Raw genomic sequence first — 66,086 nt, forward strand, 5'->3', positions numbered from 1 at the left:
AACATGATCTAATTATAAAACTAACTACACGTACGAATCTATTAAGCCCAATCAATCTATTATAATAACATATATTACTGTAGCAATTTAGTGTCTAATCACGCCCTAATTAGGATAATTAGATTAGCAAATTCGTCTCGCAATTACAAGCAAATTGTGCAATTAATTTTTTTTATTTTTCCGATACTTAATTCTCCATACAAGTGCTGCAATATTCACTGTGATATTTTTGAAATTTTAAATTTTGGATCTAAACAAGGCCCTAGATCTATGTGGCCACACATCAGCAGTTAAACCACTAATGCCAGAACGCCAATTAATGACGCAACACTGTCGATATTCTCGAGAAATTCTAGAGCTAAGTTGATGGCATAACCGGTTAAAATTTTAGAGATATTAGGAATATAAACTAAATTCATCCGCACAATACATTCAGTTTTAGCTACACTGAAATAGAACCGCGAAGGCACCACTGCCAGCAAGCCTAGAGCAAACCGCGTTAGGAGCGTGGACTCGCACTTCCCACTAGAAACTCACCTCGTTACGTCATCTGTATCGTCCTTGTGATTTTACACCAAATTAATGTGCAATTATACACTTTAAATTGATGATCCATTTGGAATGTTACGTAACAATGAAGACTATTGTGGGGTTCTATTCCTGTGTTTTCTTCGGGAGCGAGCGAACGGATCGACCCATGTTCTGTCTTCCCTTGCGGCCCGGTCCCAGCGCTTTTGGAAATCGCGAAGCTCCGATCGTGATTTTCTCCGGATCTACAGGGTTGAAACAAAATTATGGCGATCTGAGAGAACTATGATTAATTAATGGCATGGAAATCACAAGAAACGAATCGTTGCATAATCTGGATAGCTACAGGTAATTCTTGAGTGTCATTTTTAACATAATGGGCATACATAATTTACAAGTGATGTGACAGGTTTTTTGAACTACAATTCATTCAGTTTCCAACAGCATTTTCGCCAAGACGAGGGATGGGTTAATGGCATTTGACACAACGTGTGCCAGCTAAGTGGTTTGTTAGCTCACCTTTGTTCGCATGTCAAGACCTGCTGGCCTCCCCTGGTTAGAAATTATAACATAAGTTATGGAGACGTCACATAAGAAAACACAGCAATACGACATACAAAACGAACATACTCTTGTTTTTTGTGCTTGAGCAGCTTTTTGACGGAGTAGCTGGGCATTTTTCCCTTGAGTACCATCCTTCCAGAATTTATAAAAACAGAGCAAACATTCAACATTACTTTGAACTTTGACAATGAACAAACAAAATTCATATTTTCCAGAATTCATTCAGCATAAGATGCAGATATAACGCTTGGCATTATTAGAAGGCAGTCTCATTGCAATGTTTAATGCAGTTTCCGCCACCTACCAAAAGATGGGGTATTGTTTCTCCTCAGGAGACATAATTATGAAAGGATTATACGAATTATGCACACAAGTGCTCTCAAACTGTTATTCTCAAGGGCACACAAAAGCCTTATGCGTCATTGCATTAGGAGGCGCAGCTCAAAATTATGGAGCATGCTGAAAATTATTGCCATGATGTGTTGTTCTTATACGTGTAACGAGTACTATGAATTCATGATTTGCAAGAGACAACAAGGTTTTGATCTGCAACAACAAAAACAGAGGTTTCCACAAACCTTTGTTATTGTAGAACCTCCTAATGTCTGCACTCCTCGATGAACTATAAATTCACTATCAACTACTCCGATATTCTTTGTCCTGTCACCCTGAAAGCAGTATAAGAAGAAACAAGTTTATTTGGAGTCTTCACCAAAAAGAAGCAGAAGTTGCTTGGACAGTGAGGTCATGAACTTAGAATTACTGCCGTATGGATTAAAAGATGTTAGATGCTTAAGAACATAAATAACTAAATAAGTATTTATTCCTTAAATCAGTTAACCTCAGGCAAAAAGGGAAAAAAAAAAGACCACTTCCAATAGATTGTGATAGAAAAGTTATATTGATTGACCACATGAAACATAGTGTTATATGATTTTTCTTGGGAATACTAATCATAATTTACAATTTCCTCATTGCGATAAAAATATTTATTGAATGAAGAGAAGCTGCATGAAAAACCTAATCAATAGTTTAGACACATTAAATCATAAAGTATGCACAGTTATTCAAACAACGGTTTTTATCAAACCTGAGCACAATACCCAAACTTGTAATCAATGCCCCATCCATGGATAAGATCATTCTGTAAAAATACAATGTAGATATATGAATACCTGGTATAATCCACATAAATCAATCAGGTGCAAGAGAAGAGAATATCACACAAACTATTTTCTTTTTCCTAAAACAGGTTGATTATTTGTCAATGTCTCAGGCCCTGTTTGGAATCGCGTTTCTCGCGTTCGTGATGGAGTTTGAGCGGGATAAGCGGAATAACCCTGCCAAACGTTCCGCAACAGACGCACAATTGGGAGTCGCCCGTGTTGTGCAGTTGGAAGAAATGAACTGGGGATCCGCGATTCTGAAAAGCGGCCGCGGAGCTGCGTTCGCGAAAACGCATCGCGCGTTTGTCGTTCGCGGAAACAAATAGGCCCTCATACTCTTTTAGCAATCCAGACAAATGGAGCAGTGAAAATGCGTGGAGTATTGAAGGCACTGTAGTGAGTTCATAAACAACTATGAAGCTAGGACCAAAGACACACCCATAACATGAATCTGATTCAAGTATTCTCCACAAGTAATAATGACACAAAATGCCAACATATGTAGCATCCAAACTAATCTTAGTTGTGAATACTAAAATGCAAAAATATATTGGGCCAATGAGACAAGTAGTTAGCTCATATCTCATATATGTTTTACTGCTTCAGTACTCCATATTATTTCAGAAAGAAGAAAATACAAAGGTGTAATACATTTCACAAAGAAAGAAACCGTAAAGACTTAAACCATTTCAGAAAGAAACAAAATGTGAAGAATTAACACCAAGAGAGGTTAATGTAGAGCCAGGATCCAAAATGCACTAGCTTTGCCTGTTTGGGTTTGTGTCCCAACTCTTTTCAACATAGTTAATACAGTTATGCATGTTTCCAATAACTCCGACTCCAAATACAAAAATGGGCAGCTAAGCCTACACCATTCTGTACAACTCAAGCCCACAGCTTATGGACCGTTGAAAAGAAAACAGTCATATTGTCTGATACAATGGTAAATTAAAAAAATGTTAATGCAAACATTGTTAAGAAATCATACAAAGATAAAATGTACCTGGATAAGATGCCATACACATTGCCAAGCAGATTTTGAGAAAACCGGTGCCATGCCCTCAACCCATCTATGAATCAAATAATTATTATGTCATGGACAGCTCTCATTGTCGCAAGCATAATGTGGTTACTAAATAGTAAGACGATACAGATGTAACGAGATCAAATAGAAAAAATATAAAGAATTAATCAGTAAAAATTTCTGTTATAGCACAAGAAAGGGTTTGAGAAAGAAAATATACCCAGAACAAGGCGGACCTTCTCTTGAACATTCTTTGTTAGCCCGACTAACTCTCCTATACAAATACATATGTTGTTTCATTTAGTTATGCTGTGACCACAAGTTTCCAAAATAAATGTGAAGTACCTGAACTTACCTATGAAAACTTCCTGATTTTTTACGAACAGTTATTCGGTGATGAATTTCGGAAAGTTTAGAGTCAAGACCTGGTTGTGATATCTCCAGTCCTTCTGATTTAACTATATTTAAGTATCTGAAAGGAATTAATGCATTAGCTAAATTGGTGCAGAGATTTCGATCAATTGAACTCTTTTGGGGGAGAACATTAGTATAAGGTACAATTTCTTCACAGATTTCTCCTATCTGGAACAAGTACTTAAGTTGCTTACTTTTAAGAAAACACATAATATATGCCACCAAGGACATACCTGACATACTAGTAACAGCTGTACCATGATTAAAAAAATCCAATGCACTGAACTCAGATAAAATTCTACGTTTCTGTACATCTTTCCTTTGTTTCATAATTTTTTACTGCTAGGCAATGATAAGTCTGACAGATTGCTTTCATGTAACACAATACCTTCTTGGGTTGAAGTTATCCACCTCCAGATCTTCATCCCAAAGAAAGATGTACTTATACATGGAGACAACAGCAGGATGGAGGAACCTCTTTGCAAACCACCTATAAAAATAAATGCCTTGTCATCTTATCTTGAAGCTAAATGATACCAGAAATAAAATGAAAGATAGAAAGATGCCCTTTTTCGTTGCAAAAGAGAGAAAAGCATGCCCAATCTCAGTGCAAAGGAAGAAACATCGTACCATTTTGTCTGGTTAGAAGCAGCTATATGTATCACACTTTTGCTCCATGGCAGATCATTCCACCCATTGACATTCCCATCATAATGGAACAATATAGCTGTAAAATTTTCTGGAAGAAACTGAACATTCAAGAGTTACATCACAATTTTATGCGCAATTAGTCCTTACGAAGGTAGTAATGAAGTACCTTCTTCATAATAGCGTCCACACTCTTTTTCTGATTTATACCAGCAGCAATGGCAATCAAAGACTGATCGTTCTGTTTAGACTTCTGGAACAAAAAAACCCACAGAGCATTAGATAACTAAATAATATTTTGTACTTAGGAGGTGGGAACAGCTGATGGTTGTTCAGTTTGACAAGTGAAACCAACAGAAATATTATTGTAATGGAATCAAAGCACTTAAGATGAGTCACCCAATTGACCTGTGATTGCGCATTTGTTGTCAGCCACAATGGCTTCAACTCCACGTCGGAGTTAGACTCCACTATACCATGGGGCAAATAACCAATTCTTGCAACAGGTTTTTTGGACACCTTAACAGCAGCTCTGTCAGACACCTGATGTTTAAATTGGAGGTGCAATCCATGTCTTATTAACAGAAAAATCTGCTTCTGGATTAATATGGAAAAACATTTTTCTGAGTTTTGATCAAAATAATGTTTTCACATACCGTCACAGTATCAAATGGTCGAGATTTTGCTTCCAACTGTAAAATTGCATAATCACATCATATTCATCCATCAGGTATATTTTTGTTCAGAGAACTCAGTTCCCAATAGATCAGGGATATTGATTATTACCGATGTCTGCTTATGTTGAAAGTTAGCCATGTTGTACACCAGGAATATGATGATCACGCACAGGACCAATAGATGGAACCGCAGTTTCATCTTAGGACAGCTATCGCCCCCCTTACCATTCTGTGGAATCAAAAGGTGGTAGCAATATGGAATAGAGATCTCACACTGAACCAGCCTTTTAAATGCTCAGAAAGTGTAGATGACACTGATAAGCAATGAATCATCAAATGAACACACGCAAACTCACCTTATCTTGCAAGGCACTAGTTTTTTCTGTACATCTGGAAACCGATGGATCAGTCTTGTTAAGGTGTCAGGAAGCAACTCAAGCATCTCAGGATCGCTTCATGACGCCCTGCATGCAGGTAATAAAATACAGTCAATATATCATCATAATTTTATGATGTACAATATTGTCTCAGTTCATCCGGGGTGGTCCCCAAAAAATGTTCTTAAGTACAGATAGGAGAAAATCCAGACGTATATACCACATAAAACAAAGGAGAAAATTCTTAACAATCAGAAAACTGAAAGGAGAGCGCGGGGGCGAAATCTCAAACGAATAGGTGGGCATCCGGTGCACGCATCGCGCGCGATTCGCTTTTGTTATTCACAGGGCAGCAGTGAATCAAATTGACAGCAACGGGGTGTGACGCACGCATCGATGCGAGCGGGAATGGGAAAGCTCACACACCGTCGGCGACCGAATTACGCTACTCTTAGCCCCAACCCTCCAGTTGAAGCTCAGGTGTCACCTCGCGGCAACGAGGGCGCCCCAGGAGATCGTTTTCCCAATTGCAGGCAAGAGCACCCAAAAGCACGATCAGAACCAATCCATGATAACACACGGACGTCGGTACTCTCTACGGGTGGAGAAGAAGAAAGCGGAATTACCGCGGCGGCGGGAGGAGCCGACGACGACGCCGCGGCGGGCGGGAGGGAGGCCTCGGTGCCGAGCGCGCAATGGGCGGTGGAGGAGGCCCCTCTCGCCACTCGGCGTGACGAGCTCCGGGCGGGCGCCTTGGCAGCGAGGGCACCGGCGGCGCCGCTGCTGCTGCGGGTTAACGAGACGTTTCGCTGGGCCGGAGCGCGGAGGGATTGGGAAAGGTTGGGTGCGGGCACGGGCACGGGCGGAGGCGGCCGCGGGAGGGCGAGAGAGCCGACGCGCACGCGCGACAGCGACGGTCGGGGTCAGCGCATCAGAGGAAGGGCGACGGGTGGCGCATCGCCCAGGTCCCACCCGCGCCGCGCTGCGCGCCCGTCTCAGTCGTTGCAGCGCGCCCCCACACACGCGGCGGCCTCCGCTCGCGCGACGAGCGCGCAGCTGCCGTTTCGACCACGCGCACGACCGGGTTTCCCGCTCGGTTTGTTGGCTCCCCTCCTCTGCAACACACGTGAACCCATCCCGAGCCCCGTGCGCGAGGCGGTTTTTTCTTTTTATATTTAAAAAAAAATAAAATTTCAAAAATATATGTCCGTTTTAGAAAATTTTAAAAATATACCCCGGTCGCCCTATGGGGGCGACAGGGCTCAAATGTAATTTTTTTTCTTCAAATTTGCAACGAAGTCCCTGGAGAAAAAAAAAGTCTGTCGCCCCCCCAACGGGCGACAGGGCCCTGTCGCCCACCCCAGGGGCGACAGGATCCCCCACTCCCTATTTAAGCCCTGGCCGTCATTCCCTTTGTCATTTGAGCCTAAAAATTTAGGAAAAAAGGGAGGGGTAATGAAGCATCGAAGTATAAACATACCATCTATTGTATGTAATGGAAAATACGGAGAGTGATCAGTGACGAACGTTGAAGTGTATAAATAAACGGTCCACAGCTATCTCATTACAAATAAACATCAGAGATACAAACATCAGATATATCTAACCACTCCTATGGCGTCGGACCCTCTTAGGCCTCTGCTGGGCACGGACATGGCCCTCGAAGCTTTTCATGTCACTAGAATACTAAAAAGCACACATGTAATTAATATAACGATAAGAAATAAGAACTAAGAAATGCATTACGTAATGTGAACCACCAAATTTTACGTCATAATACAACGATAATGAAACACACATCACGCATGCAGTGGCATGTCAGAACCCGTTGCAAACTACGGTAAACAGATTCCGGACTAACCTAACATGCCTTAGGTAATTTAAAAAAAACAGAACAAACACAACGATGCAGCATGTCACTAGCACTAAGGTAGTCCTAGTAGCCGTACCCCCACGTAGCAAACTGCGTTGAGCCTTCTCCGCAGTATCCACCCATTGCAGGTGGTGCAGGCGGTGGTGCCGGAGGCGCAGGGCCCTTCTTCTTGTGACAAGGGCAGTTGCAGTAAGGAATAGTGCATGGTTCATCCTGTGAACCGGCTGCATTGCTGGTATCATCAACTTCGTCGTCTTTGTTACCCTCGCTCACTTCCTCATAATGATTCACCTTACATTCCAGATCAAAGATCTTTATCTGGATGTACTCGATGAACTCATGAACAGAATCAATTGATGCAGGATCTACCCACCTAGTAAAACCACAGTTTTTTGGAGCATCGGAAGACTGCAAAACAAATTTCATGTAAGGTGTCTCATTGAAGATAAAGAAATGAAACAACCGAGTATTACCCATGCGTGTGGACATTTAAAGAAATGCCGACCGCCATCCATCCCGTCGGTGCACATCTGCACTAAGCAGTCCTCACCATGTCTGCATTTTGGCAACGGTTCTCTACGGTTATCGTATTGTCGAAGAGGAGTTTCATTGGTAAATTCACTCTTGTGCTGTGGCGGAAACTCAAACACTGGTTCCGGAAAGGAATCAGGTCCAAGAGACCCCTCCCATATTATGGGGTCTCCCTTTCTTCCCCCTTTTTCTTTCCCAAAACCATAGTAATTCTTCCCGCTAGACCCACCTCCAAACATTGGGTATACAATGAGGTTTGGTGTTTGAGTTGTGCTGGGAGTTCACAAACTTGGGAGTATTTATAGGCGCACAAAGGTCTGATACCCGGAGTGTGAAGTGTAAATGCACCTAAAAACCTACATGACAATACAGTGAAGAGGCTAGCTGACCTAACACTGAAAAGGCTAGATTCGATTCTCGAAATGACTATTCGATTCATCTCTGTGCATGCAGACTCACATCACTGCATTGCTGCCACTCGGTCGATCGCGCCTAGATGCCCCTTCCCCACTACACGCCACAGACCTTCGCTGTATAATGACAGGTCCGTCATCCTCGCCAGAGAGACTGCTTTGAAGGTGAGCTGGTGTGGTTGCCGTGTTGTCACATCTTCTTGAAATGGTGGAAGAGCACTGCTATTGGGTTGTCGTCTTTTGTCACGTATGTCTGGGCAAAGAATGCGACATTTGGAAAACCCGTGATCGCCGTGCTGAGCAGTGCAACCTGTGATCTCGTACTCGCAGCTAGATACACTATGGTTCCTATTTTGAGCTATTCGAGCGTGTAGTCGTCATCATCGTCGGCGGGATCTCGGCCGCTAAATTGGGAATCATGCCGCGCACGGTAACCCCGATGTCTTGGGGTATTCACAGCTAGGAGGAGCACCTCTTGGGATCTCTCAGCAGCAGACACCGCAGCCCCTTTCGCGTCCTGAGCGACAGGTGAGGTCTCCGGATGCTTTTTAGTATTCTAGTGTCATGAAAATGTGTGCTTTTTAGCAGCAGACCCCGATGTATTTCTCAGTTCTTAATTCTTATCATTATATTAATAAAATGTGTTCTTTTTAGTATTCTAGTGACATGAAAAGCTCCGAAAATATTAAGGACAAGTTCAAAGATTTCGTAGACTCCTGGCTACAACCGCAAATTAATGGTAAAGGCTACAACACACAGAGTTAAACTCTCAACTTAAAACATAAACAACTAATTGCAGTGGCATGTGCACGCGACAAGATAATTTCTTGTTGCATCTAAACCTACCATGCCTTATGGAATGTAAAATGCCGAGATTTCATGGTACTACTCTACTGAGTGCACTTAGGATATTTGCCCTTCCTAATTGCTTCGGGCCCGGCTTCCTTCGCACGGCGTGCCCTCTCTCGCTTTCTCTCCCTGTCAGCTTCACGTTCGGCCGCCGCCTTACGATCCACCTCCTTCATCCTCTTGCGGATCTCTTCTTGCTCTTTCTTGCGCTTCTCCTCTTGCTGTTCCTCGTGCTTCATTCGGCGTCAATGTTCTGCAGCCCACCTTGCTTTTTGTTCCACAATGTCCTTTGCCTGCTGGGACTGCACGGTGTCGAACCACTGCATAAAATCACAAAGAGGCGGAGGAGACTTTGTCCAACACAAGTTAGAATCATAACTCAATGTTAGGTCACAGAGAAAAATAGCGTATGTTGTCCTGCTACCTTGGCCCGATCTTTGCCGTATCGCTTAGGTGGATCATATTCGTAGTTCTCACACATAAAGAATCTCATGCCGTAGTCATCTCCTAAAACCTCAGATTGCATGAACTTGCATAACGAACCGCAGAAGCACATTGGCACATCAATTCCTTCGGGTACGGTGGCTTTACACTTGCTCCACGGAATGTAGGTTGATCTTAACGAAGACATTGGCGCTATAGTATGGTGCGCCAAATAAAAAACAATAATTTAAGCAATGCACATATCGTATACCAAATCGATGCGTGAAAATATAGGTACTGTCATAATTCTATTGTCTTATACTGCAATATCAATAAGGTATTGTCATAATTACTGCAATATCAATAAGGTATTGTCATAATTATATTCTAATGTATAATTATTTTATTTGAAAAAGTCTGTAATAGTACTCAAATTGTAATACTAAACTAGTGTTTTAAAGCATCAAATCTAATTCAGCTAATCTGCTAATTAAATTAAATTGTTATACAATATCAACGCATTTATACGGAAGTTACCGGTAGATCACAAGTGTGGAATTCGGCAGAGCTTCGCCGCTTCCCTTCTCCTCACCCCTCTCTTTTTTTCTGGATTTTTTGTGGATTTTTTTAGGTCAAATGAGGAGGGAAGCCTTATATAAGGGTGGCCTGACCCGGTCGCCCGTGGGGGGGGGGGGGCGACAGGCCCCCCTGTCGCCCGCAGGATGGGCGACCGGTCCCCCTGGCGCCTGCAGGCTGGGCCGCCTGGTTGGTCGGCGGAGGGGTGGGCGACAGGGGGCGACAGGCCCTTTTTTTTTCTCCAGGGACTTCGTTGCAAATTTGAAGAAAAAAAATTACATTTGAGCCCTATCGCCCCCCATAGGGCGACCGGGGTATATTTTTGAAATTTTCCAAAACGAACATATATTTTTGAAATTTTAACTTTTTTTAAATATAAAAAAGAAAAAACCGCGTGCGCGAGTGACGAAAGGCAAGCGGCCCACGAGCGGATGCGTGCAAAGAGAAGAGCGACGCACAGCGGCACAGGCGCCACCGGCCCAACACTGCTCGAACAGTTTTGGCGTGGAGTTTTGATCCGGTTCAGCCAGTCCAGTACTCTCCAACAGGTAAATGTTGTTTTCTTGGTGTTTTAAGCATCAGCTGACACTGACAACAAGCAGCAACAATTGCTCAGACAGACATGTTGGTGCAGTTCTGCTCGTCCAGATACCTTGATCTGGATACAAACATTACACAGTCAGACAAGTATAGCTAAGCCTAACTGGACAATCTCTACAGGAAAAATATGGGTTCCCTTCTAACTGTCCTTACTCCTCAGCCCTTACAAAACAACACCAAAAACAGCTAACCCTTCCTATTACATCAGCTTGATTACTGGGCCATAGCTTTTTTCTGCAACCTAAACACCACTGGAAGGGACTAGCCTATGATATGGTTAAGCTGTACAGAGTTTCACCGGCGTTGAGCTGATGGTAGCTTCATCGCCGGGTCTTCTTGCCACCTTTGCTGAGGCTATCCTCCTGTGCTGCAGCACTCCTCTTCCTGCCTTTGCTGGGGCTATCCACCTGTGTCCCAGCGCCCCTCTTCCTGCCTTTACTGGGGTTATCTTCCTGTGCACTCTTTGGAGGCCGACCAACGCCTCCCTTCTTGGCCGACTCATTTCTCTGGGTATTCTTTTGATTAGCTGCTAATGATGCATCACTTCTAGAGCTCTTGCCCTCACCTCCTTCCTTGGCAGTAGCTTCCCTTGAATAAACCTTGCCTCCCCTTGCATCACCAGGGCCAGGGCATCCCAGCTGCTGGGCTCGAGCATTCTTCTTCACTGCAGAGGCACCAGCTGTTCCCATCTCTCCACGGATCTTCAAGAGCAAGCTTGCACCCTGCTTCACAATTTTGCAAGAAAGGTCCCGAAGCTCAACCGCAGCCATGTGCTCTAATGTAGCCTTTGGGTAGAAGGCTATTACATTATTCACAAAAATGAGAATATCTCTCAGAAGCTCCTTGGTGGAAGAGATGGCACCGTTCTTGATCTTAGAGTGAAGGGTCCGGAAGTCCATATGCCGGCGAATCATCTTCTTGTATCTAACCCTTTTCCTCTGTAGACGAAAAGGTAAGAAATGAGATAAAATTCAGATCCAAAAGTGTACATGCTATTTGGCTGACATTGAGAATGATTTGATAGCACAATTAATTTTGAGAAGTAAAATAATCCTTGTAGCACAACTATATGAGCACAAGCACTGCATAGTTTACCCAATTCAACAAAAGACCAACTGCAGCCACGTCATAAGAAAATAACCTAAGCTAAAGACCCACAAAAACCTGAGTTGACTAACCTCTTAGCAGGAAAAACAGTTTAGCAGTTCTAACAGAAGTTTCAAAACTATTTAAGACACACTGAAGTATTCCTCTCATCATTCCAAAACAATTATTGCAAGGTATCTAGGTCATTTCCTTGCATAGCTCTCTCAATCATGACCTCCTTAGTCTTTATCAAAGTCAAAATAAGCCCTATATTAATCAGTGAAGGAAGTGTATACTGATAATTTATACCATCTACAGAGATACAAAGGGAATTAAATTCGGTGAATTCATCATACCTGGGTATCAAGTTGCCGTTGCAACATCAAACAGTCGCCTTGAGTGGATATAGTTTTCAAAATCTCTGCCAACTTTTGCTTAACTCTTTCACTCACAAGCTGACCACATTCTGCTTTTGGAGCTTTCAAGCCCTTCTTCACAACATCAGGTTCTGCTTTGCGAGTTTTCAAGCCCTTCATCATAACATCAGATTCTGCTTTGTGAGTTTTCGAGACCTTCAAAACATCAGATTCTGCTTTGGGAGTTTTCGAGACCTTCAAAACGTCAGATTCTGCCTTGGGAGTTTTCAGGCCCTTCTTCATCACATCAGATTCTCCCTTTGTAGTTTTCAGACCCTTCTTCATTAGGCCAGATCCTACCTTTAGACTTTTGAAATCCTTATTCAGCACACCAGATTCTGCCTTTGGAGTTTTCAAACCCTTCTTCATCACAACTGATTCTGCCTTTGGAGTTTTCAAGTCCTTCAAGAAGCCTTCAGAGGACCCCTCCCTCTCTATGCATGTTGTAGATGTAGGCTCACCATCTCTACTACTATCATCACCTTTGATAATAGTCCGTCTAGCTCTCCTTCCTCTTTGCTTTCTAGAGCCCCAAAGCAGGCTGTCTTTGGGAAAGCCCTTCTCAACTTGATCCTGAGGATATGACTCATCCGGTGACTGATTATTAGCCTGAACTGAATCGGTATCACACTGCTGCACCTGCTGAGCTTTCTGACTGTTGCTTGCTTCCTCTGTGAAACTAGCTGCTGATGATCTGTCTCTGGATGCTTCTTTACCTGAGGAAGTATCCACTGTATTTTCAGAGTGCGAACATGATTCGGTATGACTGGTACGACATTCAGAACTCCCATCACCATGCTTGCTATTGCTGAGGCTTTGAATCACAGATTGGAGGGATCTGGAAGGGTAAAAATAAGATCGCACGTTACCATAACGTAGAGAAAATCAGAAAGTTGGCAAAGTATCAAACAATCACTTGCTTGGATGAAAAAAACAGATTGCATCAAGGATAGTCGAATATAGGAACAAAATACCAACAACTCAAATGAAATGCAAAAGTGCTCGGATAAGGGTGAAAAAAAATGGCACTAACCCAATAGAATTTTCCGACTTCTCCAATTCCCTTTTCAGTTCAGCAACTCTCTGCTTGCGTAGCTCTTCAAACCAAGCGCTGTATTGAAGCAAATAGAATGATCAGAACCCAGATAAATGTAAGATACTTCATATCGTAAAATTATCTATATTCAACTGCTGCTGCCATCTGAAAGACACCGCAATGTCCTACATTTTCGCATACATAACTTATTATTTATGGGATTGAGAATCCAATCTTCAAACTGAGGTTGGTGATCAAGTGGTCCACATTTTAATGTTTTTTCTCCTCTTTGTTCTCTGGCAAGTTATCCCCTATCCAGCCTAAATCAGCTCAGTGCTGGAGTAGTAAAATGCCAACTTAAAACCCTGAAATCACCAACCCACATATAGAAAGAAGTGTAACCATTTCTACTGGTCGGGTGCAGCCTGCAGACATGCTAATATCCTCTATTATTTAATATGTTAAAAATGGGGCCGACAGTGCACATCTTATCTTTTGGTAAAACAGCAAAATTCTTTTCCACTATGATGCACTATATGATGAATAAACACATGCTATATGTTCAGAGATTCATGAAGATCTTATTCAGCTCCCACAGCATCCTAGGCAACATGAGTCCCTAAAAAGGGACTAAATCCATCTAAGTTCAACTTCTTAATATACATAACGATATGCAGTAGGTGTTCTACAACGTGCAAATTAAATTTGCAAGGTCATGTAATGGACAGGCAGGTATGAAGTATGCACATCACAGATCTACACTTACTTGCATGCAGAGTAGCGCAACTGTATCTCTGCAAATTTTGCTTCACATTCCTGCAAATATAAACAACTGTAAGCAACAAACTCATATGCAACACTAGTAGCAACAACTCAATCAGTCTGCCATAGCTTCTAGATGATAATAGAACCGCTAAATTGCAATGTAATAAGACAGAGCTTGATGCGTAAAACTAGTTACACAAAGAGGGCACATCATTAGGCTCAAGGTTCCACTACATGGCTACATCTGCATTGCTGGAAAAAGTCAATATAGTAATATCAAGTTAAACATGCCTGGGAGATTATAAAGCAGCAGCAGAGCCTTTTAGTCCCAAGCAAGTTAGGGTACGCTGCCCAGGAAAATTTTCTTGTTTCAAAGAAAATATTTCATTTCACCTAATAGAATGATTTGATTGCCCCTTGTGTGCAAGTTTAAAAAATAGTGTGAAGCATTTCAGTGGCTATCAGAACATCTGAGCAGCAATTTGAGCACAAACTGTGCAATGTGTGTCATCATTGCGTTGCTAGTTACTGTGGCACACACACTTCATTAATGCCTACTACATCGTTGTCCTTGTGACTGGGCTCCCCTTTGTTAAACTCAAAATAATGGCATGGTAAATCCTATTTAATCGTACAAGTCCCTACAACCAAGCATCTAAGATCAGCGACTCAGCATTTCTAGAATCGCACAGCCCTACGGGCATTGCAAAATCAAGCATTCGCACAGGTAGGGCCACGAAACCCTAGCCCCAATTTTCGCTCGAGACAGTTATCCCGGGCCGGTGGGGCCCAAAGGCCATGCCCTAATCCGTGTCCTAGTCGGACGCGAGCTGCACACACGAGCTAGGGTTTGATAGGGTGCGGGGTGCGGACCTCGGGCGAGAAGGCGCACGGGGAGCGGGTCCGGAGCTCGTCGGCGACGGCGGCCCACGCGGCGCCCCCGTGGCGGAGCACGGCGCCGCCCAGCACCAGCTCCTCCCACGTCCCCCACCCTCCTCCGCCGCCGCCGCCCCCTCCCACCGCCACGACCACCATCGGGGTGCCGGCTCTGGTCGGCTTGATCGCGCGGGGTGGGCGGTGGATAGCCAGTAGGAGCCGGAAAGGGTGGTCAGGAGGAGAGGAGAGGAGGGGGACGAGGTGTCGGGTCGTCGCGGTTTCGGGGAGGGTTGGTCTGGGCTTTCCCCTGTTCCGCCCGCCTGCTGTTTCTCGGGTCCGGCTCGCGTGGGCGATTGGGATTTTGTGAGCTGCTATTTCTGGGTCCGTGGTGCTATTTCTCGGAGCCGCGGACCCGGGCGGGACCGCGCTTGGGATTTTGTGAGCTGCTATTTCTGGGTCCGTGGTGCTATTTCTCGGAGCCGCGGACCCGGGCGGGACCGCGCGGGAGAGCGTGTGCGAGGAGTGGTGGGGCCCCACCCCGCGCCGCGCCGCGAAACACTTTTCACTCGCCGCTTCGCTTTTCACTCGCCGCACCCGCAGCATGTTGCACCGGCGGAGTTTGGAATCGGATGAGGCGACGGTGACTGAATTGGGTCCGTGTCGGAAACGGAAAAAGCACTGGACTGTCATTGGATTGGATACTAAATCTGAGTATTAAATTCGGGTTACAGATTCCGAATCCTACTTTCTTTTCCCGTTAAATCTGACAGTGAATTGGATTCGAACTTTTTCAAAAGCATTTTAATGAAACGGAGTAGGAGTTCAGGAGATAAGGCACCTTGTGCGGTGAACTTAAATCATAAACATTGAGTGATCCACTGGCCGAACATAATCAAATTCTAATATATCGATTTCAGTTCTTGTATTTACATATTGTCTAGGGAACCATTCATGATCACATCAAGTGATCTGGAACCGGAACCAGGAGCCGAGAAGTATATTGTGCAGACTACAAAGTTACAAGAATAACTTCGAACTAAAAAAATTGACCAGAGATTTAGAGGAGCATTATGGCAATGGATAAAACACGGTGCATTCTTGCATCCTGCTACTGTATTCCATCCTTCTTGCGTCGGCCAGAGTATCCTACTACTGCATCAATGATCATAAATGCGTCTTCACAGCATGGGAGAGAACTGATGGGAGAGAACTGCATTCCAATTTTGAAGCACAGGCCCCACATTTTCACCCCACCTTCGGGACCGCCTACATGGAAGCCTTTGATGCATTACTTACCATGCGAGTTAAGTCTTGGACAACTTCAGACATCGGTGGCCTAAATTCTGGTTCGTGCTGCACAAGAAGTTTCAAGTTAGTCGTGTGTCTATCTTCACGTAAAGGGGATGACAGATCTAAGATCAGTTTGTTTTACCTGAATGCAGCGGCTAATAATGTCAGCAAAACGAGACAGTGCCTTTTCAGAACACTGTCCTTGAATGGAAGGATCTACCATCTTTGCTATGGCATCAATATCATAGAGCTGAGAAGTGGCCCATCGCACCAGATGTTGTTCAGCCCTTGGACGTGAGCTGCAATTCCATTCCATGTCAAACATTGTTGAATTGGCTGGATCAGAAATTATCTTCAAGAAAAATGAATGTGCCACGTGAGCATGCAAAATGGATTTTTTGTTGTTTATGTAAAATGTTACCTATCATAAGGTTTACGCCCTGTTAGAAGCTCCAACATAACAACACCAAAGCTGTAAACATCACTTCGATCACTTACGGATCCAGATTCATGCACCTCAGGGGCTTCATAATGGAATAAGGTACGGCCAGACAACTGACATACAAAGAAGTACAGGCCTTATTAAAGATGAAATAATAACATTCACTTCTTTCTCAGGAAAACAATGATTAACCAGTACTTCTTTGAAATGAACTGGTGAACTTTCATGAAATCAATATATCATAATCAAAACTCAAAGGATACATTGTAGATGCAACTTTAAATTATAAGTATCAGAATATCAAGAAAACAAATAGCTTTGTGCCTCTGTACTATTTGAGATGGTTATAAAATGAAAGGAGAAACATAGCACAGCAGCCCAAGAGCAACACGGCATCATGCATGTTTTAGCTGTATCTGGCTTCACATTTGCTTTTACGTATAATTTTGCAGCTAGATATTTATATGTGGCCAATACAAGCCTCTTTCTTTTCTGAAATAATTAATGAAATACAATACAAGCCTGTTTCAAAAGACTTAACTAGCATACAATAGATAGGCCAGATCGTCAGGACTCGAATAGTAGAAACAGTGCCACCACAAGTTTCAAGTATCCTTTAAGTAAGAAAATTTAATACAAAATATAGTCATTATCATTTTTTACCTGAGATGCTGATTTTGATGCTAATGATGCAAGGCCAGATTCAGAAATATGCACAACTAAGGTGCTGTTTAGAAGAACAACAGATGGTTCAAAATTCTGATGTACAATTGGTGGTTGGCAACCATCATGAAGATGCCTGCAAAAAATTATATGAATAGAATTTTCAGAAATCTTTCTGAATCATGGCACACAACTCAAACAAAATAAGATGGAGCAAATTGTTATGCTTACTGTAATGCTTTTGCTGCCCCCACAGCAACTTGGAGGCGAGCATTCCATGATAATGGCTTGCTTGAGTCATCTACATAGTGGAGTTCATCATGTAGAGTCATCTTGCTACAGTGTTCATAGACAAGTAGTCGCTGCTCAAACTCCGCACAGTATCCAACAAGCCCAAGTATGTTAGGATGCCTCAGTTCAGAAATGCTCACAACTAGCTCAATAAAGGCATCCACTGGTACTTTTGAGTTAAAAGCATCTATCTTCAAAACTTCCAGTAACTGCTTACAAAATGAGTGTAACAATTTCAGAACAGATGATTGTATCATCAACAAATACATAAAAAATAATTAATTCCAATATTCCTGGACCATTTACCTCTCCATCAGGAAGTTCAGCCAGAAATACCTTACCAAACCTGCTATCTCTTATGAAATTTTCCTCACTGAAACTATTGGTATATTGTTGAAGGGATGCAATGGAAAAGGACTTGACAGTAGTTGTCAGGTCTATCTTTCCAACTGAAGGTACTCTTCCATTTCTAGTACGAACACTGGGATTGACGATCACCTTTTCAGGTCTACCTTTCCAAGGTTGTGCAAAAGGTTGCGTAGAATGCAGCTGTTCCTCAACGAAAGTATCAGTCTTTTCCATATCAATTACATGCTCTTTTTGCTTCATTGCAACCACCCGAGGAGCAACTGGAATGCATGTGTTATGTTAACTTTAATATACTCAAACTTGCAATATATACTTTGGATTTCTGATACTATTGAATTTCAACTCATTTACCTGCCACCGGTGAGTCTGATTTCTGCCCATCTCTTGCATCATAAACCACATTTGAAGCTGCTGCAAAAACATTATTTAAATGTAAATGATTGAGGAAAATACAGACCCTGCTCTGCCAGTATTTCTTTCAAGTTTCCTGTACTCAAACTTGCAAGGCAATGAAATGGTGATACTTGTATGAATTTCCCCAGGTTTGAAGCCATTCACCTGATGTTGGCATTTTTAACTTATGGTCCTCCTTTGAATCAGAAACAATATGGGAAGCTGTGCATTAAATTTTCAGATGTCAAAACTAAGGGGCAAAGATCAGAAAGAAATTAAAGGCAGATGACAGAATGGGTGTCAAGTGATATTACTGGAACCTTTCCCAACATTATTCTCGAGTTTTACTGGTGGCTCCTTGATTTCTGCCACTTCCTTGATTTTAGGCTCTCCAAGCTTCTGAGGCACCCTTCCCATCTTGTTTTTGGTATAAATGTCATCCCTTGACTTTCTTTCTTTGCACTTGGACAGACAGTACATTGCTATTAGAACAATAACTACTGCTGATACCACCCCGATAAGGATATATCCAACTAATTTGATTGTGGAAATGGTACGTTTTCCTGATCCTGGAGTACTTCCTCCTTGAACACTAGAAGAGGTTGAAGGTTCTTTTGAGGGGACATGCCTAGCTGGAGGTGAGACTGATGGTAATGGTGTTTGCGCTGCAGGAGGCTGAGCGGATGGGGCTATGCTGGTATTGAATGGGTTCCCATCCTTCCTGTGCAGTAAATTAAATCAAATAAAATTACATGGGGTATTGTAAACCCATAAAGAAACCAACTATACGAGCCTGATCAAGCAGAAGCTTATAAGTTCTTACTTAAAGTTTGGCAAGTTGAGTAACTTCACAGGCACAGGACCAGAGAAAAGATTGTTTTCTATGTTCCTGTTGAATTAAACCAGTTGTGGTAAAATAAGCCAGATATTCAATTTCATTGAAAGGCCAATTCAGTTGCCCTTCGAGAAAAGAAAAGAAATAAAAACCATAATTGAGTAGGCATACAAATCTTGGAAAGGAAGATCTTGCAGCACATCAAGGGTTCCTGATAGTTGATTGTTCTGAATATGCCTGCAATGGTTGTGGGAAATTAGGCCATTCACATTATTAAAAGTTCATCGTGAAAGAAAGTGCAGAAGACTTCAATACTCACAGGCTAGTCAATGCTGTCAAATTTCCCATTGAAGGTGGCAGCGGACCGGTTAAGTTATTAAAAGAAAAATCTCTAATCAAGAAAGTTGATTGTCATTACTAACTTGCTTCAAATTATCAGTTAGTGATAGTATGGAATAACACTGTAAACCAAGTTAGAGTGTTCTTACAAATTCGCTAGTCCAGTGAGTGCTAAAAATGCATCCGGTATATCTCCAGATAATTGATTGTTATTGAGCGACCTGCAAATGGAAGAACGCAGGAGGGGAAGTTTGAGAAACCATCATGGAAGTCTTAATTTTCTCTGATGAAGGCCTGTGAATTTGTATTGGAAATAATATACTTACATGCTTGTCAAAAGTGTAAGGGATGACAATGTACTTGGGAGGTTACCACTTAGCTGGTTAGCTGAAAGGAAGCTGTGATTGATAGAAAGGGCTTAGTACCAAAATAGACATGAAGGTGAATGGAAAGCAATAGAATGCTCACAATTTCTGCATTGTGACTGGTAAACCATCGGGTATGGTTCCGCCAATATTATTGTTGCTAAGATCCCTAAATGAGGTAGTAAATCATGAAGTGTTAGGTGCTAACTTGATAGAATATCACGAATTCAGAACCAGGCAGACTGGCATCTGAAACTTTACACATATTCAGCTTACAAGGTGATTAATGATGTGAAATTCCCCAAAGTGTTACCCAGCTGTCCACCCAGGTTTGCACCGCTGAGAATTCTACAAGAGAAACATGCTGCATTGTTCAGATCACCAATTAAAGGGGGTCATCGAGTAGAAAGATTGAAGGAAAAATACATGAGCACTGATCATACATGGAGGTAATATTTGAGACCACGCATGAAACACCCTGCCAGCCCTCATTGCAGGGGTCACCGCCATTTGCAGTCCAATTTGGCAGCTGCGGTGCTCCAAGCGCCGTGTACAAGCCATTTATCGCAAACACTGATAAACAGAACAGATACACATGACATAAGGTACCAAAACATAAATCAGTGCATTATCCGTTTGCGGTAAGTAAATTATACGGTACAAAAGGACGCCTAAACAATCTGGTGTCCCGCATGAAGCTATGGAACCAATAATGATGTTTATTCTACGCTCATGAATACTGAATTTAAGAAAATAGTAGCAAATATCAAGGAGGACTATACAGACCATCTTGCTCGTAAGTGTATGGCTGACAGTGCGGTAAAGCGGAGAATAGCAGCAAGATGACGGCCGAAGCAACCAGGGGCGGCGAGGACGCGCGCTGCACGCGCGCCGGCTTGCTCATTGCCACGACCTTATCCCTTCAACAATCCCCCAACGCGGGCATCAGCTGCCGAGCGACCCCAGAGGATGAAGGTGACAAAGTCGAGCACGTTACTCTGATCTTTGGAAATAACGATCAATTTATGAGTCCGTGAGGATTACAGCCTGGAAGTCAAAAAAAAAAGGGAGGGAACAGTAAGAACACAGGGGGGATATAAGGAAACGAGAGGCGCACGAGGAAGTAAACAATGCTGATCCCGCAAGATTCTTGCAACCACAAAAACCGGCCAAAATTCCGCAAGGAACTCACAGCATCTGGCGAGAGGGGAAAAATCCAACTTCTCGCTTCCGGTGACCGTACACTTGTTAAACAAATTCGCTTAACATCCTCTTCCCATGGTAGTGGGCGCATCGGCGCAAATGGGAAACCAAAGCGGGGAAGAGAGGAGGAGAACCAGAACAGCCAGAGAAGGAAAGCGAAGAAGAAACCCTGATACCTGCGGCAGATTCCTGTCTCCACGGCAGCACTGCACTGCGCAACCAGCAAGTCCAATCTCTGCCGCAGCCGCCGCTTTACCGAGACGCTCGCCACCGAAAGCAAGCGACCAGCAGCAGCCCGGCAGCGAGTGCGATCCTCCTTTCCTCGGGCCGCGTTTAAAACTCCCCGAGCTGAGCTCGGAAAGCCTTGGCCGCTAAGGATTCGCGCTGCTCGGTGGAGAGTGCCAGTGGGGGAGAGGAGAAAGGAGACGGCGAGACAGGGACGGGCTCGACACGCACAGCGCAGATCTATCTATCCGTTCGTCGCAACTCGCAATTAGGGGTGGTAAAGGGCCCAACATTTTGAACTAGAAAATCTAAGGATCGGGCCCTAAAAGGACTGGGCTCTAAACATATGTATTTTTGAACTAAAAATTTTAAGGGTTTTATTGGGCTGTGAAGAGGCCATTAGGGCCATGGCCCATTACCACCCCTACTCGCAATCCGTCGCGGGCGCTGGAAAAGGAGACAAAGCGGCCAAGCGGGGGTCGTGTGTTGACTGTTGAGGCGGGACTGCGGCGGTGGGGGGCGAGGGGACTGCGTCTTGTGTTGACTGTTGATGAGTGCGCGGAGCGGCGAGGCGAGTGGCGAGCGGAACAGCTGGGGCAGGCAGGAAAAGGACAAAGCCCCACCAAAGCGCTCTGCCGCTTTCGAATCCAGGCCTGTTTGTACCACCCGTAAACGAAAAAAAACCGTAATCACAAAAAAATGAAAAGAAATCTTGCTAATTTGAAATACTAAATGAAGTCTATTTACAAAACTTTTTGCATGGTTGGGCTGTAAATCGCGAGACGAATCTAATGAGACTACTTAATCCATGATTTGCAACAGTGATGCTACAGTAACCATCCGCTAATTATTGGTTAACCATGGATTAATTAGCATCATTAGATTCGTCTCGCGATTTACAACCCATTTGTGCAAAAAAAATTGTAAATAGACTTGATTTAGTACTTCAAATTGAAAAGATTCCCACGCAAAAAATTTTTGCCCTTACATATAAGTAAAAGGACTAAACAGGGCCCCACCGCTCTGCCGCTGCCAGCGCCGGGAATGAGCAGTGATGGCGACAGCGCCACAGCGGTTGTACGGAGCAGCTCATGGGTTTTTTTTGTTACGAAAAAAGAAATAGGCGTCTGAAATACGGTGCGAGCATTTCGGCCCTGAGGGCTCCGGCGAGCTCTGGCTTCTGTACTGTTCATCTACTATTGGTTACTGTTCACTAGAGCGGGAGGAGCTAGACATTCCTAGCTCCGGGGCTCCAACCTCCTCCATGTTGGCTGCAGCATGGAGCAGGCAAAACGGCTCCGTTCTACAGTGTCACAAACAGTGAAAAACAGTGCTACGAAGCCGGAGTCGAAGTCGGAGCCCTCAAAAAAGGCCTTCAAGTTTTCAACAGGTCCGGGTCTGGGGCGAGGTAAAGAATGATGGTCCTTGCCTTTCGATTTCTAGCAACGCTGATGGCGTTGGCCACTGGCCAGGGGCCAAATTGATGGGTCACGGAATGATCGCACCGTCCCCCTCCTACCTCGTGAGCCCTTTTGTCCCGTCTTTCCAGCCGATTCCAGCGAAAATTCCTGGGGGCGCAATTCCAAGCTCGCCGTCACACGCTCCCACATCACCTCCGAGCCCGCCGCCGCTCCCGGCTAGTCGGCATGGCATCGGATCCGAGCGCCGCCGGCTCGTGCCGTCTCCGAGCACGCGAGAGGACGGACTGTCGGTGTATATGTGACTCATGTATAGAGTGTTATGTACAGGATCTATATATCACACCTTTCTAGAGTTTAGAGAAATACAAACGATTACTTTCTCCTACATGGTATCATTCGCTTAGGTCTCTCTCCCCTCTCTCTTCTCTCTTCAGCCGCTGGCCTCCTCCTCCTCCCTTCCGCTCTCCTCTTTCCCTCCTCTCCCATTCTCTGCTCCGCGCGCCGCGTGGGCCGCCGCCCCTTCCTCTGCTCAACGCGGCGCCTGGGCCCCTTCCTCTGCTCCTGCTGCTGCCGCCGCCGCCTAGAGCCGCGCGGGGGCCATGGTTGCTGGCGCTGGGGCCGCGCTGGCCGGTGGAGGTGCTGTCGCCGCCGGGGCTGGTGCCCCTGCCCCTGGATCCGCCGCGCTGGCCGCCGTCCCTGGCGCCCCTGCCCCTGGATCCGCTTCCTGGGCAGGGGCGCCGCCGCCGCCGCACTGGCCGCCGTCCCTGGCGGCGCAGGCGCTGGGTCCACGAGCACAGCCGCCGCCGCTGCCACGGGAGACCTGGCCACCGCCCGATCCGGCCCCAGAGCGAGGGACGCGCGAGCGCTCACGCTCGGGGTGGGTGGCCAGCGTTGCTACACGGGCCAGCGGCCCAGTACAGGCCCAAGCTGGAGCGCGCCCACCCAGGGCTGCCCCTGGCCACCGCCGCTGGTGCTGCACCTGGCCCCCTGGGCCGCCGTCGCCGCCCCTGCTCATGGCATGGCATGGCCGTGGCCCCAGGCCGCCGCCTCCGCGCGCTCCCACGCCGAGTCGCAAGCCGCACAGGCCGTCGCGCCCGCCGCGCAGGCCGCGCGGGCTGCCGCCTCCCTCGCCGCCGCGGAGAAGCCCTACTTCCTTGTCCCGCCCGTCGTCCCCTTCATTAGTGACGAAGCATGTGGAGATCGTCCTACACACGTGCGCGACAGAGTCGCCATCGGCGATGTTCTGGTACTCCATGTCCCGACTACCTCCTAATTTGCTAACATATTCACCAAGGGACTGCCCTCCTTGACCTTCTCGGAGTTTCGCTCAAACCTCAACGTAGCCGGTGGCTAGTTGTGGCTTGTGGGTATTTGCCCTTTGTACTCTATTTCTACTCTCTTCTTGTCCAGTCTTGAACACCGCTGCGCCGATAGTTCAGACTGCGGGAGGGTGTTAGCTTTCTTGTTGTCCAGTCTTGAACACCGCTGTGCCACTAGTTCAGACTGTGGGGAGTGTTGGTGTATATGTGAGCCCATGTATTGAGGCACATCTAGAGGCTCATATATATGATCTATATATCCCACACTTTTAGGATTTGGAGGAATACAATCGATTATTCTCTCCTACACGGACCGTATGCGCAGGGTACAAATTCCTACCGGCATTTCCCAAAAACAAAAAGACGCATACAAATTCCTACCGGTATTCCAATTTCCGACCAGCAATGCATGCCAGAGAAAAAGGTGCCCAAACTTTTTTGAGCTTTTGGCGTGCATACTCTGTGAGCCGCACGCTGCGGTTCCGTGTGATTTGCTATCATCGTCTAGCGGCGTGTTTGTTAAGTTCAAATTATAATGTATAATCACGTTCAATATTCTAGTCGTGTACAGTGATGGTGGATAGATACCCGTCGGTTTCCGGCTGTAACGGCTACTAAACGGCCATGCCTGTCCTTTTTGAAAAGTTAGGCCTTGTTTAGATCCGATGGGTGTAAACGCAAAAAATTTTTGCAAAGGAATCTAGATAATTTGAAGTACTAAATGAAGTCTATTTGAAAAAAAAATTGCACAAATGAGTTGTAAATCGCGAGACGAATCTAATGATGCCAATTAATCCATGGTTAATCAATAATTAGCAGATGGTTACTGTAGTATCACTGTTGCAAATCATGGATTAATTAGCCTCATTAGATTCGTCTCGCGATTTATAGCCCAACCATATAAAAAGTTTTGTAAATAGACTTCATTTAATACTTCAAATTAGTAAGATTCCTTTACACTTTTTTGCGTTTATGGTTTTTTATATTTACGGGATGGGAACTAAACCGGGCCTTAAACTATAGCTAGTGCTGTAGAGGGGTCGCCCAGACGTTGTCGCCGTCGCCGTGTCAGTCCCGGCGGGCGATCCGCCTCGGGCCGTGTTGGATACTACAGTATATTTTTCGCGCACGTTTTTTAGGGACGAATGTAATTTTCTGAGATGAATCTAATGACGGTAATTAATTAATGATTTACTACAGTGATGCTACAGTAACCATCCTCTAGTCACGCGTCAAAAGCCTCATTATATTCGTCTCGTGATTTACACAGGGTTGTGGAGATGGTTTTGTAATTAGACTTCATATATTCTTAATTTGTGGTCAAAGAACCTAAAAGAATTCGCGAAATTTTTTACACGGGGAACCAAACACGGCCTCCGGTCGAGCCCGCGCGCACTGACACGACAGGACGACGGCAGCACGGCATGTCCCCCGGTCCTAATCGGAATCCAATCAATGGTAATTTTAACATTTTACCGTCAACGACGAGTGACGGCTGCCCAGCCCTCACGTGCGTCGCCAACACAATCGGTAATTCTACGGGCGCGCGACAAGGCGGCGCAACGGCGCGAGCGAGCGGGCGGCGAGGGCTTTGGGCCGTTGTTGGGTTGTTGGAACAGTGGCCGGATTCCGTCTGTCGCTTCTCCGGCGTGCAGTCGCGATTCCGCCGTAGATCTGGCTGGCGGCTGACCAGTGACCACCTGGGCCATTAACGGTGGTTACGGCATCGTTGCCTCGCGGCTGTAGGCTTCCATCAAGTCGGTAGTCGGAGCAGCGTTCTGAACCGTAGGATCGCCGATCGCGCCGGTCTGCCTTCGACAGCGTCGTCCCGTTCCCGTCCTCGGCCTGTCACCGCTCACCACCGAACCTACCTGGCAACGGAAGGCTAGCCGCTTCACACGGTCACGGTCATTGATTTTGACCGGTTACAGATGTTACGCGAGCGAAAGCGACCACAGTTACCGAAAGGAACACAAAGGCTCCGTTTAGTTTTCAAAAAAAAAAAATCTACAGTACTCATCCCATTAAATTTTTAGACACATACATGATACACTAAATATAGTTGTCGTGGTGTACAAATCCACAGTCGGGTGGCGTAGTGCACCCGACTAAACTCAGAGGGTGAGTACTCGGGGTAGCTAGGATTAGCCCAATCTAGATGCAAGAACACGATGAACACAACAGATTTAGAGTGGTTCGGGCCGCCGGAGCGTAATACCCTACGTCCACTATGTGTTGTATTGCTTGTGCTCTCAAGAGGTTGAGAACGGGATTGTTCGGAGTGAATCCGAGCTTGTGTTGTGTCTGCCAAGAGTCTGCCCTTCCCCTGCCTGGCCTCGGCCTTGGCCTGCGTGTATATGTGTTCTACCGGGTGTGCTCTCATTTTTATATGTCCAAGGGGAGCACGTACACTGAGCGGGGCCCCGACATGTGGACCTGGCGATATATTATAAACTACACTTTGGCCTTCAATGACTCAGATTCGGAGACCTTGTCGTCGGCTTCCTTGCATAGCTTCTAACGAGGGATAGTCTTGAGCTGTCCTGTCAGAGTAGAGTCTAGCCTCTGCAGCCGCGCGTCGAGGTCATGATGAAGCGCCGAACTACTGACTTAGTCCACTGTAGCAGCGTGCACTGTTGCTCCAGTCAGTAGCTGGTCATCATGACTCGTCGCCTATGCGCGCGGCGCTGAGTCTTTAATGCTTGCCTTGGTAACTGACGAGCCGCCTCGGTAACTGGCGATCCACAGTGTGGACTGACAAAAGCTGCCCAGTGCCCAGCGACAGCAAAGCCCGCCTAAACCACTATCACTTAATGCGGATGGGTGAGGGAGCTTCCAGCGGAAGGCTTGCGCCCGCGCCCGCGTCTGCGTGACACGTGGCGGCTCCGAATAGGCACGTGGAGGTCCCGGACCCGTCTGCGGGAGTCCGGATGGCACGTGGAGGTCCCAGACCCACCTGCGGGGGTCCGGGCCCGCGGCCACCAGTGCTGAGTATTTCCACCTCTGGGACACGTGGTGACACCGGACCCGTCCCCGAGCGGGTCCGGGACTGTTGGTCCGGTGAGATGGAGTCGGATCCCAGAGGTCCGGCTGCTCAGCTCTTTAGGGCATAGTTACGGATAACTACGTGAGTCTTGGCACAGTAGGAGTGGGTACCCAGTTGCAGAGTACCGACCGTAGTTAAAAAATGTTAATTAATTACATAGTCTGACTGATTCCTATGAGATAAATCTAATGACATTAATTAATTTATGATTGGACATTAGTTGTCAAGTAACAACAAAACATGCTACAGTACCTAAACCCAAACTTTTTCACCAACTAAACACACCCAAAGCATGTGGATGGTACTGTACGTACATCTTTGACCGGCAAAGAAACCAGCCTTGCCAGTGCATTCACAATTGGAGTATGCAATGCAATTGATGCATCATTCAGTTTTTGGACAGAGACGTCCTCCCGTTTTTGGTATATATTGTTTTCTGCTTTCTCAGTCTTCAATTACAATTCATTTTAGTATTTTTAGCTATATAATTATATTTACATGTATAGCAAAAAATATATATATATCTAAAAATTGTAATTTAGGACGGAGGTAGTATCAGCTTAAACTGTTCATTTTGCCTATATGTGTTTCAAATTCAGGCCGTGTTTAGCCGGGCTTTGGAGGGCTCCATCTCCTGACAGCGGCACAATCTGCGGCTCCTCTGCCGGATGTGAGAGGGAGCCAGGGAGGGGGAGGGAGAAAAAAGAGGCTTCTTGCTACAGTAACGGTGGATGTTTTCAGACTAACACATGTTGACCCTCGATTCCCTGTTTCATAAAGAAAAAGGCATCGTCAAAGTCTGTTTCCTACAGTGGATGTTTTCTGACTAACACATGCAAGGCAATCACCAAAGTCTGTAGAGGGGCAGACTTCCACTTGCATCCGTCAAACATAGCAGCCACTCGAGAACCAATCATCAGACAGAATCAGACGAAAGGATTTCCTGAAATTAAACACCTGGCGGCAAACATTTGCCAACTGAGTTCACATTACACGCTCCATCAGGCACCTCCTAACACAGGCACACAGCAAGCGGGATCAGCAACAACTACTCCAGAGATCCACCAGCCGCGGCTCGCCCGCCACAAGACAGAGAAAAGCTTGCCTCAGAAAAAAGACCTAAAACCTGTACAGATAGAGAGAACCGAGTGAGAGCCAGAGATTGCCTTGACTGTCATGATCCACCAGAGACGGAATGGATTGGCGTCCCACAGTGCACACAGCTGCCCCTCTACAGACTTTGGTGATTCTAATAACACACTCCGTCTCCGCAACGCTAGCTAGGGTTTGATGAGGAACTGGTGAAAGGAGGAGGCTGGTGCGATGGCCATTGAATCCTCTCCGGAGGGCATGGTGCTGGGGCAGGATGGGCAATGAACGTTGGCACGTCTTGCCCTGGCATCAGAACCGAGACACCTTTGGGGTAGACAGGTATCTGCAAGCGACATGAACAAAGTGGTCAGTAAAAATGCATCAAGTGAACTCACTAAGGCCAACGTGAAAACAGAAACATTAAACTGCTTTGGTGCAAGAAAAAATGATGTCAAAACAAACATGTGATATTTTCCAGTTTCACAAGAAGAGCTGGAGATGTCATCTGACACATCACAGAATGAGGTACATAGCAATTATCACAGTTGAGTTCCACATTGGCACAACAGAAAATGGGTTTACTTCAGTTGGTAATTTTACAATGTCCAGAGAAAAAACAGGTCTAGGAACAACCAAAACAGTTGTCCACAGTGTTCATCCACATAGCAGGATGTTTGCAATTTAATTTGCCAAAGTGCAAAGCTTCAGTATATTAAGAAACATGAATTTCTAAATTCCTTCTGCCTAAATCATACCCCGGCGCATGCATGTAATCCAGAATCATTGGGTGTCAACAATTATGATGAAAGTCAGACCTACTATGCAAAACTCACAAAATTAAAATATTGGCAGGAGGTTGGAATTGGAAGTGAAAATCTAAGAACTATCGCGATTTAAGAATGATTTCTCACCAACTTATACATAATAACTGGATAAGAAACTTTCATACTGACATCTAGCAAGCAAATAACAAAAGTTAATCAAGAAATCTAGCAAGCATATAACTATGCTGTTCTCTGCAAATGCATTATCAAAGTTCAAACCTACCATCAAAGGAACTTTCCAGTAGGTCTGCGACACTTAGATTGTCAAATGGACCAATAGAACAAAAAGGAAAGAACACAGATATGCTTGACCCCATGTGTATGTGGTACCTTTCTACTGGCAATTTAGCTAAACTGAACTGTACTGATACATAAAAATTTCCGCAACTAAAGTTGGCACGACAATCTTCTTGCAGGTCATAAAAAGATGATACTGTTCTAATCCAGTGTACGCTCAATGACTTAACAAATTATTGTTCTTTCCCACCAGTGGAACACTAGAACGCAAGACAGTGGCAAGCAGTTAACCAATCATAAAGTTTTCATGAGTTCTCAAGTGTACTACACAGTGTGTACTTGTAAAGATTACATTGCATGAACTCTGCAAAGTAAAACAATAAACTTGAAACTAAAGGCTAATTGATCTATCTGATAACATGTTTCTCACAGTAAATTAAAAGCAGTGTACCAGTAATCGGACTGAAAAAAATATTCTAACTTCCAATTTGTTACAGAAGAACGAAAATTATATTGTAGTTTGGCACACCTCACACGTGAGAGTAAATGCTTTTCATCTCCATGGTCTGACCCACTGCTCTCAATAGTAACAAAGTTCAACTGCTGTCTGATGATCCATCTTAACAACAAGATGCTCCACATGACCACATTACTAACAATTATTAAACAGCAAAAATGATGACACCACCTGGGACCTGTATGTAGTTGTGGTTCCATGGCAATCAAGATTGCAATTGGCAAACTACACCGGGTCCAGACTTCGGTGTGGCTGCAGAAAGGGATGGGCCTTGTCTGTTTGCTGCTGTCAGCCAAATCTCCCTCTCAATTCCATAACCCATGCTCTCCTTTCTGAAGGAATATAGGTCCCAATCTTTTATGGCTCATTCCCTATATAAATTCCTTTAGAAAATATGTACAAGATTCTTGTGACAAGCTATACAATTGTGTTACCTGAAATCAGACAAAATATACAATTTGTGGAAGATGGACCGAATGGAATTCGGGGACTGATGCTTCTAACTACAATCTTGGTGCCATTATGTACTTTAGACTCTCTCGGCAGTGGGCACTAAATAAGCACTGCAAGAACGAAACTTTAAACAAGGATTGGTGCAAAAGCAGAATATGCACAAACAAGGCAGCGATAGCTTTATCTCACTGGAGATCTGGATATGGCTGGCTGAGTTAGCAACATATACTTGCGGAGTTGTGGAGCTGAACTAGTAGAGCCCATGTGCATATATGAAGTTATTAGAAGTTTAGAACAATAGCATGCCCGCAAAATAAACTAAATGCCACATTTCAGATCAAAATAGCGTCCTTTACGTTTTCTTATGCGCAATGCATGGTCTCTTCCTGTGCAACCAGACAACTATTATGCATCGAATCATTATAGGGGTGTCCTAATTTCATCAGAACCTAAGGATTCCAGTTGCACGAGCGCTTTAACGGCCAGAGGTAAACAATCATTTGCATTTGAGCATTTCCATCTTCTGCGCCAGATGCCTTCGTGCCACCGCTGCATTATGATCGAGTAGAGCAGAAGACCAGAGGATGGCAAGAACCGGGGGTCCGACAAGATTCGCAATCAGGTCCATCAGATGGCCAGACACACAGTAGCGAAAAGCAAGGCCACGCGACAAGGGAAAGCTGAGGAAAAGGCAAGGCGACCGAATCATGAAAAGCGTCGCGCCATGGATGGGCGCGAGCGCGGGGGCGAGGCGTGCGGGAACAGTGTGGCGTACCTCGAGGGGCGCGTGGACTTCGAGCTTCCTCGCCGCCTCGAGATCCGCGCCGGGGACGACGCCGCGCCCGCCGCCGCGACCGAGGAGGCGGCGGAGGATCCCCCGGGCCGGCGGGGCGGCCGCGTGGGCCGGGGGCCGGAGGAAGTGCTCGAGGATGGCCATGGCGAGGAACATGGAGACGAGGATGGCGGTGGCCACGAACCCGAACGACACCGCGCTCACGCCGCTGTCCAGCTGCCGCCACCGCATCTCCTCCGCTGCCTCGGCCGCGGCAGCAGCAGCCGCTGCCACCGCCCCAGACCCAGCCGCCGGGGCCATCGCCGGCCCGCGCACCATCGCACACCTCCCGCCCTCCTCCTTCCCGTCCCCGCCGCGCTCCGAGGCCTCTGGTCACGGCCGGCGCGGCGCCATTGGCGGCTCCTTGGCTTCCCCCGCGCGCGAGTGGGTGTGGCTAGGCTAGTAGTCTTCCGCAAACTTTCTCTGCCGCGGCGCCGCTTCCGCGCGCGACGAGTGGGAGTTCAGAGGGAGACGAGGGGACAGACCAGGGACTGAGGAGAGGAAGGCCCTTTTGGAGACGGGGCAAGGGGCAGGACGGGCATTTCGTCGTGACGGTGACTGCGCCTGGGAGCTGCGTTGGCGCTGGCGCGCGGGGCGCTAGACGTGTTTCTTTTTTTGGTACCAGAATTGCCCCTAAACTCGTCTCGAGTTCGAGCAAACAGTGGCTAGCTGTATACTCAGAGCTACAGAGCTTTTTATTGTCAAGTTCTCAATGACAATGTTAAACTTAAATACCATACGGCTTCGTGGATCAAAAGCAGCCTGCACCAAAATTGCAGTATTATCACAATAGCCATCGCATACTCTTCTCTGAATATTTTGGAAACGTTATATAGGGGATGTTTGGTTCAAGGCCATCGGTCGCCACGCCGAGCCGTCGCGCCGCCAATTCGTGGCGGAGAAAATCAACCGCCTCAGTTTGGCGTGTATTTTGTTTAGCAAAGCGTGTGGCAGCCAAAACTTTTTTTTATCAGAGGAAGAATTATATTATATCAAAGTTTTTTAAGACTATATTATATCAAAGTTGAGTACATCATCAAGATGCACGCAACACTCTCAAAGTACTCACACACTAAGCAACTCCAAATCTCAATCCCAAACCTGCTTAAAAAATTAAATAGAAGATCACACAGGCATACGCTCAGCAAGCAGGCTGAGAATAAGCGCCCAAAGAATGGCGACCAACATCCCTGTAAGTTGGAACGAGCACAATCTTCTTCTTCCTTCTTGCGTCTTTCTTCTTCCTCTTTCTGTCACCGATGAAGAAGAGAGACTGATCACAATCTATCCGATTCAAAATTGATTGACATCAGTTTGGAGGACAGATTTATTCTCACAAACCCTTCACCGTGCAGAGAAGTGGCCAGAGAAAATTATTCTACGATGACGGCACCATCCCTGCCTCGATGACACCATCCGGAAACCTAATTCTCCATGCCGTCGCTCCAAGCAAGTTGCCGACACTGTAGATGCCTTCACCTCCATTATCGGAGCCGTCATGGAGAGACCGAAGCCACTCTATCTTTTCACCGTTGCCGGAGAGGAGGAGGAAATAAATCTCCTATACCACAAAACGCGGCATGAAGAAATCCTAATTCTAATTTAAACTTAATCTATAAAAAAACTATTAGAAAAAATGGATCCCACTCCCTCAAACCTCCGGCGTGATGCCAGAAGTGGGAAGAGAGAGGACCAAACAGTGAAAGAGACGAGATCCGGTGGTGGGCAGGAGCGGAAGCCGCCCGTGTCGCCGGGCGACGCGGGGGCAGAGACTCGAGGACACGTGCTGTGTGGCAGCCAAAACTTAAACATGAACCAAGCACCTGCCGCAGATTTGGTGGCTGCCACAGATCGTGGCGTGGGTATGTTTGGTTGCCGGCCGTGCGTATATCCATAATCTCTAGAGAAAATACTCCAGATAGCATAGTATTGAGTGTAAGCATTAGCTATATTCACTGTGTTTGTTTTGCTTTGGTTGGTGGCTAGTGCTGATTTGTTATGAAAAAATAGTACTGCTGATTGGCTGGTAATTTGTGGCTAATGCTGATTTAGCATGAGAGAACAATACTATTCGATTATTGGCTGACTAGCCAAACGAAATGAACTAATACAATGAAACATGCAACTGGTCTTTGAGAAATGCTAGATCTTGGACAGTCGACAAGTCAAGCGCGAGCTGCGAGGAGCTCGGACCTGCAGCCCGCTATCGACTTGGCACTTGGCAGATAACTACCGAGCCCCTCTGCCCTACTGCGAGGATTTGGACTAACGCTTAGAGCAAATATTATAAAACAAATAAATTGAATAGTAAAGTGGAGAAGAGAAGATAGAGGGGAAGCGGATGGTAAACTTATACTCACTCCGTCCACAAAAGAATGTAATTCTCGCTTTTCGAGAAATCAAATAATTTAAACTTTAACTAATTTTGTAGAAAAAATAATAACATTCATACTACAAAATAAGTACTATTAGATCAGTTATAGATTATATCTTCATAGTAAATTTACTTGGAGATATAAATACTAATACTATTTAATAGATTTGATCAAATTTAAATTAGTTTGACCGGCACAAATTCCATAATTGCATTCTTTTGTGAACGGAGGAAATAGCTATCTCCGGTATAAGAATCAAAAACTTTATAAAAGAGACAACTAAAATTTGTATTAACGATGAAAAATTAACTTTACAAATTACAAGTGGGTTGAAACTTGTAATTACCGCAACACCAACGTCGACGTACAAGCTCCGCCACCGGACACTTGCCACTCCTACGAGGCAGGAGTCAGTGGTGGCGGCCCTGCGCGGCAGCTGCGCGCCTGCGCCCACCTCGCCGATCCCGCACTTCACCGCGGCTGCTGGCTCGATGCGCGGCCGTTTTTCTCGTCTGGAAGCTTTGTGTCTTTGAGAGCCGTGTGACGAGGAGAAAGGCTCCCGCATACCGAGAGAGGAAGAGGATCGATGCTCGCGAAAGGTCGAAAGATCGATGCTGTGGAGTGCTCGTCGGCCGTAGTAGTACCCTCGTGATCTGCCGCTGCCTACGAACGTTCATCAACGTGCACAAGTTCCCACCATTTCCGATTTTGCCCCTGGCCGAACGATGCCGATAAAGCGGCGAACATTGACTCGAGCCACCACCCGCCGCCTAAGGACAAGTGCGCGCCCTGTCTCGGTTCACCGGACGCGAATCGATCCGCACGGCCCGAGCATATATACTGTACCAGACTACCAGAGGCTACGATGTGCATACTACTCGATCCCCGGAGAAAAATGTTCGTGCCGCGAGCACTTGTTTAAGCGCGCGCGGCACGCGGGGCGGGGAGCACCCCTCGTGCCCATCCGCGGCGGCTCCGTAAATCCCGCGCGCCCGGTACACGCGTCCCGACTGGCGTCGCTGCCCTATCCATACTTCGCAGATGTCTCAGGCGCAGCTAGTAGCGGCTGTGCCTGTATCCATGCCGGGATGAAAAGGCACGGACTCTACGTGCTGTAATGTGTGGTGTACCGCTGCTCACTGCACACGCTCCGCACTGTCAGCCAACCAGCCGGCAGTACTGTTTTCTCATACTAAATTAGTACCGGTCACTAACTACCAATCAGTTAACAGTATTATTCTTTCATAATAAATCAGTACCAGCAACCATCAGCCACTGCCAAGCAAACACAGCAAATATGATTAGCCTTTGTGCTTTGGAAATAGAAGGGTAGAGAACGTGCGGCAGTGTCAGTGACATGGGGTGCAGGGCGTAGACGGGGATGACCGGATGAGGACAGCACGGTCGTGTGGGACGTGACTGCCGGAATGGCCGCTCAATTAGCCAAGTCCAGCGGCGAGCCTAGAGGAGCGATTGGACATGGGTATTAGCTAGCTGATTATTGGTAGCAGTTGAGTTGATGAGGGGTGCAGGGGAGCGCGGCGATCCAGGGTGGCCGCGCGCGCGCGTGTGATGGTGATGGCGACGCGGGAGCCTGCGCGAGCCTGACCTTGCCGGTGCCAGGCGGCGGCGGCGTGGTCGATCGGGGAACCGGGGGGCACGCGGTGTGCCGCGGCATGGCGGCACGCGGCCTGCCGCGGCCCGCCGCCTCCGAGTGGGGTGTCGGGCGAAACGCCGTGCCGGTGGTTTCGTGGGCAGCGGCTGGCGTTGGCAGTCTGGCTTTGGCGCGCCGCCCTCCTGCACGACGTACCCCATCGGGCCCCTCGGTCACAGTCCGCGTCCATTCATTTCCCTCCGGCCTCCGTGGGGTCGTCGTCCCCCAGAGCGGCGGAGGGACTGAGGGAGGCAGCTGGGCTGAGTTAGCCGGAGGGAGGCAGATAAATGGTTTGGGCCGAATTGCCGAACGGATTAGGCTCAGAAAGAATTGCCGAACGGATAGGAAGTGGGGGCCCACGTCACGCACCAGACCATGTCCTAAACCGTGTCAACTTTCAGCCCAATAAGAGCCCAGGAGGAGCCGAGCCAGTTCGAAACCGGATTGCTGGCTGTGGCTGGGAATAGACGGCGACCACCGCCGCGACGGCAGCGACGGCAGCAACGGCCACCATTCCCTTCCAATCCCCCACACACCATGGCGTCGCGCGTGGCCGCGATGGCGCTCGCTGGCGCCCGCCCCATGGCCCACGCTCCTGGGTCCGCGGCCAACACCAAGAGCCCTGAGTGGAGGACGCAGCCTATCCTCAACCGCCGCGGCCTGATCGCCCGCGCTTCCCACCGCCCATCCTGCGCTGCTGAGGTGGGTGCGCCGGCTCTGGACTTTTCAGATAGCTTCCAAGCTTCCAGCGCTTTATCTGTGCTCTTGGTTTGGCGTCATGGGTGTAGGAGGGGGTTATCCAGTGGCTGAGGAGCGCGGCCGCGGCGCTGGCCATCGCCGCGCAGATTTCCGTGTCGCTGCCAGCGGACGCGGTGCTCTACTCGCCGGACACGAAGATTCCGAGGACCGGGGAGCTGGCTCTGAGGAAGGCCATCCCCGCGAACCCAAACATGAAGATCATACAGGTTTTACCTGATCCTCGGAACTGGCATTGAGGTTTGCTTATTATTTAGTTCTTCAGCCTGGGCCTTGGCTTATAAGTGCTGCATTTGGCAGGAATCTCTGGAGGATATCTCGTATTTGCTGAGGATACCACAGAGGAAGCCGTACGGTACCATGGAGGGCGATGTGAAGAAAGCCATGAAAGTAAATTGTCTGCATAGCATGTTTTTTGCTTTTCCTAGTTGCTCTTCAGAGTTCAGAATAACTAATCCCTGGAGCTATTCAGACGGATGGCACTTGCTTGACCTGGTCACAGTGGCCTTCGCATTGCACTTGCCACTTGATAGCATTGCGCTTCCTACATATAAAACTCTGTGCTCTTGGTGCAGATTGCAATGGACAGCAAGGAGTCAATCCTGGGAAGCATACCTGCAGAGCACAAGGAGGAGGGTGCCAAGCTATATACTTCTCTTCTCGAAGAGAAGGTAAGCATGCTATGTTAGGAGTGCAAAATGTAGTTCACAGAACAAACATGAACCCAGTTTTCAGCCTGTATTTATCCATGAACCCTTATTTGGTATTCCTGTTGCTTGATAGCTGAGATGCTTTAACATCACCTGCAGGGTGGTTTGCAGACTCTATTGAAATATATTAAGGAGAATGACCCTGACAAACTTTCCATAGCACTTGCTTCATCACTTGATACTATTGGCAAATTGGAGCTATTGCAGGTACCTCAGCAAACCCACAAACCGTGGTATAGAATTTAGACTGTGCTGAGAACAAACTTTTCAGTTCCACGACCATTAAGATTTCTTGAAATGTTATTTTCTCCCCCCTTTCAACAGGCTCCTGGTTTGTCATTTCTCCTGCCCCAACAGTATTTGGAATATCCAAGGTGACACTTTCCTCTTATTTCTGTGATTGATTGTATTTTTTTTCATCATTGTTTTTCTTGTTTCAACCAGCCACTAGTCTGGATCATAAATTAGTTGAATGTTGATGTTATGGAACTTCATCACGCATAACTTCATTATATACACATTTTCAGTGGACTATGAGAAATACCAACTACCTTAGCTGCTTGATGCAGTAATCAGGGATTCATGGCTGCCCTTTAGTAGGTTAATTCGAAATCCTTTTGTGACTTGTGAAACTTCATTTGATTCTATATTTTAGTGCTCAACAATAACACGAAAACATCAATTCTCCACTATCTGCACACTGATTTGCTATTGGGTCTGGCAGTGCAAACACTTGCAAGTTAATTTGTACCTGTTCCCATTAAACTTAAAAACTGTTATTAGTTTCAAAACAAGTTACGAAATATATTTTGAGGAAAAAAACAGAGAATAGATTCAGGATGTAATGTCAATCTTAATATTCAGTTTCTAGGGGCATTTACATAATTGAGCATGCAGTTTTCCAATCTCTGACAAAAGATTTTTTATGAAATTTAGTTTAAACAGCTTGCTATTAATAGGCTAACAGGAAGAGGAGTTGTTGAATTCACAGTTGAAAAAGGTGATGGTTCAACATTCTTTCCAACTGGCGGTGGCGAACCAAAAAGTGTTGCCACAATTCAGGTAGATAACAGGCACTGTGTAGTAGTCCATGGAAAACTTAATGTAAATCAACAGTTTAAACTAAAAACTCTTGCAGCATCTTTTCCTTCACGCCTTCTGTTCTGAGAAGAATCCTTTCTGTTATAATTTGTAAGTGTTTTAGTAGCTCTAATAGTTGAGCAGACACTTAACTTTTTTGTGATGGTAGTTATTAATAAGATTATAAGAGCCATAGTATTCATTGCTACCCTTTGTCATGTCATCTGGAGGATCATGTCAGGCACTGATTGTGTCCTAATGTAGGTTGTCATTGATGGCTACTCCGCCCCACTGACTGCTGGAAACTTTGCAAAATTGGTAAGGTCACTTAACTCTGACCCAATCTCTTTATTTCCTCAAAGTTGTTATGGGAAAATTCATAAATTATAAACTTTCATGCTCCCTGCTTTCTGGAACAATAAGGTGCAAATCTTGACCACTGAAACAGAATTTTTGTGACGCAGAAATGGTAATAGCAGTTTTTTCATATAATAGCTTCAAATGAAGGTTTTTCAGTAACTTTTATCAGCAAATGCTTAGAACTAACAATAGTCAAATATGTGTATTGAAGACTATCAGTATCCAAACGACAAGTAAACCAATGGAGGGGTATGAACAAAATTCTCTTTATAAAGTTCTTGAAATTTACAAGTTATTTGTTCTTATTACCAGCTCTAATTCAATGCAATAACTGTAGGAGAATAGGATTGGTGTATAATGGATGGATTGTATTAGCCTGAGCCTTGGGGCTGAATATATAGGGGTACATGACTTGGAGAGCAAGAAGCCTCTCCTACAAATCTGGTAGGATACGGATACAATCCTAATCTACCTAATATAGAGATATTCCTAATATACTCTAACATCCCCCCGCAGTCACAGCGGGAGCGTCGCAGACAGTGAGACTAGAGAGAAGTCGATAAACTGACATCCCCCTGCAGTCACAACGGTCAGTGCGCCGCAGATGCTGTGGCTGGAGTGGAAAACCACAAGGTTGCTCAAGCAGATGATAGTCCTTTGTGCCGATGTCGAGGTAGCCGGTGTGAGAACGAGTAGCCATGGTCGATGATACCGTACGTAGAGTAGTCGTGGTCGACGTAGCTATGTCGAGGTTGCCGAAGACAAGGTAGTCGCACATGAAGCCGCGGGCGCACGAGGAGGCACCATGGTGGTGGCATAATGGAGAAGACGCCGGAGACGAAGATGGCGACGCGTCGAGGCAGTCGTAGAGGGAGCGATGCCGAAGTCGAAGCAGTCGGGCCATTGGGCGACACATGCCCGAGCTTGCCAGGCTCGGGAACGCATCGGGGACGATGGGCATGCACCGGTGTTGCCAATACCGAATGTGCAAGGGAGGATACACAACCAGACGCCGTCGCCGAGGGGGACCAGCAGAGAAGGCCTCCAAGGCGGTCGCAGGCGCAGAAGAAGGCGAGGTAGAAGACGCCAACGCCTGCTGTTGCTGGAGTAGACGAAGTAGTCGGGGACGAGATGGCGACGCTGGCGACGTGGTTGTGCTAGACGAAGCGATGAGGGGAATCCAGACTTTCTAGCACAAGGCCGAGTGATCCGGATGACGCGGCGGCGGTGCTCGAAGGAGACAGCGAAGAACTCGTACAGCTTGACGAAGACCATGCGCGAAACACGCAGCGACGAGTCGACGATGAAGTCGTGGACGTGGTCGGCGGCGGTGAGAAAGCAACGGCGGAGAAGACCACGGGTGACGCCGCGGCTGCCTGAAGAGGCGAAGCAGCGGTAGCCCTCCATACTCGGGGAAGAGGCGCGCAGTACGAGGACGGACGTCACGGGAGCCGGGTGGATCACGCACATCGGCTGATCAGACCGAGTAGCGTGAGGCGAGACGACGGTGGGCGAAGTCGGTGAAGGCGTCCCGATCGGTGAAGGCGACGACGAGCCGGCGAAGGTCGACGTGCGAACGAAGCGGCGAGGAGGGCAGAGCAGTTGGGCGTCCCCTAGGGCACCGTCCATGTCACTATATCGCATGTCGAAGACGAAGAAGGGGCCGGTGAAGTCGACGCCAACGTCGAAGTAGAGGCGCGAGGTCGACGGGCGATGGGCGACGCAATCTCGATCAGTGATCGAGCAAAAGAAAATACACACAGCAGCATGTCGTGTAGTAACCCTGGGTGCGCGTAGCACAGACCCCCCTCCCTACTCTTATCCTCTTCCCTATCTGCCCACCACGGTGAAAGACACCAATGCGAGAAGGGGAAAAAGAAGGGAACCGAGGAGCGGGGCGGTCCGGTGGACGGTGGAGAGCTCCGGAGAGCGGGCGGCGCGGGTCCCGGGCGGCGTCGGCAGGGGATCCGTTGGAGCAGGTCCCAGCCCCGCACCGGCGGAGCCGCATTGGGCGGTGCGAGTCCCTGCGCCGGCGGCGGAGGTTTCCGCCGGGTCGGGCGGCGCAGGTCCCGGCTGTCGGCGGCGCGGGTCCAGGCGGTGGCAGGGGAGGGGACGGGGTGGAGCGAAGGGGCCGCGCGAAATCCGCCGGCGACGAGTGGATGTGCCGCGTAGAGGCCCGTGCTGCCACCACGGCAGCACAAGGGAGAGCGCGAGCATCACGGGAGACCACGCCTGCCACCACGGCAGCGCTGGACGGGGTCGTCGACGATGGCTTCCATGGCGGATGGATAGGTACGCCACGATCTGTTGCTGCTTGACATTCTAAGGCGGCGGACTAACAAGATCCGTCACGGGAATCGAAGAGGGCGCTGCCCCCGGCGGAGATCGACATGGGTGATCTCCCCGGGGGTGCGCTAGGAGGCCGTCGAGGGGACGCCCTGGATGGGCGACGTGGGAGACGGCCAGCGATGCGTAGGAGGTAGGGGCGCGAGGAGAGACAGGGGTGAGGGTGGCGGCAGCGGAAGGTTTAGCCTAGGATCCCAAAACCCTAATCTCGTAATACCATGTAGAAGAATAGGATTGGTGTAATAATGGATGGATTGTATTAGCCTGAGCCTTGGGGCTGAATATATAGGGGTACATGACTTGGAGAGCAAGAAGCATCTCCTACAGATCTGGTAGGATACAAATACAATTCTAATCTACCTAATATAGAGATATCCCTAATATACTCTAACAATAACCTTTCCTTCAGGTCTTGGATGAGGCATATGACGGGGTAACACTGAAATGTGCAAGTCAGGCAATTATTGCAGATAATGAGACTGGGAAAAAGGGGTACACTGTTCCATTAGAGGTCATGCCTGCAGGACAATTCGAACCATTGTACAGAACTCCATTAAGCATTCAGGTTAGTCACTCCCCTGGACTGCTTTTCTGGCAATGGAATTTAAGCATATGATTTCTTTATTATTTTAGGTGAATGATATCCTCTTTTGTAATTCATGTTATATTGTTTCATCTGATCTAGGATGGAGAATTGCCAGTCCTGCCGATGTCCGTATATGGTGCTATTGCCATGGCACATAGTGCGGATTCAGATGAATACTCCTCACCAACGCAGTTCTTCTTCTATCTTTATGACAAGAGAAACGTGAGTAAAAAAGCCTAGAACTGATCATCATACGATAAGGCATCGAACTGCATATTCTTACTATCCAATTTAAAAGATCGAATTGTATAAGTGTACTTGGCTGAATAGTATAATTATTTCCCCCTCCTATTGTGAACCAAATTTCGGCAAAAATTGGAAACCAACCCATCATACTGTTACCTTAACTTTCAAGCTGGCTAGGGCAGATAGGGATCTTCATTTTCATCCTTACATATATACTCCATCCATCCTATTGTGAACCACATTGGCTATCTTTAAAGGGATATCATATGCTTTTTCTTTAAACAAAAAGGTGCCAAAGGGCCTCTACCTGAGTTGGTTAGAGGAACCCAGCAGCACTCCTCAGGTCCTGGGTTCGACTCTCCGTGGGAACGAATTTCAGGTTGAGGTTAAAAAAATCCCCTCGTCTGCCCCATATGGCACAGGTCTAAGGCCCGGCCCCGGTCGTGGTCGTCTCACATGGGCTACGGTGCCGCTGTGTAAGGGTGGGGCAAGGGTTTGGGGATTTTCTTGGCCGGTGTGAGACGGTCTTCTCTATCACACAATACCGCGGGGGCGGTCATTCCCCCGCCGGCCAAGTTTTTTTTTAGAAACAAAAAGGTGCCAAATATAGCATTCAGATAATTGACCAAACTCTGCCAGGTCATACAAAGGATGAACGGCCCAATATACTAATATCACTCACTCTACCAGCCCATAATAATAATATATACTAGAAGCATGACTTGTGTATATAATATTTGGATATGTGGTTTAGTATGATTCTATATATTTGGATATGTGGTTTAGTATGATTCTATTTCGTTTTCTGTAGTCTGGTTTAGGAGGAATATCTTTTGATGAAGGACAATTCTCAGTCTTTGGGTAAGTGGTGATTCATTTCATTTTCTGATCATTGAATAGCAAATTAATGAACAAGGATCAATAAGAGCTTCTATGCGCATCCAAACACCTGCAGGTATACCACGGATGGAAGGGATGTTCTGTCGCAGATTAAGACCGGAGATAAAATTCGTTCTGCCAAGCTTGTGCAAGGCAGAGAGCGCCTTGTGCTGCCATCAGCAGTGCCTGAAGAGAGCTGATATCATTGTTCCCAAGCATTGCAGCATTCTTTACACTGATCAGGCAACCAACATTTTGTATATCCATGCCACTAAACCTGACCAAGCAGTTTCATAATCAAATATACATATAAGAATCATTGTACATGAAACCGTTTTTTTCTGGTGTATGTATCGATCACTTTGCACTCTGAACCGAATGGAATGCTTATTCAACAGTTATGTCACGGTGCCAGGTAGTCGCCGGCGGCGTGCATCTCTCGTTGAGCCAGGCAAGGATGTCGCCACGGACGCGCTCGATGTTCTCGTCCGGTTCCCCGAAGAGCAAGGAGTGGAGCATCCCGTCGTATATCTTGATGGTCTTGTCCTTGCTGGCGGCGGCTTCGTACAGGGCGCGGCTGACTTCGGGATCGGTGACCTCGTCGGCGCTGCCGTGCACGACGAGGAACGGGATGGTGACCTCGCTGAGGCGCTTGGCCAGCTCGTCCGTGGTGCGCAGCAGCTCGACGACGGTGCCGAGCCTAGGGCGGCCATTGTAGCGCATGGGGTTGCGCACCGCAATGACGCGCTTGGTGGGCACCTTGACGGACTTCTCGATGAGGTCGGCGGTGGGCACGATGGCGGCCGTGGGTGCGAACCGCGCGACAAAGGTGAGGATCTCCGGCAGCGGCCACGGCGGGCGGATCCGGTCGGAGATCCTGCACATGGGCGCGACGAGGACGGCCCCCGCCCAATCCTCGGGGTGCGTGCGGAGGTGGATGAGCAGGCAGATGGCGCCGCCCATGGACTCCCCGAAGAGGAAGCAGGGCAGGCCCGCGTGCTCCTCCCGCGCCCTGACGGCGCGGAAGAAGGCGAGGAGGTCGGCGACTGCGGCGTCGAGGTCGGGCACGAAGGCGCGGAGGCCGTGGGAGCGGCCGTGGCCCGGGAGGTCGGCGGCGAAGCAGGCGAACCCGGACCGCGCGAGGAAGACCGCCGTGGACTGGAACGTCCAGCTGACGTCGTTGCCGTAGCCGTGGACCATGAAGACGAGCGCCTTGGGGGGCGCGGGCGCGCGGGGCCGCCACGCCCGCGTGAAGAGCCGCCGGGCGCCCTCGTCGGGCGTGGTGAAGTAGGACGACTCGCCCTCCGCGCCGTGCGCCGCGTAGTACTCCGCCTCCGTGGCCGGGTGGTCGCCCCAGAAGTGGAGCGCCGGCGCCGTTGCTGACGCGTCCCCGTCCGCCGGCATGGTGGGGATCAGAGTTTGGTTCCGGACGGTGGCGTGCGGTCTGGGGTGGGGCGTGCGGTGTGGATGGGGAACCACTGGTGGCCGGCGAGGGGGGGAGTCGTTGCTGCCAGTTGCGTAGCGGCAGGGGAGAAAGAGGCGTTTGGGTGCGGGACATGGACTCGATTCCTTTCCGGCCTTCGGCTGGGGTAGCCGGGTAGGTAGGACCAGGGACAGAGTTCGTGGTGCCGTTCCACCAGGTCCTCCCTGCACCGGTGCAAAACCCACATGGTATACTGTTCGCTCTTAGTTGGCACACGCTGGGAACATTGAATAGAGAAACGCGTGTCCCGTACCAGCAATTTTTTTTCAAGCCACGGACGGAATAGAGAAACGCTTACCATTACTGGTAAGCAATAGAGTTTTAGGCCTAAACCTTTTGATTCTAGAACATGAAGAAACATAATCCTCGATCACAGGAGTCTCAGTGTCTCCATTTCTCTCTCCCTTTTTCTCTTTTGAAGGAGAATCTTTTTGTGAAGTAATTTTGAAGGAGAACCTTAGCAGCATTTACAGCAACAGATAAGTGAAGTTTTCGAAGGGTAAAAAATGGGGTGGAACTGTAGCTGCAAATAAGAGCCCAGTTAGCAAGGGCCTATTCGGCCTGAGAATCTGAGATGCTCGGGCTGCACATGACACTGTTTCTTGGGCCGCAACAGATCTTGGACAGTTCTCCTTGCTCGCAGAATTTAGATCATGGTGCATTGGTGCATGAAAAAAAAAACAAAATCATCTTAGACCTTGTTTAGTCCCCTTGTAAAGTTTTTGAAATAGAATTTTATCACATTTGAAGTATTAAATATAGACTAATCACAAAACTAATTACAAAACTCGTTTGTAAACTACGAGATGAATTTATTAAAACTAATTGATTCATCATTATCATATATTTACAGTAGCAATTTATTTTCTAATCACGAACTAATTATGCTCAAAAGATTCGTCTCGTAATTTACAAGCAATACGTGAAAACTGTTTTTTTCGTCTATATTTAATACGTCATGCATGTGTCCAAATACTGATGTCATTGATGTGTAAAATTTTTGACGGGTACGTGCATGCAGGAGTTCGTCGCAAAAGTCACTGGTCTGGTAGGTTCGCTTATTCCCCACGATCAACTGGTCATGCATGTACAGCAGATGATGGTGATTTGGCCATGGGCGCAGCGGCGCACCCATCTGATTTGCTCCCCGGAAGGCCCGGACAGGTGGTCCGGTGGATCGGCAAGCACATCTCCGAATCTACCCCTCGTATCCGATTCCCTCCGGCATGGGGCTTCCCACCTCCCTCTCTATTGAGTTCCCTTCTTTTTTTTTCACACCAAGAAAATAAACTCGGAGACTTTCAAGGTCCCCATTAGAGGAAGCTTGTGAGTACAGCAGAGCCACGTACTTTGCCCCCCAGAAGCCAAAAGGAGTACAGTGCTCTTTACCTGAACTTCCTGCAACCCATATGGTTTGGTAACGCCACCTACTGTGCCGTGCGCCTCCCTGTTGCTCATCACCTCGATCATCATCAAGCACGTAAGAATCATGAAAATATGTAGAATCCACAGTTGACAGTGACAGATGATAACTACATATATCGAGCAAACTTTATTCGAATTAATAGTGGCGGAGAAACAAGCTGCGTGCATGCAAACAACAAACCAACTCGGCCAAGGTCTGACGCTTCTTCGTCCTACACATCGCGCGTCGAGCACAAACTGCACACAATGATAGCAGAGAGGTGGGACTAGGGGTGGTAATGGGCCATGGGCCCTAATGGCATCTTCACAGCCCAATAAAGCCCCTTAAATTTTTAGTTCAAAAATACATATGTTTAGAGCCCGGCCCTTTAGGGCCCCGATCCTTAGATTTTCTAATTAAAATGTTGGGCCCTTTACCACCCCTAGGTGGGACGGACAACACAGACATGCGTGCATGCAGGGAACACAACTCTAGCTATATACTCGTAGTAGCTAGTGGAGGATTATTCTGGGAATGGCGAGGCCGAGACGACGGACCGGTCGAGCACCACCGCCGTCTCTGGGCTCGTGGGTGTTGTGATCATGGAGTTGCCGCGCCGGGGCGGAAGGGGTTGGGGACCTCGAAGCCGGGGTTGGGTACCCAGGTGTCGTCGGCGCCGGGGAGGTACTGCCCGTTGGCGGCGGCGGGGATGCTGTGGTCCAGCCCGCCGATGTTCGGGATGTAGTGGCTGCCGATCTCGTACCGCCCGATCCCCGGGATCAGCACCGTCCCCTCCTGCACCGTGTCGGAGCGCTTCACGTCCTCCGCCGCCGCCGCCTTCTGGGCCGGGACGGGGCGCGTCGCCGAGCCCAGCTGCGCCAGGCACGCCGCGGACACGAGCAGGGCGAGGAGCAGAGCCGACGACGAAGACCACGACCTGGCCATGCCGACGATCTCCTGGTTGCTGCTGGCCGCCTGCTGGCTACCTGATCGCGACTCACCGGTCAATCTTACTTGCTGTTGCTTTCGCGGTGTGGCTACCGGTGACGCCGCGCCCGGGCTTATATAGAGCGCTCGATCGGAGCCGGGGCACGGCGGTTTCTTCCAGCGGCCGGGGCGGGAAAAGGCGGTGCGTTTAATTCGCGTCCCTCTCCCCGGGCTAGCAGACTACCAGTCTACCACTACACTTTGCCAGCGGCGCTGGCCGTGCGCTTCAAGCATACGAGCGGCGGTTGGATTGGATCCGGGTGTGCGGCGCGTGCGTCGCGCGTGCCCCGGCCGGCGTGTGGCGGTGTGGGTGCGTCGTCGCCGTCGCCGTCGGCTAGTTACCGTTCGACGGCGACGGATCGGGGGCGAGGGCCCGCTCCCCTTTCGTGGCTATTGATTGATTGACGGATGATGGAGATGTGGAGGTCACGCTCGCGCCTAGGTTCCACCCACTCTACGCTGCTCTTTATTGTGGTGCCGGCGGCGACGGCGATCATGGGGTGGCTACTTATTTCGGCCTGGTGCGCACGTTCCGACCATCCTCCTGTACGCTGATGAGCTGATGACACTGGCCATCACGGCATCGCTCACTGTCTAGCACTGATGCAGTCCAAGCACGGATCGGAGACGTCCGCTCATGAGCTCATCAGTTGGGTTCTCATCGGGAATGATCACTGTTTCTGCTGCACGTAGCATTACTTGTTAGAAACTATACGGAGGACTAGACATAACGGAGCACAATGAATTAAGATAATGGGCCTTAAGTTTTTTTAATCCGAACGGAGATGTCATTTTTTTTAACTCTCCAAATATGGATCCGAACGAGCTCCCCCGTCACAAAAGTAATTTCATTACCAATGTCACAAATATGTGACTATTGAACGGAGATAATGGGCTCCCCCGTCAACATGTGAAAGAGATTGTTGGCCCATAGCTACCAATGTCACAAAGACGTGACTATTGAACGGAGATAATAGACTCCCCCGTCAACATGTGAAAGAGATTGTTGGCTCATGGGCTCTGATACCACTTATTAGAAAGTGTATGGAGGTCCAGACATAACGGAGCACAACGGATTAAGATAATGGGCCTAACTCAACCCAAAATACTAGCCTGATAGGTGAGGATTGTTTGATCTTATATGTTGTACTCCCCTTACATTAATTTCCAATGTGAGACTAAACCTAACATTACTGGCTACGACATCGACACATGCGCTTGACACCGGCCTTTTAGCCTGCTGATGAGGATGAGCTACTAGCTAGATCACTGTCACACTGATCTAGCTGGACACTCCATGGACTTCAGCTCGCAGCTAGCGCACTCCAACTAATTTTGGAGGCTTGGTACTTAACACAGATGATGGCCGAGACGTACAATGATTAACCCATCCAGCGACGAAGCTTCATCACCATGCATGCTTGCCCCAGGAACCCCAGGCACCCAGAGTCCCGTACACCTTGCACAGACTCCTTACCGTTCTGTGTACAGTTTCGAACTCGAGCGTCGATAATTATTCCAACCGAACTTTTTCCTTACAAAAACAATGAATTGACATGGCACATGAGCTCTGCCATCCATTGAACAAGAAGACAGCAGCTACCATCCATCCGCAGGTTGCCAGATGCGCATGCTTGCCTTGCCTGGCCAACCAAATCGTCTGCATGCATTGATGCATCTACCAGCAGGCAAGCCAAGGTCAGAAACTAAACCACCGGACCGTGAGCGGTGGAGAACAAACGGGTTGCTGCTCCTGCACGCCGACGCAGCGATTGATGGCGGCGTGTACTTGGGGGTCGTGGACTCGTGGTACGGCCACCAGCGCGTCGCCGGCAGGTGCCAGGTCCTCGCCTCGGTGCGGTGCCGGCCGGTTCGCCCGGGGCCCCGGCCCGGCGCGCTGGTTAGAATTGGAAGCTTCCGATGGCCGGGAACCACTCCTCCCCCGCGCGCCGTACGCGTGGGCGTTTCGGTTTCGGGGTTCCGTCGAGGACGCGCCATTGGACGACGGCGATTCACCCTCCCGCGAACAGCGAGTTGTTTATGGCGGTTGTTGCGACGCAGCAGCAAACTACCCCTGCAGGCGAAGTACAGGGAGACGGGGCCAGTGGTTTAATTTGTGCGCACGGGCCGCACGGCGCCTGGTTTGTTGGTTCAGATCAACGGTCGAAGTATAATGGCCTGATGCCGCTTGGTAGCCGCTTGATGCCGATTCCTACGTGTGGCAGTAGATGCATGCAGATGAGCGTCACCTGCGGAAGCTCTGAAACTTCGAAAAAAAATGCGAATTTGGGCGCTCAGCCACCTATAATTATGTTTGACATCCATCGCATCGCATGGTTTTAGTCAAGCAGTTTTAGTAGCTCTCTCAACGCGGGGCGGCGGACCAGATCGTCAACCAAGAAACGCGGCGCGCATCTACCCACATGCATGCGCGCGCGATCCATGCATCGCGTTGCATTTGATGCGATGCGAGACGGAGGAGCGGCGAAGGAAAAACAAGGGCCATGTTTGGATGAGGGGTGAAAATATTTTGATGAGAGAGAAACGATGCTTTGACCACTAATTAGAAGTATTAAATAAAGTCTAATTATAAAATTACCTCCACAACTATGGTACTGTAGCAGTTGCTCTAGCTAATGAAGCCTTTGACCGCACGATTAGAGGATGATTGAGCGCGGTCACTGTAGCATCACTGTAGCCAATCATGATGAAACTTGGCTCATTATATTCGTCTCGAAAATTTACACACATTCCTAAAAAGTTTTGCAAATAGACTTCATTTAGTACTCCATGCGGAAATTCGTTGTTTTGTGAAATCTTGACAACACCTGTAACCAAACACGGCCAAGGACCGGCCTCCGGTTCCAAACTTCCAGCATGCCTGCGCACACCCAGCGCCAAGTTGGAAGTTGCAACGCGCGGCCATCAGTGTTGCCCAATCTTGGGAGATTGATCGGGAGGACGAGGGGCGCGAACCCTCCCCGGCGGTGCGTGATTTCGACGAGGGCCCGGCCCTGTGCTGCTGCCTCGATCCTCAATCAGCTAGCTCCCTGATCTTGTAGTGGATCAGCTCAGATCCCCCTCCTCGACTCGAATACTCGACCAGCCCGGCCGGCCAACCAACCAACCGCGTCTGCATGTCATTGCCCAATTCAACCGCAACGTTCGTTGATCACGTTCGTTGATGTAGCAAATTAAACCCGGTTTATCAGCTGATCATGAACGGTCGTACTAGATTCGTTAGCTTGTACCGGATCTATCTCTTTGCCCATCCGTTGTAGTCCCGGTCCATCGCCCACGTTTCTAGCATCTACGACTAGTCGTTACAGCAACCTGCGGTGTCTGTCTTTGCACGGTGAATAAAAGGAACGGCGGCAACGGGATGCAGTTGAGCTCTACGGCTCTACGCTCCAACAGGAGACCCGATTCCGGTAGGCTTACGAGTTCAAGTTGTCTGCAATTCCGACTTCCATACTTCCAGTAGTTTTCGATCAAATGCCTGATGAATAGATATATAGAAACAAATCCAGAATTGTTCCCGATTCTATTTTGTTCTAGTAATAATAAGATCGATTCCAGACTCCTTCCCAGATGGAGGAGGGCGCAACGGCGGCGGCCTACCTCCCCGACGACCTCGTCGTCGACATCCTCGCGCGGCTGCCGGCCAAGTCGCTCTGCCGCTTCAAGTGCGTCTCCCGACGCTGGCGCGCCCTCATCTCCGACAGGTGTTCTTCCGCGCAGACCCTGTCGGGCTTCTTCTTCACCTCCCGTGGCCCCGCCTGGCGCTTCACCGGCCTGCCGTCGTCGTCCGTTACTCCTCCTCCGGGTGGAGCCGGTGGCCTGCCTCCGGTGGTGGACGCGGCTCTCTCCTTCCTCCCCCCAAGCTGCGTGGAGCGGGAGATCGAGATGCTGGACTCGTGCAACGGGCTCCTCCTCCTGCTCTGCTCGGACGAGTGCCCGTGCCGTCCCCCGCCGGCATTCTACGTCGTCTGCAACCCCGCCACCGGCGAGTGGGTGGCCTTGCCGCAACCCAAGTACACCCCCGGGGACCAAACCTGGTGCTGGGATTTCGAGGGGGATCGCGTGATCACCTGGTACGCTGCGGTAGGCTTCGATCCGGCCATCTCCTCGCATTTCTACGTGTTCCAGGTGGTGGAGGCGAATTACAACACGCATCATTGCCTTGAGGCGGTGGAGATCTACTCATCGGAAACTGGCACATGGGTTCTCAGCAAAAAGGGACGGGATGATGGAGGCTTCAACTTCATGTACCACATGACCTACTTCAATGGCTCCCTACACCTTACCACCGACTCCGACGCAGTCGCGTCGGTGGACGCCAAGGGTCGGCCATGGAGGATCACCCACGTGCTGGGCCGTCAGGGTGCGGACGATCATCGCCGCTATGGACGTCGTGGTTACATTGGCCATTCTCGAGGGCGCTTGCTTTACCTCGACGACGTCCGCAAGGATGATGTCATGTCGATCTACGTTCTTGAGGATGAGGACAGCGGGGAGTGGACCCTTATGCGCCGTGTTAGCAAGAAGGATCTCCTTTTTGAGCCGTGGAAGCACGTGCTGAAACCAACCTACTACAAAGCTGGATTCCATCCGAACGGCGATTTGATTTTCTTCTACGACCGGACACGGGCGAGGCTCATCTCCTATGATTGGAGTCGCGGCGATTGGCGTGTTGTCTGCACGCTCACAGACTTCGAGCATGCCCATCGCGCATTTTCCCCATATGTTCCATGGTACTCTGGGGGATTGGCATCACAACAAATAGCAACTAGAAGTTCTTCACATTCTCCACTAGAAGGCTGATCTGTGGTTGATCGGTTTTGTGTTGGAAGAATTATTTGTAATGATCTTTGGTTTCATTGCTCAGATTAAATAATAAGATGACAGAATTAGGTGCTGGACTGTTTAGACCCAGGGGTGTTACGTTTCTGTCAGTCTGATCTTTGCTAGTCTAAATTTTCTTTGATGAGCTAGGTGTCAAGGTCTCAAGGATGCGTTAAATCGTGCAAGGATACTGAAGAATTGAAGCATCCTCCTGCACACTTGCGTTACTGAATGATTTTGAGAAGATTGTGAATTGTCATGCATCGTTCGAGATTTGGTGTAGCAACATAGGGGCCATCCTGCACTTCGAATTGTGCTGGCTTTGGCTATGTCCGTACGATTTTAGATTTGTTATTATGTCCTATGCAGTCTTATCCAATCCTTTATTTACTGGTTTTATATACCGGCCGACAACTTTTTTTTTGGTTATGCAATCTGGTCGACTTTGTTTGGAATGTCTAGCTAGTGGACTAACCTTGGAACTACATTTCTGGCGACGCATTCCATTTTTGCCGTAAGAGCTAGCGTATCTCTGTGCTAACAACAAATCATGTTCAATTTAGTAATCTATATATTTGAAATGTGAATGTATGCCAAAGTGCCTTTTGCTAAGTCAATGTGAACATAGCTGTTTCATTAGAAACTACACTATCCATGTGTGGCGACCAGAGGATTTTTTTGGTCCACGTTTCATGAAACAAAGTGCTTATTTTGTTGAAGAAGCCGAAGAGTACATGACAGAGTGTCATCCGATCTCGAGCTCCAACAGGACACTGAAGCAGTGCCATCATGCACGTTTGGATCTCTTCGGAGAAGATAAGACTGAATTTTTGTTCTCGGTGAATAATGGAACGGCGGCAACGGGATGCAGTAGAACTCTACCGCCTCTACGGCTCGACGCTCCAACAGGACTACCCAATCCCGGGTCCATCGGCCACGTTTTTAGCATCTACGACGGGTTGTTGCCCACCTACAGCAACCTGCGGGTGTCCGTCTTTTTTTTATCGAATACGCAAGTGAGTTGCGTATCTTTGTATTAAGGTAGAAAGGAGTTGTACAACGCGCAAGTGCGACAGCGGGAGTTAGTTCGAAGCTATTACAAAATAAGAGACAACCGAGTTACAATCACAACGGCCGTTGGCCTGGAACGCGGGTTCAGGCCGCAGCTGCTTGTCGCCGAAGCCTGGACGGCGAGCGACCGGTGACGGGGAAAAGCTCACGACCGGTGACGGCCTGTCCGTCTTTTCACGAGTTCAAGTAGTTTGCAATTCCGAGTTCCAGTAGCTTGCGATCCGGTGCTAGGCTGAGATATATATAAGCGCGCACACAAATCCAGAATTGTTCCTAATTCTATTTTGCTCTAGTAATAGTAAGTTTGATTCCAGTATCCAGACTCCCCAGTCCCCACACACATGGAGGCGGGCACAACGGCGGCGGCCTACCTCCCGGACGACCTCGTCGTCGACATCCTCACGCGTCTGCCGGCCAGGTCGCTCTGCCGCTTCAAGTGCGTGTCCCGGCGCTGGCATCGCCTCATCTCCGACCCCACCCACCGCGCCAGGCTCGCGCAGACCCTCTCCGGCTTCTTCTTCGTCTCCCACGGCCCCACCTGGCGCTTCGCCGGCCTGCCGTCCTCGTCCGTCACTCCGCCCGGTGGAGACGGTGGCCCGCCTCTGGTGGACGCCACCCTCTCCTTCCTCCCCACTAGCTGCATGGAGAGGGAGATCAAGATACTGGACTCTTGCAACGGGCTCCTCCTCCTGCTCTGCTCGGACGAGCGCCCGTGGCCTCCCCCGCCGCCATTTTACGTCGTCTGCAATCCCGCCACCAGGGAGTGGGTGGCCTTGCCGCAACCGAGGCACACTCCCGGGCAGGACGCCTACTGCTGTGATTGTGATGGGAACGTGATCACCGGGTACGCTGCAGTAGGCTTCGATCCGGCAGCCTCCTCGCTTTTCTACGTGTTCCAGATTGTGCAGGTGTATTACGACACACAGCCTTACCTTGTGGCAGTGGAGATCTACTCATCCGAAACTGGAGCATGGGTTCTGAGCGAAACGTGGTGGGGCAATGGATACTTCGGAGTCTTCACGCACCAGATGACCTACTTCAATGGCTCCCTACATCTCACTGATGACTCCGGCGCAGTGGCGTCGGTGGACAGCAAGGGTTCATGGAGGATCACCCAAGTGCTGCGCGGTGAGGTTGACGAGGAGGATAACCATCGCCATGGACATCGTGGTTACATAGGCCATTCTCAAGGGCGCTTGCTTTACCTGGACGATGTCCGCGGAGAGGATGTCCTCTCAATTTACGTTCTTGAGGACCAGGACTGTGGGGAGTGGACCCTTAAGTGCCGTGTTAGCAAGAAGGATCTCCTCTTTGAGCCGTGGAAGAAGATACTGAGACCAACCTACTACAAAGCTGGATTCCATCCGAACGGCGATTTGATTTTCTTCTACGACCGGACACGGGAGAGGCTCATCTCCTACGATATGAGTCGCGGCGATTGGCGTGTTGTCTGCACGCTCACAGACTTCGAACATGCCCATCGCGCGTTTTTCCCATATGTTCCATGGTACTCTGGGGGATTGGCATCGCCAAATAGCAACTAGAAGTGCTTCACATCCTCCACTGCGATGCAGGTCTTTGGTTAATTAAATCGGTTTTGTGTTGGACGAAATACTTGTGCTGATCTTTGGGACTATATTTGTGGCCATGCATTCAATTTTGCCATATAAGAGCACTTACCGTGCTAACAACTAATCTTATTCAAATTAGTTATCTATTTGAATAGGCAATTATCGTTTTAGCTGAATTCCGTATGCTAAGTCTGAGCGTTTTAGCTGCTTTCACTGACAGGTGGACATTAGGTTGATGATCGACAGGTACAGTCAAGTAACAGAGACTCGCTAGTCGATGCTATCGTCGCCCTAGTAGATCAAGCTGCGGCAATGGGGTCAGCAGCACAAGGGTTTCTGGTTGGTTCCTGCCATGTATTCAACGAGTCCGCTTCTTCTTCTTCTTCTTCTTATGTTTTTGGAAAAAAACAATTCTTTTTGGAAAGTTCTAATTCCTGCGCCCGACGAAACCTTGCGTCCTATAATTGCTAAACCGTGTCAACTTTCAGCCCAATAAGAGCCCAGGAGGAGCCGAGCCAGTTCGAAACCGGATTACTGGCTGTGGCTGGGAATAGACGGCGACCACCGCCGCGACGGCAGCAACGGCCACCATTCCCTTCCAATCCCCCACACACCATGGCGTCGCGCGTGGCCGCGATGGCGCTCGCTGGCGCCCGCCCCACGGCCCACGCTCCTGGGTCCGCGGCCAACACCAGGAGCCCTGAGTGGAGGACGCAGCCTATCCTCAACCGCCGCGGCCTGATCGCCCGCGCTTCCCACCGCCCATCCTGCGCTGCTGAGGTGGGTGCGCCGGCTCTGGACTTTTCAGATAGCTTCCAAGCTTCCAGCGCTTTATCTGTGCTCTTGGTTTGGCGTCATGGGTGTAGGAGGGGGTTATCCAGTGGCATCGCCACTAGAAGTGCTTCACATCCTCCACTGCGATGCAGGTCTTTGGTTAATTAAATCGGTTTTGTGTTGGACGAAATACTTGTGCTGATCTTTGGGACTATTGCCTTGTTCGGCTGGCTGGCTGGCTGGATGGCCGGCTGATTTCGCGTGAGAGGAAAATATTGTTGGCTGGCTGGTTGGCTGGTGGCTGGGCTGATTTTGCGTGAGAGAAAAATACTGTTGTGGCTGGCTGAATCCGACTGAATCCGCCAGCCGAACAAGGCGTATATTTGTGGCCATGCATTCAATTTTGCCATATAAGAGCACTTACCGTGCTAACAACTAATCTTATTCAAATTAGTTATCTATTTGAATTGGCAATTATCGTTTTAGCTGAATTCCGTATGCTAAGTCTGAGCGTTTTAGCTGCTTTCACTGACAGGTGGACATTAGGTTGATGATCGACAGGTACAGTCAAGTAACAGAGACTCGCTAGTCGATGCTATCGTCGCCCTAGTAGATCAAGCTGCGGCAATGGGGTCAGCAGCACAAGGGTTTCTGGTTGGTTCCTGCCATGTATTCAACGAGTCCGCTTCTTCTTCTTCTTCTTCTTCTTCTTCTTCTTCTTCTGTTTTTGGAAAAAAATCAATTCTTTTTGGAAAGTTCTAATTCCTGCGCCCGATGAAACCTTGCGTCCTATAATTAATTGTCTGGCTACAGGTTCCGATTTTTAATCTTGCCAGCTCCGATTTCCAAAGAAGGGAGCGGTTGTTCAATCTCTTGGTCTCGAAGCCGTCGCGCAGATTTCGCCCCCACCCACCTCGAGGATGGAGGAGGGGTGCCGGAACCCGGCGGCCTACCTCCCCGACGACCTGGTCGTCGAGATCCTCTCGCGGCTGCCGGCCAAGTCGCTGTGCCGCTTCAAGTGCGTCTCCCGGTCCTGGCGCGCCCTCATCTTCTCCGACAGGTTTTCTTTCGCGCAGACCCTGTCGGGCTTCTTCTTCGGCAGTCGCCGCGACATCGCCGGCTTGCCGCCTCCTCTCCCCGGAGTCGATACGGCTCTCTCCTTCCTGCCACCCAGCGGCGGGGAGATAGAGCTGCTCGACTCCTGCAACGGGCTCCTCCTCCTGCTCTGCTCCCGCGAGCCCGGATCGTCGTCTGCAATCCAGTCACTCTGGAGTGGGTTGCGCTGCCCCAGCCCAGCCACGCTCCGGGAATTTCTGAAGTGCTCGATGAGAAAAACATCACGGAAGCCGCGATGGGCTTCGATCCGACCTTCTCCCCGCATTTCTACGTGTTTCAACTGGTTCACGTGGAGATCAAGGGTGAACATATTATCGAGGTGGTGGAGATTGCACATCAACCACAGACCATTGCTCAGTTGTTCAAATCTCCTACGTTCATTGAGGAGATTGCCGGTGACCAAGATAGAGAGGAAGAGAAGGGGTGCTTTTGTGTGTGGATTTGGACTGCGGATCCGAGTAACATTGCAAAGGCTGGTACACTTCAGATTGAGGAGCCTGTAACGTACTCGGAGGGATGTTTTTCGGCGGCTGCTTTGTTAAACTATGAAGTGACTATACATGTGGATCGGGTCCTGGATTACACATCTCCACCATGTAGTCCGACCTGAAGGAGTGTTGACAGCGGACCCAGTGGCCTGCCAGACGATGAGCCTGAGGAGGAGTGGCCGGTTCGTCATGTCTTCGCTTGGCGTCGAGGGTACCAGGATGGAACTGCTCCTCGACATCAGAGAGTTTCGGCTCTTGACAGGCTTGGAAGGAAACCCCGGGATCGCTCGCCATCGGGAGGTGGCTCCGGCAAGTCCCTCCACCGAGGAACGAGATCCGCTGCAGTTGAGTGCCCTGTAGTGGTGTCCCTAACACGTGGGCCCCACATATGCAGGACACGTGGGCTCCACATATGCAGGCCCACCTGTCAGTGGCCCAACTGCACGCCGCCGAACTGCAGCGGCCGCCGAGTAGGCACGGCTTCGAACGTGCGGGGATTGGGCAGCACGGCTGGGGCGGCGACATGGGCAGCGGTCATGGTCGCAGTTACTATGGTGGCAGAGGGCGTGGGGCCGGCTCCGAGGCCCAGCCAGTCAATGAGGTGAAGTCTGTGGAGGAAGCGTGCAACGCGGCTGCAGGAATTGAAGGTGGGAAGGGTCTGGTGGCCTTTCCATTGGATGCAGAGATCAGCTTCCTGGAGCGTGCTGGCCCCTTAATGGCTGCACTGCTCGAGGACCCTATGCTAGAGGAGGCCAGGTCGCAGCCTATTTGCAAGGAGCACACACAGAACACTGTTGAGGCAGCGGTGGAGGACAGCAGGCAGATCTCAGTGGGGACGGGCTGGGAGATTTCTACGCTGGTTGAGCGTGCAGTGGATCATGTTGACCGTTACGACACCTTTTTCAACACTCTTCTGCGGGAAGGCAGTGTGCTGGCCTGCACGGCTGATCTCGACCCGCCGCACACTGGGCTGGGCTCGGTCCGGCCAATGGAGGACTTCTTGACACTGTTGATCAGCACGCCGGCCGTGGTTCTACCTCTGATGTTGTCTTGGGCCATGTCGAAGCACATTTCGAGGGTGCACTGCGTTGGGTGCCGGTTGCCGGTGGAGGGACCTCTTCCTCGCTGGCTGCTATTTGCGACAGCATGGTTCAGGAGGTTGAAGATGGTACACTGCTCCCAAGAGAGGGGGCAGCGGTTTTGGATACTTTGAGGGAAGAGAAGGGTACTTCTGATTTGGACAGTTGCTTATTTGGTGAAAGTCGACTTGCTGGTAAGGGGCGCAGGCACAGTCACTTTGACCCAATGGTTGATGAGGCAGAAGGCTGTTTCTCGCAGAGCATGGGGCAAGCTGAGGCGCCGAAAGTGAACAGTGACTATGGTGCAAGCTGTGCGGTACAGCTGCCTGACCTGCTGGATCTTAGTCCTATTGGTGTTATGGGGCCTGTGGTGATGCCGGCTTTGGATCTAGCCATACTTGGATGTGGGATGTTGGGCTGACTTCACAACAGTCGGAGGATAGTGCTATTGCTGCTGTGATGGTTACTGCAGAGGATAAGGCTATTCGGCCTGTAGTTGATGAGGGCCCGGTTGCAGCCTTGGATACACAGCTACTTGGGCCTACTCTGGTTGCGGAGGATTGGCCGACTTTGAGACTGTCTCCTCCGGGTGAGGGTGGCCCTGTTGCGCAAGTTCCTTCTGCTGAGCTAGTTGTTGTGCTTCCTGTTGTTGGCGTGCAAAATGCTGAGCTCATGACTACGGGCAATGATTCTGGTGCTGCTGGAATTTCTGCTTCTGACCAAGGGGAAGCCTTGCATCTTGAGGATGCTCATTCTGTGCATGTTGCGACCCAGCCAGCTGAGGGGACTTTCGTTGCCTCTCTGAAAAAATCTATCCCGACCCCTTTGCTGCTGACCCCGGAAGCTGCTCCGCGTAGAACCAGTATTGCCTCCAAGGAAGCACAAACTGATTTGAAGAGTCAGAGGAAGAGTAGAAGGTTGGCGAATAGGCCCAAATCAAACCTGACTATGGAGGAGCAGGCTACTATGCTCCTTATGAAGAAATGTGGGACCTTAGCTGAGGTTGGCACTGTTAGCAAAGAAGATCAAGCAAAGTTCAGGGAAGAATTTGTGGAACCTCTGAAAACTGTGTCAGTGAGTGGCTACCGCGACATGTTCGGTCTAAGCGTTGTTGATGGCAGTAACCCTCTATCTGCCCTGGCTGTGGAAGCATAAACTTGAAATGCAAAGTTCCTTTGGGGGATCGAGTCCTTGTGTTGTAATGTTGTGTTCTATCTGTTCAACCTTCCTTAGTTACCTTGTGTGGCCTTTAGTTGTGGCCTCTGTTGTACCTTCCTCCCGTGTGTGTTTCTTATTGTTTCTTAGGAGGTTGTTTGTTGGTTTGTTTGCCCCTTGTCTTAAGGAGGGCACTTGTGTTTGTGTTATGTTGTTTGAATGTTAGATCAAAAGTGTGTCTTGTTGAGCTGGAATGCTCGGGGCTTGAATAATTCTGCTAGAAGGAAAGTAGTCAAGGACCTGGTCACCAAGGAGGGCTGCTCTGTGGTATGTTTACAGGAGACAAAACTTGAAGAAATCACTGCAGCTATAGTGTTGGAGACTCTGGGGCAAGCTTTTGTTGATAATTTTGTTCTCTTCCGGCAGTAGGGACTAAGGGTGGGGTGCTTATTGCAACTGATGGCAGCTACTACACTTTGTCAGATATCCACCTAAACTCAGATTCTGTAACTGTGAAGTTGTCGGCAACAACATGTAACTTATCTTGGTGGTTGACTGGAGTGTATGGGCCCCAAGAAGAAGCAGCTAAGGTTAGGTTCCTGGATGATTTGAGGCAAGTGAAATCTGTGGTTTCTGATGAATGGCTTATCATTGGGGATTTCAATTTAATTTTGCAAGCACAAGATAAAAGCAACAACAATCTAAATAGGAGAATGATGGGAAATTTCAGAAGAGCTGTGGATGACTTGGAGCTGAAAGAGATTAAGCTGCGGGGGAGAAAATTTACTTGGTCCAACAATGTAACACAAACAAGAATAGATAGAGCTTTCTGCACTTCGGAGTGGGAACTTATGTTGCCCAGCTGTTCTCTACAAGCCATCTCTTCTTTGGTGTCAGATCACTCACCATTATTGCTGCTTGGGGAAACTGAAAGGACAAATTACAAAGGCTTTCGGTTTGAGGCCTTTTGGAACAAATTGCCGGGATTCCACGACACTGTGTCGGCTGCATGGAGCAAGTCACTCTCTCTTCATAATCCTTTCCTGCGACTTCACACCAAACTTAGAAGAACTGGGAAAGCCCTTCGGAGTTGGTCGAGATCATTAATTGGCAACAACAAACTCCTTCTTGAAGCAGCCAAACAGCTCATTCTGATCCTCGATGTGGTTCAAGAGCATCGGCCACTTAGCACTGAGGAAATTGCACTGAGAAGAGACCTAAAAAATAGGTTCCTTGCCATGACAGCGGTAGAAAAATTAAGAGCGAAGCAGAAGTCCAGACTAAATTTCCTAAAAGCTGGAGATGCAAATTCCAAATTATTCTTCCTTGCAGCTAATGGACGGAGGAGAAAAAATTTTATTCAAAGTTTGCAGACTGAAAATGGCTCAATACACCTTCACATTGAAAAAGAGCAGTTCATACATCACCATTTCAGCAGTTTTCTGGGGACAGCAAGGACACGAGTTACCACTCTAAATTGGGACAGGCTTAATCTTCCAAGACATGATCTGCAATGGCTTGAAGAAGAGGTAAAGGAAGCTGTTTTTGGTCTGCACTCAGAGAAGGCACCTGGGCCGGATGGATTCATTGGTAAATTCTTCAAGGTGGCTTGGAGCATCATCAAGGATGATCTGATGTCCGCAGTTAATTTTTTCTACTCACAGCACTTGCAACACCTGAATGTCCTCAACTCAGCACACATTGTACTAATACCAAAGAAGATGGATGCCAAAAAAATATCTGATTTCAGGCCCATTAGTTTGACCAGTAGTATTGCCAAGATCCTATCCAAGCTTTTGGCTAACAGATTGTCCTCATGCCTCTCTAGCATCATTTCCAAAAATCAAAGTGCTTTTATTAAGAAAAGAAGTATTTATGACAATTTCCTTTACACACAAAATCTGATCAGGGAGCTGTACAGACTGAAAAGACCTTCCTTATTTCTCAAGCTCGACATTACAAAAGCTTTTGATACAGTCAATTGGAGCTACTTGCTAGAGCTACTAGAAGTTATGGGCTTTGGGCCAAAATGGAGATTCTGGGTTACTGCTCTGCTGTCGACTACTAGTTCTTCTGTGTTACTTAATGGAGCACAAGGAAGAAAATTCTTTCACAAGGCAGGACTGAGGCAAGGGGACCCCTTATCCCCTATGTTGTTCATCATTGCTCTAGAACCACTACAGGCCCTCCTTGCTTTGGCTGAACAAGAATCTCAGTTGGAACCAATTCACCATAGTGCTGCAAAAATAAGGGTGAGTTTGTATGCTGATGATGCAGCAGTCTTCCTAAATCCTGTGAAAGAGGATGTAAAGATGGCTCTACAAATTTTAGAAGTTTTTGGACAGGCTAGTGGGCTGCAAGTAAACTTGGAAAAAAGTGCTGTTTACCCAATCAGATGTGAGAATCTCAACATGGAAGAATTTCTTCAACCCTTAGGCTGTCAGGTCAGTTCATTCCCTTGCAAGTACCTTGGTCTGCCACTAAGCGAGAGAAGGTTAAAAAGGGTAGATATCCAACCGTTGTTTGATAAAGTGGCTGCTAAACTACCAGCATGGAAAGGGAAACTCATTAACCGAGCAGGAAGATTAAAGTTGGTGAATGCAGTCCTAACGGCGGTGCCAATATATTTTCTGACTGTATTTTCTCTGAAGAAGTCGGCAATAAAAAAGCTCGACAAAATCAGACGAAGCTTTTTATGGAAAGGAACTGAGGATGCAAATGGAGGCCATTCCCTGGTTACTTGGAGAAAGGCGTCAATTCCGAAGCATTTGGGGGGAGCAGGAATTTTAGACCTAGAGCTTCTCAGTCGTGCTCTACGGATTCGATGGCTGTGGTTTGCTTGGAAAGAGCCTGATAGGCCATGGGTTGGCATGACACCACCTTGTGATGAGACTGATCGCAGTTTGTTCAGAGCTAGCACTTTAGTCACCATCGGGGATGGATGCACAGCAAAGTTCTGGCACTGCCCTTGGCTGAATGGGTCGGCACCTCGAGACTTGGCACCTTCTTTGTTCAAGCTGGCTTGGCGGAAGAATAATTGTGTTAGAGAGGACTTAGCTGATCACAAATGGACAAGGGGTTTGTGGAGGATGAGTACTGTGGAGCAAATGGCCGAGTTTGTTGGGCTCTGGGATGCGGTGCAACGAGTTCAGTTTTTGGACACACCAGATGTTATAACTTGGAAGTGGACAGCTAATGGAATATATTCGGCAAAGTCAGCATACAACATTCAGCTGCTTGGGACACAAGGGATATTTGATGGTACAAGTGTGTGGGGTGCTCATGCAGAGGGCAAACATAAGTTCTTTGCCTGGCTCTTCGTCCAAGGGAAAATCTTGACTGCTGACAACTTAATTCGGAGGAACTGGCCTTGCAATCAGTTATGTCCATTGTGTGATCAAGAGTTGGAGACTGCTGTCCATCTTTGTCTGACTTGCAGTTTTGCGAAGGAGGTTTGGTTTCACGTAGCCAACTGGACGACCTTGGATCTTAGACTGATGACAGGTGAGGTGCTTGATGTCAAGACTTGGTGGGAGGCAAACCTGCAGCACTTGCCGTTAAAGAAACAACGCTCAGTGGCTGCAGTACTAATGGTTACAGCCTGGTCCATTTGGAATGAAAGGAATAGGAGAATTTTTGAGCAACGGTCGCTGAACCCGCTACAAGTTTTCAACCTGATCAAGAACGAGTTGTTGCTTCGTGTTACGGCCTGTGGCCGACCTGTGCTGGATTTAGTTCCCCATGTTACATCTGTTTAGTCTCTTAGGCTCAATGTGTGTGAGTTCTTTTGGTTATTTTGTAATCACAACTCTGTAAGACTTCGCCTGCTTCCTTCTTAAATGCAATGCAGTGCTCCTGCAATATTTCAAAAAAAAAGGTGGTGGAGATTTACTCATCATAAACCAACAAATGGGTTCTGAAGGAAAGTGGATGGAAGCCTCACTGGGCTTTCTTCTTCGGTCGTAGTACCTTCTTAAATGGCTCCCTGCGTTTTCCCACCCCCTTCGACAAAGTCGCTTCGGTGGACACGGGAGGCCAGTCATGGCGGGTCACCGTCGTACGGCCGGGTGAGGATGACAACCACGACCATGTTTTCGGTCTGCTCGTCGGCCATTCTCAGGGGCGCTTGCTGTACGTGGATGCTGACTTCTGGAAAAATGTCTTCTCAATCTTTGTTCTTGAGGACTACGGCAGGGACGAGTGGACGTTCAGGCAAAGCATAAGCATGATGGATCTATTTGGACCACCAAACTCACCACGGGGTACAGATTACAGAGTAGCTTCATTTCATCCGGATGGTGATTTGGTTTTCATCTATGACGGGTCACGGGAAAGGTTGCTATCCTATGATATGAATCGTAGGGAAGTGCATGTTATCTGCGATCCCGGAGAAGTGTCATGGCCTACTTGGTTTTACCATTAGTGTCGCCTAATGTCGACTAGAAGAGCTTGGCAGTCTCCACTACCAGCCCCAAATTTGCAGCTTTGCATTTGTATTATTGAAATGACATTGATGAAGTCCTCGAGAAGGATGTGGCCAGGAATACCAATGTTTCTGACATTTTTAGAGGGAGAAGAGTAGAAAACTGAATCGTTCAGCACGGTTTTGAGATAGGTGTGGCAGTGGAGAGGAGCCTTTCTTACTATTGGATCGTTTTGGCGATACATTTATTTCAAGTCTTGTCCAATAATAATGTTTGCTGTTTTACCAATTGAAAGGTGAACAATCTTATACATTATGAGCATTAGTATTTATGCATCTCATCTATCCGCTTTTCATGAATAATCTATTCAGTGATTGTTCGTTTCTATTTTTTTTAAGAAAAAACTATCCTGGTTGGTTGGGCTTGGAACATCTAGTGGGATTGATATTAGAACTTTTTCTTTGTGGCAACACTATATGATTTCCAATTTGATGTGCATGTCATTTTGTCTAGTAAAGAGCCTAATTTGGCAACCTTGTCGTTTCAAAGAGTAGTTCCGTCAGGTGATTTTGTTTTAGGAACCTGAAAGTACAGGTTCCCGAAGGATTTTAAGAGAAGAGTGAATATACAAGCATTGCCTCAGAGATCAGATTGGCTATGCAGGAGTCCTACTGCTTTCCTTTGAATGGCTATGGCACAAGGATTTTTCTTTCATCCGAGTTTTTTTCCTTTTTCTGTGCGGTGTTATAAATGTTAAGAAGGAATTCTATTTTCAAATCTGAAACTTCTCGTGCTGCACCTTTCCAGTGCTTAAATAGAAGGTTCGCAGCCATCTTTTCCCCGTCAGATTTGAACTCCTTTTCCGTTCGTCAGCACAGGGGTCCTGGACTCCTGGTTGCGGGCGTGTTTGGAGTCTGATACCGGTAACCGGTGTACGTACACGATTCCGAGTTTGAATCCGTTATCTCTACGCTCCAACCCTTGCTTGTACCAGGATATGGTTACGTATTCCGATTGAATCTTCCACCGTGTTGTTGTTCGATCTCCCCGGCGTGAAGATTCCGCTGCTCGACTAGGGCATTGCGGACTCGACGGAGAGGCGGATGGCCTACCTCCCCGACGACCTCGTCGTCGAGATCCTCTCGCGTCTGCCGGCCAAGTCACTCTGCCGCTTCAGGTGTGTCTCCAAGTCTTGGCGCGCCCTCATGTCCGACCCCGCCCACAGGCACAGGTTCGCGCACACCGCGGCCTGCTTCTTCTTCTGCCGCCGCGATGCCAGCATCCCGGCCTGGGGCTTCGTCACCGCCGACGGAGACGGTGTCCTGCCTCATGTCGACTCGGCGCTCTCCTTCTTGCCGGCCTCGAGCTGCCCGAAGATCGAGCTGCTCGACTCCTGCAACGGGCTTCTCCTCTTGCGCTGCTCACCGGCCACTGCCGCCGCCGCCGGCCTTCTACGCCGTGTGCACAGGGGCGTAGCTAGGGGGGCGGGCAGGGGCATGGCCCCCCTTCCCAATTTTACATTATAAATTTAAAATTAAATTAATTTTTTATATAAATTAATATGGTTGCCCCTCTAATAATAAAAAAATTCCTGGTTCCGCCCCTGCATGTACAACCCGGCGACCGGAGAGTAGGTCGCCCTGCCACAGACGAGCGTCGAGCCCGGATTCGACGACTTCCACACGAGGGCGCACTGGGCGGCGCTGGGCTTCGACCCATCCGCCTCCCCGCATTTCCACGTCTTCCAGCTCGAGGAGGAGGAGCGCATGTACAATTACTACGTCAGTGCGGTGGAGATCTACTCGTCGGAGACCGGCGCGTGGGTAAATAAGAAAAGCGGGTGGTGCCGCGGGCTCGAGCTGGCCGGCCACATGACCTACCTCAACGGCTTCCTGTACGTCACCACGTTGCGCCACGCCAATGCCATCGCCGCGGTGGACACCAAGGCCCATGCGTGGAGGACCATCGGCTCACCGTCCCGGCGGTCCACCTACTACGGCATCGTCAGCCACTCGCAAGGCCGCTTGATCTACGTGCAAGTCCACCACAGACGAACGGATGCCCAGCTGGTGATCTATGCTCTTGAGGATGATCATGACAGCGAGGAGAGGACTCTGAGGAACAGGGTAACAATTGACGCTCTGTTTGGGCCAGAGGAGTTGCCGTATGGGCTGGAAAGGCTTGTAGTTGCGGTTCATCCCAACTGCGATAGGTGTTTCTTCTACGATCGTCTGAAGAGGCTCATGTCCTGTGATGTGAAGGAGGGGCGTGTGCATGTCATATGCACTCTTGAAGGTGTCGACGACGACGAAACTCGCCCCTTTTTCTTGTATGTCCCATCGTACTCTGCTGGGACGTTAGATCGCCAGATGTCGAGTAGGAGTGTTACGATCTCCGGTACAGGCCTCACAAACTGAAGTTAGGTTTTGTAGATGTTTGTCAGAGTTGATGCTCCCCTGTTATTATGCCCCATAAACCATAACAACTTCAATTGTGAGATGCAATGCTCCATCTCCGGTTTTATGTACGAGCATAGGATCAGCAATGCCTTTAGATGGGTCTGGTGAAGTTACCATTTTTTATGCAGAGCAAAAATGCAGAGTTATATCTGGTTAAGCTGTAGTAAGTTTGCTGTTTGAACACTACTCGCCACTTTATGCAGGCTGTTCTTCTTCCGGAGATCTTATTGAAGACACTGACCAACTACTCGTTGATCAAAAAGTACAGTATATAGCAAAAACCCCTCATGAGGCGTATAAGCCAGCTGAAGCGTGCACAACTGCACAAGCGGATCAGGGCGTACAAGTACAACCGAGCAGCTTCACTAAACTTGAATTGCTGTACAGATCAAAGAATTTTCATTTCCGTGACGGCGAATCAAAGAATCCGATCGCGAGGATCGATCACGACGGCCGCGGCCGCGGCGAGACGGCGGACGGCGAGGAGAGCGGCGACGCGTTGCGCAGCCGGCTGGGCGCCGGCCGGAAGCTCCACCTCCTCATCAGCACCGGTCCGCCGCGCCCGCCGCACCAGCTCCCGGTTCCCCTTCCCCGTGGGCGGCGGCACGCGCGCGCCGCGGGCCTGGCGCCCCTGCTGCTCCTCTGCCGCCTCGGCGCCGCGGCCGCCGCCTGCCGCGCGCCGGCGCCCCACCAGTTGCACTCCGCTCGCCAGGACGGTGCCGCGCCGCCCGCGGGACACCCCGGCCTCGGCGTCCCGAGCCGTGAGCCTCCTGCCGCGCCCAGCACCGGCCTGACGGGCCGCGGCAGCCCACCGCACGCCACGCTGACGTTCGGCTGGTGGCGTCGGCGCCGCGCCAGAAGGCCCAGAACCAATCATCATCGCTGCCTCGGCCAGAAAAGCTCGACGCACAGGTCTCCCCGGAAGCTGCCTAGCCGCTCCTGTCCTCTTTTCTTCTACTCTCCTAGTCGCCTTCTCCACTTATATGGGCAGTACGCCACGCACGCACACGCACGCGTTCATGGCGCGAGCTGGAACCGAAGCCGCAGGGAAGGGTTTACAGCTCGCCCCTCGCGCGCGTGGCCGACGACTCGATCGCGTTTTTGACCGCACCAGCCGCGGGCCGACCGGACTCGATTCCCGGATTCTCATGCTGACCCTTTCGCGGGCCTAGGCCTTCGGCGACCCGGCTGGCCGCGAGCGGGCGGTGTCGCGGTCGTGCCCGGCGCGGGGCGGCGCGG

The 66,086-nt window shown here is 48.8% G+C and overlaps 11 protein-coding genes and 1 pseudogene across 17 annotated transcripts; 5 read left to right on the top strand and 7 right to left on the bottom strand.

Annotated features, from left to right (window-relative positions):
• Positions 1-372: 372 nt before the first annotated feature.
• On the bottom strand, positions 373-6,299 carry LOC120661695. 2 transcript variants are annotated; one of them, XM_039940612.1, is made up of 16 exons: positions 6,025-6,299; positions 5,378-5,485; positions 5,131-5,250; positions 5,001-5,036; positions 4,753-4,887; positions 4,514-4,597; positions 4,327-4,445; positions 4,085-4,186; positions 3,638-3,754; positions 3,503-3,556; positions 3,262-3,328; positions 2,183-2,236; positions 1,671-1,760; positions 1,159-1,224; positions 1,048-1,080; positions 373-773 (listed from the first exon to the last, which is right to left on the bottom strand). In XM_039940612.1, exons 3-16 carry the CDS (start codon positions 5,218-5,220, stop codon positions 642-644), a joined length of 1,179 nt encoding a protein of 392 aa, XP_039796546.1. In that variant the 5' UTR covers positions 5,221-5,250; positions 5,378-5,485; positions 6,025-6,299; the 3' UTR covers positions 373-641. The 2 variants fall into 2 exon arrangements, with proteins under 2 accessions (XP_039796546.1, XP_039796548.1); XM_039940614.1 differs by lacking the exon at positions 6,025-6,299 and adding an exon at positions 5,825-5,918.
• Positions 6,300-10,632: 4,333 nt separating this feature from the next.
• Positions 10,633-15,188, bottom strand: LOC120661696. Its single transcript, XM_039940615.1, has 5 exons — positions 14,840-15,188; positions 13,968-14,017; positions 13,199-13,276; positions 12,106-13,003; positions 10,633-11,601 (listed from the first exon to the last, which is right to left on the bottom strand). The coding sequence occupies exons 1-5, from the start codon at positions 14,999-15,001 to the stop codon at positions 10,984-10,986; spliced, it is 1,806 nt and encodes a 601-aa protein (XP_039796549.1). The 5' UTR covers positions 15,002-15,188; the 3' UTR covers positions 10,633-10,983.
• Positions 15,189-15,713: 525 nt separating this feature from the next.
• On the bottom strand, positions 15,714-21,520 carry LOC120661697 (protein STRUBBELIG-RECEPTOR FAMILY 3-like). 6 transcript variants are annotated; one of them, XM_039940620.1, is made up of 19 exons: positions 21,209-21,520; positions 20,616-20,876; positions 20,273-20,402; positions 20,106-20,177; positions 19,933-19,998; positions 19,791-19,862; positions 19,614-19,685; positions 19,445-19,516; positions 19,297-19,362; positions 19,114-19,179; positions 18,611-19,011; positions 18,456-18,512; positions 18,249-18,305; positions 17,835-18,157; positions 17,469-17,737; positions 17,238-17,373; positions 16,554-16,687; positions 16,275-16,431; positions 15,714-16,195 (listed from the first exon to the last, which is right to left on the bottom strand). In XM_039940620.1, exons 2-19 carry the CDS (start codon positions 20,731-20,733, stop codon positions 16,109-16,111), a joined length of 2,355 nt encoding a protein of 784 aa, XP_039796554.1. In that variant the 5' UTR covers positions 20,734-20,876; positions 21,209-21,520; the 3' UTR covers positions 15,714-16,108. The 6 variants fall into 6 exon arrangements, with proteins under 6 accessions (XP_039796554.1, XP_039796553.1, XP_039796552.1 ...); XM_039940619.1 differs by having other exon boundaries at positions 18,249-18,308; XM_039940618.1 differs by having other exon boundaries at positions 18,605-19,011.
• A 6,255-nt stretch (positions 21,521-27,775) lies between these two features.
• On the bottom strand, positions 27,776-31,501 carry LOC120661698. The gene is made up of 2 exons (XM_039940622.1): positions 30,942-31,501; positions 27,776-28,478 (listed from the first exon to the last, which is right to left on the bottom strand). The coding sequence occupies exons 1-2, from the start codon at positions 31,275-31,277 to the stop codon at positions 28,320-28,322; spliced, it is 495 nt and encodes a 164-aa protein (XP_039796556.1). The 5' UTR covers positions 31,278-31,501; the 3' UTR covers positions 27,776-28,319.
• Positions 31,502-35,444: 3,943 nt separating this feature from the next.
• On the top strand, positions 35,445-42,391 carry LOC120661700 (peptidyl-prolyl cis-trans isomerase CYP37, chloroplastic-like). The gene is made up of 12 exons (XM_039940623.1): positions 35,445-35,729; positions 35,816-35,992; positions 36,084-36,173; positions 36,359-36,454; positions 36,593-36,700; positions 36,818-36,867; positions 37,453-37,555; positions 37,838-37,891; positions 40,689-40,844; positions 40,965-41,087; positions 41,923-41,972; positions 42,067-42,391. The coding sequence occupies exons 1-12, from the start codon at positions 35,565-35,567 to the stop codon at positions 42,188-42,190; spliced, it is 1,296 nt and encodes a 431-aa protein (XP_039796557.1). The 5' UTR covers positions 35,445-35,564; the 3' UTR covers positions 42,191-42,391.
• LOC120661701 (caffeoylshikimate esterase-like) lies at positions 42,196-43,554 on the bottom strand. Its single transcript, XM_039940624.1, has one exon. It carries the CDS (start codon positions 43,392-43,394, stop codon positions 42,378-42,380), a length of 1,017 nt encoding a protein of 338 aa, XP_039796558.1. The 5' UTR covers positions 43,395-43,554; the 3' UTR covers positions 42,196-42,377.
• A 1,773-nt stretch (positions 43,555-45,327) lies between these two features.
• Positions 45,328-45,926, bottom strand: LOC120661702 (putative cell wall protein). Its single transcript, XM_039940625.1, has one exon. The coding sequence runs from the start codon at positions 45,821-45,823 to the stop codon at positions 45,479-45,481; it is 345 nt and encodes a 114-aa protein (XP_039796559.1). The 5' UTR covers positions 45,824-45,926; the 3' UTR covers positions 45,328-45,478.
• Positions 45,927-49,201: 3,275 nt separating this feature from the next.
• On the top strand, positions 49,202-50,779 carry LOC120658979 (F-box protein At5g07610-like). The gene has a single exon (XM_039937076.1). It carries the CDS (start codon positions 49,457-49,459, stop codon positions 50,687-50,689), a length of 1,233 nt encoding a protein of 410 aa, XP_039793010.1. The 5' UTR covers positions 49,202-49,456; the 3' UTR covers positions 50,690-50,779.
• A 1,343-nt stretch (positions 50,780-52,122) lies between these two features.
• Positions 52,123-53,325, top strand: LOC120662872 (F-box protein At5g07610-like). The gene has a single exon (XM_039941931.1). The coding sequence runs from the start codon at positions 52,123-52,125 to the stop codon at positions 53,323-53,325; it is 1,203 nt and encodes a 400-aa protein (XP_039797865.1).
• A 1,721-nt stretch (positions 53,326-55,046) lies between these two features.
• On the top strand, positions 55,047-55,641 carry LOC120662873 (putative F-box protein At4g09190). Its single transcript, XM_039941932.1, has 2 exons — positions 55,047-55,398; positions 55,631-55,641. The coding sequence occupies exons 1-2, from the start codon at positions 55,047-55,049 to the stop codon at positions 55,639-55,641; spliced, it is 363 nt and encodes a 120-aa protein (XP_039797866.1).
• A 7,623-nt stretch (positions 55,642-63,264) lies between these two features.
• Positions 63,265-64,805, top strand: LOC120662874 (F-box protein At5g07610-like). The gene is made up of 2 exons (XM_039941933.1): positions 63,265-63,860; positions 64,023-64,805. Exons 1-2 carry the CDS (start codon positions 63,492-63,494, stop codon positions 64,803-64,805), a joined length of 1,152 nt encoding a protein of 383 aa, XP_039797867.1. The 5' UTR covers positions 63,265-63,491.
• Positions 64,806-65,041: 236 nt separating this feature from the next.
• LOC120658980 lies at positions 65,042-65,720 on the bottom strand (annotated as a pseudogene).
• Between the last annotated feature and the right edge of the window lie 366 nt (positions 65,721-66,086).

The sequence above is a fragment of the Panicum virgatum genome, chromosome 2N (genome assembly GCF_016808335.1).
Source record: "Panicum virgatum strain AP13 chromosome 2N, P.virgatum_v5, whole genome shotgun sequence".
NCBI classification, from domain to species: domain Eukaryota; kingdom Viridiplantae; phylum Streptophyta; class Magnoliopsida; order Poales; family Poaceae; genus Panicum; species Panicum virgatum.

Bases quoted from the DNA above. Each gene is read 5' to 3' on its own strand.
- LOC120662872 (XM_039941931.1), top strand. From the start codon at position 52,123: ATGGAGGCGGGCACAACGGCGGCGGCCTACCTCCCGGACGACCTCGTC.
- LOC120661696 (XM_039940615.1), bottom strand. From the start codon at position 15,001: ATGGTGGTCGTGGCGGTGGGAGGGGGCGGCGGCGGCGGAGGAGGGTGG. The intron at 14,018-14,839 runs GTCCGCACCCCG...TTATATTTGCAG, and splicing joins CGTGCGCCTTCTCGCCCGAG to GAATGTGAAGCAAAATTTGC. The intron at 13,277-13,967 runs GTAAGTGTAGAT...GCTTCAATACAG, and splicing joins TTGCGCTACTCTGCATGCAA to CGCTTGGTTTGAAGAGCTAC.
- LOC120662873 (XM_039941932.1), top strand. From the start codon at position 55,047: ATGGAGGAGGGGTGCCGGAACCCGGCGGCCTACCTCCCCGACGACCTG.
- LOC120661695 (XM_039940612.1), bottom strand. From the start codon at position 5,220: ATGAAACTGCGGTTCCATCTATTGGTCCTGTGCGTGATCATCATATTC. The intron at 4,598-4,752 runs GTCAATTGGGTG...TTTTTGTTCCAG, and splicing joins CAACAAATGCGCAATCACAG to AAGTCTAAACAGAACGATCA. The intron at 774-1,047 runs GTGAGCTAACAA...TCAACCCTGTAG, and splicing joins GTCTTGACATGCGAACAAAG to ATCCGGAGAAAATCACGATC.
- LOC120661702 (XM_039940625.1), bottom strand. From the start codon at position 45,823: ATGGCCAGGTCGTGGTCTTCGTCGTCGGCTCTGCTCCTCGCCCTGCTC.
- LOC120662874 (XM_039941933.1), top strand. From the start codon at position 63,492: ATGGCCTACCTCCCCGACGACCTCGTCGTCGAGATCCTCTCGCGTCTG. The intron at 63,861-64,022 runs GTAGCTAGGGGG...ACCGGAGAGTAG, and splicing joins TACGCCGTGTGCACAGGGGC to GTCGCCCTGCCACAGACGAG.
- LOC120661701 (XM_039940624.1), bottom strand. From the start codon at position 43,394: ATGCCGGCGGACGGGGACGCGTCAGCAACGGCGCCGGCGCTCCACTTC.
- LOC120658979 (XM_039937076.1), top strand. From the start codon at position 49,457: ATGGAGGAGGGCGCAACGGCGGCGGCCTACCTCCCCGACGACCTCGTC.
- LOC120661697 (XM_039940616.1), bottom strand. From the start codon at position 20,733: ATGAGCAAGCCGGCGCGCGTGCAGCGCGCGTCCTCGCCGCCCCTGGTT. The intron at 18,309-18,455 runs GTGAATGGCTTC...ATGTTTTTGCAG, and splicing joins GTTAAAAATGCCAACATCAG to CAGCTTCAAATGTGGTTTAT. The intron at 16,688-17,237 runs GTAAAAAATGAT...TTTGTATGTCAG, and splicing joins CATCAAAATCAGCATCTCAG to TTGTCTGGCCGTACCTTATT.
- LOC120661698 (XM_039940622.1), bottom strand. From the start codon at position 31,277: ATGGTGCGCGGGCCGGCGATGGCCCCGGCGGCTGGGTCTGGGGCGGTG. The intron at 28,479-30,941 runs GTACGCCACACT...TGTCGCTTGCAG, and splicing joins AAGTCCACGCGCCCCTCGAG to ATACCTGTCTACCCCAAAGG.
- LOC120661700 (XM_039940623.1), top strand. From the start codon at position 35,565: ATGGCGTCGCGCGTGGCCGCGATGGCGCTCGCTGGCGCCCGCCCCATG. The intron at 36,868-37,452 runs GTGACACTTTCC...TGCTATTAATAG, and splicing joins CAGTATTTGGAATATCCAAG to GCTAACAGGAAGAGGAGTTG. The intron at 41,088-41,922 runs GTGAGTAAAAAA...CGTTTTCTGTAG, and splicing joins ATCTTTATGACAAGAGAAAC to TCTGGTTTAGGAGGAATATC.